The sequence below is a fragment of the Cupressus sempervirens genome, chromosome 7, assembly GCF_028749045.1.
Source record: "Cupressus sempervirens isolate cs-2001-9-10 chromosome 7, ASM2874904v1, whole genome shotgun sequence".
NCBI lineage: Eukaryota > Viridiplantae > Streptophyta > Pinopsida > Cupressales > Cupressaceae > Cupressus > Cupressus sempervirens.
The window spans coordinates 780,345,583-780,417,671 of record NC_143124.1 but is presented as its reverse complement, the minus strand read 5'-3'; the positions used below and the strand labels follow the sequence as shown (position 1 = coordinate 780,417,671).

The 72,089-nt window shown below is 34.7% G+C and overlaps 3 protein-coding genes across 3 annotated transcripts; 2 read left to right on the top strand and 1 right to left on the bottom strand.

Moving 5' to 3' along the window:
* Positions 1-22,986: 22,986 nt before the first annotated feature.
* On the top strand, positions 22,987-28,384 carry LOC149549656 (Raffinose synthase family protein). The gene is made up of 4 exons (XM_089792960.1): positions 22,987-24,698; positions 25,539-25,716; positions 26,495-26,877; positions 27,634-28,384. The coding sequence occupies exons 1-4, from the start codon at positions 23,436-23,438 to the stop codon at positions 28,192-28,194; spliced, it is 2,385 nt and encodes a 794-aa protein (XP_089649086.1). The 5' UTR covers positions 22,987-23,435; the 3' UTR covers positions 28,195-28,384.
* Positions 28,385-38,724: 10,340 nt separating this feature from the next.
* Positions 38,725-39,162, bottom strand: LOC149549655 (uncharacterized). The gene has a single exon (XM_089794355.1). The coding sequence runs from the start codon at positions 39,160-39,162 to the stop codon at positions 38,725-38,727; it is 438 nt and encodes a 145-aa protein (XP_089650481.1).
* Positions 39,163-39,437: 275 nt separating this feature from the next.
* LOC149549654 (uncharacterized) lies at positions 39,438-40,119 on the top strand. Its single transcript, XM_089794352.1, has 2 exons — positions 39,438-39,467; positions 39,631-40,119. The coding sequence occupies exons 1-2, from the start codon at positions 39,438-39,440 to the stop codon at positions 40,117-40,119; spliced, it is 519 nt and encodes a 172-aa protein (XP_089650478.1).
* Positions 40,120-72,089: the final 31,970 nt, after the last annotated feature.

Below are 72,089 nucleotides of genomic sequence, written 5' to 3'. Positions count from 1 at the left end.
ACAAAGTGTAATAAGGCTCCTCCTATTTTAGGCATACAACAGAAATCCTTCAAAAAGGGGCTCTTGGATAAACTATCAAAGAGTGGTAGGAAGACTGATCAGGAGAAGGTGAAGATGATGGGTGAAAATTTGGTTGAGTCTAGGTCTATGAAACCCATTAGTTCTCATTTCTCGCACCCCCATAAATGATTCTGTTATCTTGGAATGCAAGGGGGTTGAATAGCATCCCCAGAAAAAAGGTTGTTCTCAGATTAATTGAGTCTCAAATTCCTGATATGGTCTTTATTCATGAAACTAAACTTACAATGGACAGATTGGCTAACTGTGTTTTGCGTATCTAGCCCTAGGGATCCTGGCAGGGGGTGGGTGCCTTGAACAACTTGGGGGGGGGGGGGGGGGGGGGGGGGGGTGGCTTGCTTCTGGAATCCTAGGAAACTTACCCCCTTATGATGGATCTCCAGTAGGTCCTCCATTTCTTTGGTGGCCTCTAGATTTGAGACTAGAGAAAGATGTCTTTTCTCTAATATTTATGCTCCTACTGATTTTTTAGGTAAATCCTAGTTATGGGCTCATATTAGATTCATTCAGTCCTTGGACCCTTTTTTTCCATGGATTATGGTTGGAGATTTTAATGTTGTTACTAGTTTAGATGAAAAAAGAGGAGGACTAGCCAGGTTAGACCCATCTTCAAATCTACTAAGGGATATGATTGGATCTTTGAATCTCATTGATGTGAAGCCAACCAATGGTGTCTTTACATGGAATAATTAGAGAAGTGGTGATGAAGCTATCTCAGAAAGGCTGGACAGATTCTTGGTTTCCTGCTATTGGATGATCGACAAGTGGATCACCAGTTTAGAAATTCTGGATTGGAGAAGCTCTGACCATTGGCCTATTAAGCTCTCCATCACCTCTTATAGGGCCACCAAAAATCCTTGTTTCAAATTTCAGCTGATGTGGCTAAGAGACTTGTCTCTTCCTGACCTTATATTGGATTGGTGGTATGAGGGGAAGCATGCCCATGGCATGGCCATGTTCACTTTCAATAAGAGGCTTCAACATGTGAAGTACAGGCTTAAGAGATGGAACAAATAGCATTTTGGGAATCTACATGCTCAAAAGATTGCTACTCAGACCAAGCTGGAGAATATTACATGTTAGATTCATGACCAAGGGTTGACTTTTGACCTGAGTAAAGATGAGACTTTGGGTCTTAAGGGACTAGAAGAATGGGAGTTTCGGGGGGAAATTTTTTGGAAGCAAAAATCTTGTGTTGGTCGGCTTTAGGAGGGGGATATGAACACTTCTTTCTTCCACAACTTAGTTAAGGCCTGGAGGCAAGGGAATTCGTTCTCCTCTCTTGTCTCATTTGATGGAGCTTAGATCTTCTCTTGTGAAGATATTTCTAGGGAAGCTGTCAATTACCTTTCTAATCTTCTTACTCAGGAGGATCTTTTTGTTGGGACTGCGGAGCGAGATTTTCTAGATTGTATCCCTCATCTTGTCTCCGTTGAGATGATATCTTGCTACCTAAATTGGAGAAAGTCATGTTTAATATGAAGAAAGGTAAGGCCCCTGGCCCAGATGGTTTTTCAATTGAGTTTTTTCGAGAATTTTGGGAGATAATAAAATATGATCTCCTAGATGTGGTCCAGGAATCACATAGGAATAAATAGATGTTGAAATCTTTGAACTCTACTTTCTTGACTCTCATTCCTAAGAAGGAAGGTACTAATTGGCTAGATCAATTAAGGACTATAGCGTTATGCAATGTTGTGTACAAGATCATCACCAAATTGATTACTGACAGACTCAAACCATTCCTTAGTTCCTTTATCTCTGTTGAACAGGGTGGCTTTGTTGAAGGAAGACAAATTTTGGATGGGGTTGTGATAGCAATGGAGGTAGTCCACTCTATGGCTACTTCTAAGGAGAAAACTATGTTCATTAAACTAGACATGGCCAAAGCTTATGATCAGGTGAGTTGGGAGTTCCTACAAAAAAATCTTTTGACTTTTGTGTTTGATGAGGAGCAAGTGAATTGGATTCTTATTTGTGTGACCTCGCCTTCCTTCTTAGTCCTTATTAATGGAGAACCTTCATTTTTTTTTTGTGCCTCTCGGGGACTTCGGCAAGGGGACCCTTTATCTCCCTACCTAATCATTATCATGGCAGAGGGTTTTTGCAGATTTCTTAATTCGTAGATGAGGCAGGGCCTTATCCAAGGCTAAAGCTGGAAAAATGATCGGCCTTCCTATTCTCATCTTCAGTTTGTGGATGATACTAGGTTAATGGGTATGGATAGAATCAGTGAGGCAATGAATATTAGGAAAGTTTTGGACACCTATTTGAAAGCCTCAAGTCAGAGAATTAATGATGATAAGTCTTCTATTTATTTCTTTAATACTCCTCAACTTATTCAGAGTAGGATTGCTAGAATTCTTTGATTTCAAATCGGGTCTCTTCCTTTGATTTACCTTGGGGTCCCTTTATCCTTGGGTGCTCAGCAGAGGGACTACTGGCAGGGGATTCTGGATAAATTCTAGAGTAAGGTTAGTCACTGGACTTATAGATGGTTATCTACTACTAGGAGAGTGGTTCTGCTAAAGATGGTGGTGCAGTCTCTCCTCATTTATAGGTGTTGTGTTCAGGTTCCCCCCTCTAAGTTTATGAGGGATTTTGATGCTTTATCTTAGCAATTTCTTTGGTCGGGTAGCCTTCTATCCTCGAAGTGGAGCCTAGTCAAGTGGGAGTCTGTGTGTAGGCCAAAGCATGCTAGTGGCCTGGGTCTTAGATCGATGGCTCTTGTTGTTATGGCGTTGGCTGCCAAGTTGTACTAGCAATGGTGTAACAATTAGGATCAGGATTGGTCCAAGATCCTTACTCATAAGTATCTTCCTGGGGCTGATTGCTTTGATGTGCCACGACTTCCTTTCATGGGTAAAGGCTCTTGTATTTGGGATACTCTTAAGAAGGGAGCCCAACTTGTTAAGGCAGGTCTCTTCTGGATTTGAACCAGAGGATCAGATGCATTGTTTTGGAAAGACTCTTGGGATGGCCACCCTCCCATTATCTCAAGCTTTCCCCAAATTTAACCCCTTTGCCATACTTTTACTAATGCTGGATGGTTTAAGGTGGAGCATTTCAAGACTATCAAGCGCTTGGGTCAAGTTGAGGTGATTTGCTAGAAGGACCCTCGGGAGTGGCCTGTTGGTGGCTTTGATGAGGATCATGCTTTTCTTTTTGAAGCTTTAGAGAGTAGGTTTTTTAGCTCTCTTGATGTGAGAGACAGTTTGGCTTGGAGCTCTAGCCCAAAAGGTAAATTTACTGTGGCTCAAGGTTATGTTATACTTGATAGGAATTTTCATGGTCCGACAGAGGTGCACTGGTGGAAGAAGGTTTGGAGCAACTTTTCTTGGCCCAAATGTAATTTTTTCTTATGGTTGTTGACTCAGAACAAATGCCTCACTTGGGAGAATCTTCAAAAATGAGGTTTTCAAGGACCTTATGTTTGCTTCCTTTGTTTGCACAATGAGGAGTGTGCCTCTCACTTGTTTTTTCTCTTCCCTTTTTCAAGAGAGATATGGCATAGATGGTGGGAGGCTCAGTGTCATGGCTGTATTCATGCTACCTCTCTAATTGATTTTTAGGAAAGCTTGGACCAACTTCCAACAAAGACTTCTTTCTTGTAGGTTGCCTAGATGGCTAGATTGGTTTTCATTCTCTGGAACCTTTGGTTGGAAAGAAATTGCAAAATTTTTTGTGATTCCAAATTAGGAAGCTTTCAACTATGGAAGTTGATTCTTAATAGGCTCCAAGAGACTATTTTTGCTAAGTGTGATATGTCTCCTCCTATAGATCCTGGTGATCGAGTTATTGTGAGGAATCTGAACCTAGGGGACAATAGTCAAGGATGCACTCTTGGAAAAAGACCTCGCCATGTTAAGCAGTGGGTTTTTCGGGATGGGAGGTGGACTCCTCCCCAGGTTGGGACCTTGAAGATTAATGCAGATGGTTCTTCTTGGGGAAACCTTGGTCATGTTGGTATTGGAGCTATAGGTAGAGATAATAGAGGTGATGTGGTTTTTCTCTTCTCTATTTACAAGGGTCAACATTCCAATAACCTGATGGAGGCCCTTACTATTAAGATTGCTATTGAGTGCAGATGCTCTTTAGGGTGGAAGAAGATCATCTGTGAGTTCGATTCTCAAATTTTTGTTGATATGCTGAATAACCAGAGTTTGGAGGATGTTAGTTAGCAACTTGCCTCTTTGGCTAGACAAATTCTTAGTCTCTTTAATCTCTTGGATTCTGTCTCCTTTCACCATATCCCTCGTGAATGGAATAGAGTGGCAGATTGTTTGGCAAAGTGGGCTTCAGAGAATGTGGGTAGATGGGATATTAGTGGTAGGGATGAGTTGTCTTCTGAGTATTGTGAGATCATTGATCGGTTGCTTCTAGATGATAGGAGTATGTAGTGTTGTTTTGGGCTTTTGGCCTTTGCTTTGTATCTTGGACTTGACTGAATAAATTTTTACCCCTCTTTTTCCAAAAAATTTTTTTAAAAATTTGTTATTATAGTTTTTTTATTAGTATATCTTATATCGCTCACAAATTTAATTTTATATATATATATATATATATATATATATATATATATATATATATATATATATATATATATATATATATATATATAAAGGATTGCGTTAGTGGCAATTATGAAATTTAAAGTAAATATATACACGTGCACAAATAATAGAATTTGTGTAGTCTCTATGCTTTAAAACTTAATTGTGTATGTTTAAGATTGCACTGTGTGAACTCAGGTCACAAAAAAACTAAGGAAGATGAAAATATTTATGCTATTAAAATTTTCACATATAATTTGGTTTTTTAAGAAATATATTATATGAAAAATTTAGTAATGTAGTTATATAACTTTAAGAAATAATGAATGCATGCATATGGACAATATGATTAAAATTTACATAATTATGATATTTTAAAATATATATAATATATTTCATTTATTAATATTAATATTATTTAATTTATAAAAATATAGATAAATATATTATTTTTATAGAAATACATGACCAAAATCATTTTAGTAATTAAGTATAAATTTTTACATGTGAAAAGATGAGAGCAAAATAAATGAGAAAAATCATTTTCCAATAGAAAATATAGGGCAAGTCTCAAGATCAAAGTCATATGGCCTACGCCTAGAAACATGAAACAACCTAAAACAAAGTCACATGGGCAATGTTGAGAAACATAAAACAACTACAAATAAAGTCATGTCGGCAAAGCCTAGAACATGAGTTGACAATTTAAAGTGTTAAGCCTAGAAGTGGAACACCCTCAAGTCACAAGAGTAGTTGCAAAGGAGGTCCAAGGTCTAGTTCATATTTATTTCCTCCGTGACCAATTTTCTATATTAGTTAAGGTCTAAAAGCATTCAACCATCGACATTATCCTCTACCTCCTTGCCTTCTCTCTGAGAAAAGATTGATGGTGCAAGCAGAGGGAAACCTTTGGAAAAGGAAGGTCATCCTAAGTTGTCCCCACCAATGGTAGCAGGTGAGGGCATTATACTATATTTATAAAGAAATATAATAATTTTAGAAATCAAATATTTTAATATTTTAATAATAAATTATATTGTAATATATATTTTTTTTAATCAAATTTATTAACCCATGTTTAATGAGTACTGGTTCACAAGTACCCATCTCGTTGTGAATGGAAGACTTAACACTTATTGCATCTAGGTGATGCACATAAAGATTCAAGAAGCTACGTTTAGTTGTTGGCTTGAACTAGGTCATTCAAGTGGGGAGTGAAATGTATTTGGCATTGCCCAAAATCCAACCTATAATTCTATGTTAGATTTGACTACTAGTTCATTTTTATTATTAATAATATATTACTTTTGTAGTTTCTTTGGCATTTTTAAAAATTGCATCCTTGACCATCTTCATGTAGTTAAGTAAATGTAGGCAGGCTTATCTTCAATGAGATATGAAGGATATTGGTAAGAACCTTAAGTTTGTTCTCCTAATGGACACTACTTTAACATTTTTGGATGACTTCTTAAGGATGTCTTTGATAATGTTTTAGTTATTCTAACTTTTGTTTGGATTTGTTGTCATTGAATTTGCTCTAGGTTATGTGATAGTTTTTTGGTGTCTATGTTGGAGTCTATTTTAAATATTTTGTTACATAAATATATTAGTTTATTTTTTGTCTAGTGATTATGAATACTTACGTGATGCTAGATTTGGTCATTTTTTATGGCTCTTAAACCTTCAAAATATAATAGTAAAGAAACTCTTAAAAAGGGAATGAATAAATAACAATATTAAATAAAATAATAATTTGTCCCAAGGGTATGTAACTACTTACAACACAAGCTAAGCTCTCAATAGCATGTACCATAAAACAAAAATATTGTAATTCTATTTTTCTCAAATCTGTGAATACACAATCATTTTTTTTTACAGAATTCTTATTGCTTTCCACCATAAATCATTCAAGTCATGAAGAATTCATCCTAAAATTTTCATAAAATTTTGTTGTGTTCTCCAAATTTCAATGGTGCATTCTATCGAGAGGAGAGTTGCATTTGTTATTTGGTACCTATGTTAAAGTTTAGTTTAAGGATTTTGGATACATAACTTCATTTGTTTGTTTTTAATCTAATGATAATGGGCATATGATCTTAATTATTTTTTTAATTGATCCTAAGTTTTTGAAATAAATACCAATAAAAAAATATAAGTAGGAAATATTTTCCACAAGTTAAAATTTAAATTTAATAATAAAATTATAATTATTATTAAGAATATTTTAATCGATGTATTTATGTTAGCTAGGTAAATTAATTATAGTTATGAAACATTCTATTAAAGCCCATGCAAGGCTCTGACATCATAAGGGATGGGGTAGGGATTGTACCCTAGGCAATTTTGGGGTGTGAATACCCTCGAGTCAGTGGCTCTAAGCCGAACATGTTTCAGGTACAAGTGCACCCATATCAGATTGCTAAAACGTCTATGTAGTGGCCATCGTGAATGAATGAAGGTATTTTAATGATGTCCATGAGACCAACAAGCCTATGAGACCCTTTTCATGTTCTATTCAATGTCAACCCGCCTATTATGAATATGCTTTAAGAAGCTTGTTGTTTTATATAGTCTTGTTTCCTCAAAAACCTAGTGTAATTAGCCCTCCTTCAAATTGTTCTCGAACTACTCTCGAATATCTTGGTATGTTGCACACTCAAAGATGAAATGTAATTATGTTTCGATGCATCCTTTATTGCAGTAGATGCATTTTCTTTCTTCCTAATCCTCCTTGGGCACCGTCCACCTCCCCATTTCACACTATAAATGATGGGATCTCGTTCGTAACTGCACCACTAGCAACCTATTTTTACATTTTATACCTACACGTAGGTAATATTTAATCTCATGGCACCATGTGGGGTTGAACTCTTTCACAATGTGGGTCATTTCCTTCCCTATTTGTTTTTTCCACATGGCCACTTTAAATTCTTCTAGTATGAACCTTTTTATCTCTTCATTGGTGTTGGGGCACTCTAGTATGTTAATGTCCCACTTAGTTAGCTATTTTTCATTTTACTTCATCCATGTTTTCTTTCTTTGGGCTAACTTGTCTTCAACCACTAATTTGGACCATCGTTGCTTGCCTATATTTTTCATCTTGTTTAAATAACTTAACAAAAGTATAACCATAAAGGCTTCCATCAGGAACATCTCTACTTCCATCAAGAGGATCTCTTATAGTATAGTTAATTTGACTTCAAGATTAGTATAGTTGATAGACTTCATACCTCTACTACTTGGAGAAACCTTAGAAAAAAGGAAACAAACAAACAAACTAGAGCTCTATTTGAGCACAAGTCCCTGCCTATTGTGAGAAAGATAGGGAAGAAAATATATTAGAATATTCTTTAAAAGAGAAAAGAGTGAAGATTATTGTAATGCAAATTGAAGATACTGCATTTACTTTTTAGAATTTTAGTTGGTTTTAGCTCTTTTAAATTATAAATAGAAAAGGAATAAAAAGTTTAATTATAAATTTTCATCTTAATTAATAAGTAATGTACATAAAAATAAATAATAGTGAAAAGGCTATTATAGTGTTCAAGAGACTTATATTTGTCAAATGTTCATTATTCCATAAAAGGTTAATAGATAGCTGGCTCCTGACATTGCTAGTGGCCATGAAAACAAAAATAATATAGAGAGATAGAACATTTGACAAACAACAAGCATCATAAACTTGGTCGAGAGCATTGGTTGGTATATCCATTGCAATTCGACAATTAGGTTTCATTTCTATATAGAATAACTTGATTTTGAACTTTTCTAGTCTTACAATATGTTCATGCAGCATGCCTAGTATTAAATGCATGTTATCTCACTATGCAGCTAATAGAATTGGGCTCATTACACATTTTGTCCATTTGTTAGTTAATCTTTAATAAAATAATACAACCATTAATGAGTGACAAAAACTTGTCCTATCCATTTACCCTCAAGAGAGATAGATTCATGTTGAATCAATACTCATGAAATATGGGTCAATGAGTTTGACTCAAAAATCACACAGTTAAATCCTGATAGCAATATGACAATTTGACTTGTTGTGGAAATTATCTCCTACTTATCACTTGTCCTATCTGTTAAATTTTGTCAACTACAAAGTCATTGCCTACTCTTAGTTACCATGGATATTACAAATGTGAACAATATTTAGTGATGTAACCTTTGTGAAATTTTACATTTTTGTAGAATTGTTAATTACAATTAATTTAATCTTAATTGATTATGTAAATACTTCTTGGAAAAGAAAAATACAAAAAGAAAGGTTCAATAACCAGGTATACTTATCCATGGAAATGATTATTTCCTTATTTGTATTTTAGTTTAGAGCTTACTTCCATTTTCTAATTATTCACAATATTAAGCCTTTGATTTAATTGATAGTGAACAAATGATTTTTAATAGCGTTCTCCATACTTGATTTCATCTTGATAGTGAATATTTGTGGCATTTTTGTCTTCAATTTTTTTTTTAATCTATGAAATATTTCAATAGTTAATTTTAATATTCCATTTCATTTGATCTAAATATTATAATTTATTTTTCACTTATTGTGAAATGCATTCATCTAGATATTTTAACAACTTATTCTTCTTTCTTTCCTTGAATTTATTTAAAATAAAATAATCCACTTATTAATTCATTGCACTCTCATAAATGAATTTGATTTGAAAATATTAGAAATAAATTTGATAGTTTTCATCTTTTTATTAATTTCTTCTCCTCTTAATATTTCAAATGTATCTATCCAACCTATATTAATTAAATTTCTAAATATTATATTATATTTTTGTTTGTTTTAGGAATATTGTCATCTAAATTAAGATGTACATGCATTGCATTTGTCCAAACAATCTTTATCTCATACTTATCATAATTTTTGTTTTTGTTTTTTTTGAGTTAAGAAAAAAAATTAAACCCCTGTGAAATTGACATAAGTCACCGGATAATACTTGAAGCATCTGTTAGCAACATGGTTGCGTAAAGCTTCTTCTAGGAAACCACGCTTAGGATAGTGAACAAGACATTTGACTAAGCTTCTCTGTGCATCCGCTTCGGAAACTTCAATTTTGGTTGTCCACCATCTTCCACTTGATAAGTAATGGGGTAAAGAGTTGGGTAAATGTGCTACTGCCACTATGAAATTTGGTCGGCATAGCATTATAATCCCCTGTGAAGGGGACTTGAAAAAATGTGTAGAGAAAGCCTGAGAATTTATATCTAATATTCATCATCATTTTACGTAGGATATTTTTAATGGAAACCAAAAGATAGGACTATCTAAAGAATAGACATGGCGAGGTGTTACCTATGCAATCAGTGTCATTATAGTAATTGTTACCTACAAGTCCAAGGAGACATTTGCAAACATAACCTTTTTCTGAAGGGGAATCAAGACATTGTGCATTGGATGCACAAGAATAATCTGGCCTTGCTTTGGCTGTGGCACAATTTTGTCCCCCAATACCCCAGTTGAGGTGGAGATCATAATGTGTCATCCAACCCCCAAAGACGGTTGTAGTCTCATTTATTGACCGCGTTGATGGTAAATGTGGAAGGGTATTTATGGTGGACACCCCACAGAAGCCTCCAGTGTTGTTGGGCACTGAAAACGCTACTCCACCCGTGAAATTTCTAAAGGGCAAATTATTTGGAAGCTCAATTTAGCAACAACCATAGCGGCAATATGATTTATTACTTGATTTCGCAACAGCCTCCAGTGTCACTACCCGCTGCTTATACAAGATTTGGCAGAATGGCCTGGCACCACCAAGTTTGATCAAGATCACTGCCATGGGCTATCGATAGAAAGAATGAAAATTCTGGAGTTTCTTCTTAAGAAGTTTCTAGGATTTTTTTTCTAATTTTTTGTGATAAATATTATTTTTACCCTTGGCAAAATAGGCACTAGCTAATCATAAAATAGAAATTTCTGATTCAAAATTAATTTAAAAATAAACAAATTTTTTAACATTAAAAAGTTATTAATTGTAGTTATAAAAAATAATTGTGACGACAAAAACATTAGTATCTTGCCTATGCATAAACAGGGACTAACAATCTATTAACAAAACATTCACTCTCTTTAGAATGTGCTAGTGCCTAACATGTGTGACTATTATTTTTAAATTTTCTTTTGTTGTAGCTGGTATGATATCGTTCCACTAATATCTCTTGACTAAATAGCCGAAAAAATGCACCTGACATGACAGGTTTTTTAATTTATTAATTATTTTACCATAGACGTCGCCAAAACCTACGGCCTCCAACAACAATTCTGAGCGACCGTTTTTGCTTCTTCAACATGTGTAATCTTATCCATTTCGTACTAATCAACGGCATTAACGGTCAAATAAGGCTTTCCCAAATTTCAATCCACAGTCTCTAACTAACAACATGATCTCTGTAGTCACATGTTATCGTGGCGAAATATAATTGCAACACGTGTCATTGCCTTGAGATACGAGTGAGGAAATGCATTTTTTAATGGAAGGTTGACGAGTTATACAACGGTATAAAACGTTAACGTGTTTTGCTTTTAAAACTGACTAAAGTGATAACGCGTTGTACTTTTAAAAGAGGCAGAAAATATCATTTAAAAATGTCATGCCAAAAATGCTGTGCTGGACGGCGTACGTGAACTCCGCGGTCTATGGACTGAATCTGCGCTATACACGTTTAGTTTTATCATTTTCATGCAAGGACCGTTGAAAGAGCGTTACGACTCTAGTCTGACCCACTGTTTTGTCGGTGATTACGAAAATAAGCGCCTCCGCAATTTTTTTTAAGACATTCAACAATTTATAGTGGCGAGGTTTTGGTGGCACACGTTATATTTGGCGGGGCCTGAAACTCTCACCATTTAAGTCAAAGGGTTAGGGGAGCCTTGAACCTAATCGATGTAGGAGTTGTTTACCTCGTCTTCTGAACTTCAATTAAAATTTATAAATTTTAATTTAGTTGTTCAATTTTATTGGTTTTGATATTAGGATTTGTCAAACTTATATATATATATATATGAAAATTTTAATCAGAAAAGTTGTTGGTATTCATAGTTCATATTGAGTCATTTGTGTATAACAATTTTTGAGGTGGATGAAGTGTGTGGTTTTGAGGGTATCTTTAAGTATTGAGCACTAAACTGAAGTGGCTACTTCATGATTCTTGTGTATATAATAGACCCTACAGTGTACACCATTACTCTTGAGAAGCCAAAACGATAGCTATAAATAGTTAAGTCGCATATAGAGACAACAGAAATATCGTTGAAATTGATATTATCGTTTAGGATTTATAGGTGCACGAATTTTTCTATTATGGTTATTGGTGTGCTTCCCATACCTTTACTAAGTCTAAGGCCAAGAACAAGATTGCATTTTAAGAATCTAATACAGTTGGATATAATATTAAAATGTAACCCATTGTTTATTTCTTAGTTTAATTTTTAAAAATCTAATTAATTCAATACTATTAACAAGTTAGTGTTATAAGCTAGGGTTGTCGTTGCACCAAAATATCAACCTGTTAATGTTTGATACAAACCACTAGACTTATAGAAGACACAAGAGATAGCTAAGTCATGTCACAAACCCTACGAGGGATGTTGGTCCACTATCAACAATCCCCCTCCTAGCATCACTTACTGCGGCCTGTGTAGATTCAAACCTATGACCAAACTTTGACACCACTTGTTACAAGCTAGGGTTGTTGTTACACCAAAAGATTGTAAGGAAACTTGGCAATAAAGAATATAACCGTTTCCACATAACCCATAATAAATCTGAAAAATAAACACGGAATTAAAATCCACATGCAAGAGAATAGACAACATACCCACAAAATTGTGACACAAGATATACCCTGGGAAACCCTCATTGAAGGAAAAACCCAGCCTCCAAAAGCATCCATCATCATGTATTATTCAGCAAAAATTACCATTGCCATACAACCATGGAAGCCTTCATGGCCATAGCCACAACCGAGCAAACTATGTGAACAAGCATGAATCCACACATCCCATGCCATGCTGTCAACCTTCACAAATGCTCCCTTGGCTAACCTGTCAAGCCTTGTCCCGCTCAACTCTTGCCTTTTTTTTTCTCCTTGTCACTCTCTCTCTCTCTCTCTCTCTACAACAACTACCCTTGTGGCTGTTTATATAGTAGCAAGTCCCACAAAACCACTAAGTGGTATTACATAAACCATGTGCTAAAACCATGTGCTACCTAACCCACTGACCCCACATTTAATATTGGACATTTAATTATTTCCCCCAATATTAAATAATTACATGAAATATTATCATAATGTTACAATACAACTCATCAAGAATATTCTATGGGAATCTTTACATGTTGCACGTCCATCTAGGTACAACATTATATAATAAAAATAAAATATAACAATATTATGCAATGTGTGCAACACCCATTATCTCAACAATCTCCCACTTGTTGTATACATTGCATAGGGTCAATCCGTAGCCACATAAATGAACAAGGGAACAATCCCTCCCAGCACATCCACCATCATGGATCAAAATACACCAAGTGCTCAAAATAAATAACATCTGACTTTAGGGCTCTTAAAACCTGACAAATTTTCAAAATCATAGAACCAAACCTACACCATCTTGTAGTGCTCTGAATTAGCTTTCCAACGCCTGCAAGAAGTCTGAAATCCGATATTCTGAGAGAAAGTTATGGCCATTTTACTAAGACAGTCTTTTTACCATTTTCAGTACGATTTTTCATTTTTAATTTTTTTTTAGTGACGAAAATTTCGACGGGATTAAATTTGATGGCCATCATGGGCTGAAACCAAAAAACTCTTTCATTTCCTCTGAACATGGCCAAACTAGGGCATAGTATATATCAAAATTTATAGAAATGTTGATCCGGATCCAATGGTGAGGTCTGTTTTTACCTAGGAGGTCATTTCTGCATGCTACCCCCCAAAACCCTCATTTAAATGAAACATCCGAATTTTTTTTATTTTTTTTTCCTCCAACAATTTCACATGCCCAAATATTTTACCATCCCATCATAACAACAAACTCAAAACCCTCAGATTTGCAATAAATCATTCATATATCTTGCCCTTTTCTTTTATCCTCTCATGCATTCCCATGGATTCAATCTAGAGTTACAATAATAAAACCATAGCTCTGATACCACTTGTAAGGAAACTTGGCAATAAAGAATATAACCATTTCCACATAACCCATAATAAATCTGAAAAATAAACACGGAATTAAAATCCACATGCAAGAGAATAGACAACATACCCACAAAATTGTGACACAAGATATACCCTGGGAAACCCTCATTGAGGGAAAAACTCAGCCTCCAAAAGCATCCATCATCATGTATTATTCAGCAAAAAATACCATTGCCATACAACCATGGAAGCCTTCATGGCCATAGCCACAACCGAGCAAACTATGTGAACAAGCATGAATCCACACATCCCATGCCATGCTTTCAACCTTCACAAATGCTCCCTTGGCTAACCTGTCAAGCCTTGTCCCGCTCGACTCTTGCCTTTTTTTTTCTCCTTGTCACTCTCTCTCTCTCTCTCTCTCTCTCTCTCTCTCTCTCTCTCTCTCTCTCTCTCTCTCTCTCTCTACAACAACTACCCTTGTGGCTGCTTATATAATAGCAAGTCCCACAAAACCACTAAGTGGTATTACGTAAACCATGTGCTACCTAACCCACTGACCCCACATTTAATATTGGGCATTTAATTATTTCCCCCAATATTAAATAATTACATGAAATATTATCACAATGTTACAATACAACTCGTCAAGAATATTCCATGGGAATCTTTACATGTTGCACGTCCATCTAGGTACAACATTACATAATAAAAATAAAATATAACAATATTATGCAATGTGTGCAACACCCATTATCTCAACAAAGATTAACTTGTTGATTCGCCTCGTACAACCACTAGACTTACACAAGAGGCAGTTAAGCCATATCATGAACCATGCGAGGGATGTTGGCCAAATGCCAACGTTTACTACATCTATATATCTGAATTTTTTTTTTTGAAGTAATACTATTGTGAAGAACAAAATTTATACTATACTATGAATAACTAAATCTACATCTATACTACATATATTTACGAAGTAATACTACATCTATACTATGAATAACAAAATTTATCTACACTATTGTGAAGAACAAACAATTTTCCAAATATAATTAATATATAAAGGTAATAAGGAATGGACACTTGAATTTGAACTACCTGAAGTTATTGTCATGTCAATCATGTGATGAGGAATTAATAATCAAGGGTTTATATTTTAATATATCCACCACAATGGCTCCTACATTTATCACATTGTTACAATTGCATTAGTAATAGTTTAAGACAAACATTCTCCAATAGTATAGAAAATCTACCTACAATTTAGACATTTTTAAAAATCATATATTGATATAATTATCAAACCTCTAGCAATTTTTGGTTCTCCTAAATTCTCCAAACAATCCTTCTTATCCCTATTTTGTGTGTTGGTGTAATTAATTGTTTACTAATTACACTTTACTTAAGCTTACTTAGGATAATGTATTGCATAGTAGTTTGCATACAATACACCTAGAAGTTTGTACCTTATTTGCATGTGGTGAATAAGAAATTCCACCTTGGATGGTGATAGTTGTCACCACATTCCACTATATTTGTAAGATCCAAGTTTAGTGCACATATCACATTATTATCCTCCACATGTAGCACATACTTCATTGCATAATAAAGGATGATCCACCTTTGGTGGACATGTGGTTCTTATTGACTCCTTATCACTATCTCTAAATTTCTTGCCTATATAAGAAAACACATTTACATTGTAACTTATTCCAGTGAACCAATCCATCAAGTATGGTATTGTAATACAATTAATGTCTATTAGCAATGATATCATTCTTGCATCTTGTTGCAATTGTCTTTCCATTCTCTTGTGAAAGCTATATTGGTTCTTCATTTGATCCTAGAGGTTTTGTAAAGTCGCTTAAAACTCTACTAGTGTGCTCTAAATTGCACCCTTCTTACACATAATTTTGTACTTTTACTAGTAAGTAAGAGTGAACAATAAATTATTTTAGTGATGAAATCTTTGTGGTTTATGCTCCTTTGTGGAAATATGTGATTAATAACCCTAATACAACTTCATGTATCATTGTGTGAGTTTAACAACTTATTTGACTTTGTTTAAGCTAGATGAGGATGTAATGTGTTAGTTTGACTTGACTATAAATATGCTCATATATTATGAAAGTGAAATATTCTTCTTATGGAGCTACAATGAATGTTTTGGATGAGGCTTCCCATGTCTACAAGGAATTAATTTACTAATTTATGGAACCTATGGTTTTTGAAAAGAAAGTCCTAATAAGTAGGAGAAACCACAACAAGTCAAGTTATGGTATTGCTAGTAGGATTCAACTCTATGTAGATTTCGCATTAAAGTCACTGACCCATGTTTAATAAGTAGTGGATACTTGGCACACATTGCATTTCGTTGATGCTCATAGGGGTGCACCACCTAACCTTCATAAGAGGTCAATGCCATCCTAGTATATCTCCAAGTCAAGCATGTTTATCCATGGAGCTTCCTTCAAGGTTAAGATTAATTAGTTTGCTACCCCATCTGATGACATGACAAAGAAAATCTTAGGAAAATATAAAGGTAAATGGTACAAATAAATGGAAAAATAGAGTTTGCTAAAATATAGTAAAAAATGTGGATGAGAAAGTCAAATTTGTGTTTAGATGTAACTAATAAATAACGATTAGGTACCTAGATACAAAGAGAAATATATGCACATCCAATAATAATACATGTCAAACTCAACATCCATTTATAAGATATTTATACAAGATTGATTTAATGGTGGTCCAAGTTCAATATTATTTATTTTAGCATAAATATATATTTATTTTACTAAGTTTCTCTACTCTATATACACTTGTTCATGAGAAGACATGAATCAAGAGATGTAAAGATGAGTTCAAGTATTATTTTATCATAAAATAACAAGCAATTCCATCTTATTCATTCAAGCATAATTAGATATATATTTTTCCAAGTGTTTCTAGTATATGCATACATAATTGTGTGACAATGTGAATGATGTAGTGTAAACATGAGTTCAAAAATATCTTTACCATAAAGATATTAGATAATTGAGAGGGGGGAGGGGGGAAATCAATTATAATTAGTTATCCTCTAGGCTTTAAAACATGCTTCCTCAAACTTAAGCTCTTTAATCTTTTATATCAATAACTCGGTAACTAGATCTAACATTCAACTTAATCTTTCAACAAACTTTTAACTTCTTATACCGAGTATTATAGTAAACTTTTCTTCATATACCGAGTTGCAATGATAAATAGTAAGCATGAAATAAGCATGCAACACCATAAACATTCACAAATTTTGACACAAATATTTAATGTGGAAACCATGTTAAGGGAGAAACCACCTCGGAACTAGCAACCCAAAAAATTCACTCTTATGAAGTGAGCTCTATTAGGATCCAATCTTGTTAAAGGTTATAAATACATTGTTTTAGATTATGGTAAAAACTGTTTTTGAAGGGGCCCTGAAACCCTTTAACAAAAACAGAAAAGATAAAGCATTAAAGTCCACCAGGTTTTACAAGGACTTGAAACCTACTAAGAAACAACATTAAAATCAGGTTTTACAAGGACCTGAAACCACTTAAAATATCTAATAAAAGTACCTAGGTTTTACAAGGACCTGGAACCCAATTTAAAGACTAGACAAAAACCAGTAAACAGGACCAAAAACATAAACCAATAACCGCAACCAGCAAAAATGGGTTATAAATACATTGTTAATGTGACCTTGTTAGAGAATTTTAACCAAATATCATTTAGACCTTATCACTGTTGAATATCTATAGAGTGCCCTAATTTAAAGGACTTGCAAAATTTCACTCTACAATGGATATAAAAATAATACTGTTAGGTCCACTCCGTTAAGATATTTTTTGTTATAATGGTTAGAATAAAACAGTGAAATGATCTCTCAGGTTTAGCACTCCCTTGCCTATTCAAATCTATGCTTCTCTCTAGCTCTTTCCTCTTTCTTCCTTCAAATCCCTTTTGGTTGATTCACACACTAACACATTTGCTTAGCGCTTCTCTTTCTTGATCTTTACAACATACTTATGATTGATTATCCTCTAGTTATCACTTCCTTCTTCTTTGATCAACAACGATGAAAAATGTGTTCATCCTTTAAATAGAAAACTTATGCCACTCCTCTAAAATATTCTAGGTTTTGTCACTTAATCACAATCATCATATCTTCATTCAACTAAGATTCATTGAAGACAACCGAGTAACATGCCTTCACCTTGAAATTTATGCTTCAATTTAAATCATCGAATCTCCTTCATCAGATCTTTGAATTTCTCCACCCATTCATTTGATAACTAACTTCAAAACTTCTTGGACAATCTTTATTTTCACTAAATGTTAAATTAAATCCTTTCCAAAATATTATTCATTTTCATCACTCGATTAATATTACATGCACTTGGTCAATACTAGGCTCATTTAACACTGTAACTACACAATCTTTGCTTCCTTATCACGTGTTCGAAGACAACAATAGTAGCTAGGTTAATACTTGAATTATTCATTCATCAACCAAATGTCTTGCTTAAACATAATCTCAACACTTAATCAAATCATGTCAAACCAATATTATACTGTCAAAGTCTAACTCATTCAAGTGCCCGTTGAATACCATACGCTTTTCAACTCTTACATCATCATTATACTTTCTTTAAAGCCTCTTCATCAATCAAATAATTTGGCACTCTATTGAATTAGCATAATGTCTCACCAATTAAGGTTTGACATCAATGACAACATAATAGTTGATATGACTCATTCATATACATTTAATCAAAATTATTAGTTGGGGATAACAATATCCCCCTTTGGCATTGATGGCAACACATACATTACATTATATATCATTTAGACAATATGAAACAATATACCATTAGATACCAACACATCTTTAGCTCTTTATCTTCATTCAATCTCTCTGCAATCTCATGATCTTTGCATCAGGTTATCTTTGACTATCTCTCCCCCTTTCGATGTACTCCATCATTCTTTTAGCATCAGCTCCATACATACATCTACAACTTGTAAGATCTCCCTTTTGACAACACTCTTCCTTTGTTGTTTATTTCATAACATCCTTCTAGGTTATGATCTCCCTTTTCACATTCTCTCCTTGTTTCATAAGCATACATTTCTTCCTAACTTATTGATCTCCCCCTTCATTGATATTCTCCCCCTTCACTAATATTCTCCCCCTTTGGCAATAATTCCAAAGGTAACTATAAGCTTCAATTATTATACCTTGTACCTTGCATGTACTGAATACATCTTTTCCAATACAAATATTCTCACAACTTTAGGAACAATCCTAAATAGTGAACTCTTGCATCAACTCCAGAAAGATATTATGATCATTCATGAATCGATTCAATATGCATTCCTGCTCAGTGAATCTTGGATAAGGGAAGGATCCCTAACTTGCCTCTCAAATACTCCAAAGCATCCTTAGGAAATGTCTTTGTGAATATATCTACAATCTGCTCCTTAGACTTCACATACTCTAATCTAACTTGTTTTTCTTGAACTTTCTCCCTCAAATAGTGATACTCGATAGATATGTGCTTTGTTTTGGCATGCATCACAAGATTCTTAGACATGTTAATACCACTAGTATTGTCATAATAGATAGTAAAAATTTCAGTGTCTTGCTCTTGCATATCTTCCAACAATTGTTTGATTCACATAATATTTGAACAGTTAATAGAAGCAACAACAAACTTGGCTTTAGTAGTCAATTGGGAATTACATTTTTATTTCTTGTTCAACCGTGTAATCAACCTTTCCCTTAAAAGAAAGCTCCACCACTAGTACTTTTTCTGTCATCAACATTTCCAACCCAATCAACATTAGTATAAATTCTTAGCTCAAAATCACCACCTTTCTTGTACTATAATCTAATCTTTTGTTCCTTTTAAATATCTGAACATCCTCTTTATTGCAGTCATATGTGTCTCCTTAGGATTAGATGAAAACCTTGCAACTATACCAACTGCATGTGCAAAATTAGGTCTGTTGTCTACCACATATTGTGTATTATTCACTTTAGCAGTATTGTCCTCCTTAGATAATTTGCATCTAGTGACCATAGGAGTGCCAACTGGCCTTGGCTCGTCCATAGCAGATGTCTTCAACATCTCATTTTTGTAATTAGATTGAGTCACATATATTCCTCCATTTATTTGATGAACTTATAAATCAATGAAGAATTTAATCTCACCAAACATAGTCATTTCAAACTCTTTACTCATTTGATCTGTAAATGACTTGCACAACAAATCATTACCACCAAATATCATATAATCAATAGATATTTCAACAATTAAGGCTTGACATCAATGACAACATAACAACTAATATGACTCATTCATATACATTTAATCAAGATTATTAATTAGGGCTAACAAAAGAAACAAGCCAACAATAAATTGAAATCTCATAGAATTAACAAACCTCTTATTACATATATAACCGTACATCTTATAATTTAATTATGAAATTTATATAATAATAAAAATCTTGTAAAAATAATATTATAAATATATATAAATTCAATTATTTTCGTTTTCTTTAAAAAATTAAAATTGCATAGAAATATGTGGCAATCCTTTAGGAATCTTAATATTCTAGAGTGTTCTTTTAATATTCTAGAGTGTTCTTTTATATGTTAAATCAATTGTTGTAGCATCTATTAAAATCAATGAGGTGCCTAACAACTTGTGGAAAGTAGTCCATTCAACATCCATTCAAAACAAAGGAAAATGGATTTATTCCCCCCAAAAAGAACAACACTTTGATGGAAAATGTTTTGGTCCTTGAAAATGACTAGACTATGATGGGCATGGATTCATTCTCCCCCTTCCCCAATAAAAGAACTCTATTTCATCTACACATATCTAAATAATTATTATTTATACAATTTAAATTTACTTCAGATTAGATAATATAAAAGAAAAATAATAATATGGAATCACCCAAATGTCTTATTGCTATGTTTGTGCTTCTCCATTAAAACCAAAGGAAGTAAACAATGTTATAACAAGCTGAGAATGGATGATGAATATAAAAGTTTCTTGCAAACTTTTGCAAAATTCTAATTTCTAGTAGTCATCTTTTTTTTTTCCTACAGTTATTATGTTATTATATTTTTAGTATGGAGAGTTATTTTTCGACTCTTATTGTTATATTTTTTATACTCTTTAGTCTCTAACATATATGAACTAGTTTTAAACTCAAATTGAAAATACAATACATAGTCTAGATATGGGTACATTAGATATAAATTAAAATAAATTGTTTTTATTTAATGTTGAAATTATATTGATGCAAGTTATATATTAATATTTAGAAGATATTACAATTGGTTGATATAATTAAAAAGTATATAAGATATAATATAGTTGATATGTATGTTTGTATTATATATACACATACATATAAGTTATGTATTATTGAGTAAAGTTATGTTGTATTCTAATTAATTAGAATTAGAATTTAAATGTAAACAAAATTGCTTGGCACTTTATGGAATCACTAAAGATATTAGAGAGTGCAATCACTACAATAAACCATGCATATATATAACAATCATGAACAAAGAATATGTTGTGTACAAGATGAAAAATAAATAAACTAGTTCCATTGTTTTAATTCTATCTATACATTGAATTATAAAGCTTTTGCACAAATGTTAAAGTTCATCTAGACTAGTATTGAGAGAGATGTCTTTTAAAATTGGAAATTGGGAAATACACTGCATGCCTATTTATCAAGTAGGAATTTCTCAAGACACAAGGTGCACTTATATAATGATTGAGAAGGTTTTGAAGATGTTGAAATTCTAATTACACTTTCTTCACCTAAATGTTGGATATAAAGATAGAAGAGATAAGTATGCGTAGTTTTTTTTATTTAGGACAAATAAACAATCAATAGCTTCAAGATATCAATATTTCTAAACTTTTAGATTTGAAACAAAATAAATGAGCAAAATGTTTCAAATTCTACACCATACATAAATTAAGAGAGGATTGTTAGCATGAATGTTGATGATATTCCTATGGGGGAGTATATTAGCATTGTTGGAGACATGATTCAAAGCCCATGTGCTGCATTCATGACTGTGTTTGGCGTTGATGTCAACATACTAGTTATTCTAGGAAGGTTGGTAGAGTTACAAAGGTAGAATCATTTGACATAGTTCAAGGATTAAAGATTAGCTTATACACACTTGAGGTTATGTTCTACAATATGTCTAGATGCTACAGTTAAGAGCACGCACAAAAATATAAAGACTGGTCAAAGTTATGAAGATTTGAGTGAAGGCATCTTTTAAACAACATTTCTGGAAAGCGAGTATTGTTGTTTTGATTATATCTCCTCACAGGGATGGAATTAGCTTAAACGAACTGAGACAGAGGTTGAAGACATGTTAGAGATGCCTTGGTTAATATGACATAATATGAAGATCATCGAGTGAAAAGTTATTATGAAGACCGTGAACCAACAATTTGCTTGTAATCTTGGATAAAGTGTAATATTGTAATGTAACGTGTATTGTAATATGTTAAGATGGTCCTATATTATTATTGTAAATTGGAAAAACCTAAAGGTCGATTCAACTTGTCTTAAGACTAGATATAAAAGAAAGATGTTTTTCTTGAATGTAATATATGATATGCATCATATCTTTGTAATATGTATTATGTGAACTTGATATGCAAAATATTAGTTTAAGTTTGTGCAACATAGACCTAGATATTTATTTGGCCTAGAATGTTCTAATCAAAACTTGGGAAAAACACACAACTATTAGTTTGGCACAACATAGACCTAGATATTTATTTTGCCTGGAGTGTTCTATCTTGGAGGTAATGTTCACTTCTCTTCTGGTTATAATTTATAGTGGCAAAATCTAGAGAAAGCGGTGGAATGTTAACCCGTAGTACACTTTCCTCTAAATATACCGAGCCCACCAAATTGGTCCGCTGAGATTCGGTGACAATGACACGTGTAGGATTCTAATCCTCTGATCTCCCCCAATTCATCTTCATCTGCCATCTGTCCAGGGTTTCGGTCACTCGAATTCCTAGAACTTTCGTGAGGCACGGGTTGCCCGTTTGCCAGTTCTGGTTATAAATAAGCCTAAGGCCTCTCTTTGTTTGTCAGTGGATTTTTTTTTCCAATATTTTGTTATTCATTGAGAAAGAGGTGAAGAATTCTTGTATAATCTCTCCCGAATTCATAGTTTGTGTTCCTCAGAGTCGAACTCGAGATCTGTAATTGTAGTTCCGAGTTGAATCCATAGTATTTGTTCCTGAAAAAGGTGAACAATTCTGTATTTCAATCCAAAATCCATAGCATTTGTCCCTAGAAGAGGTGAAGAATTTTGTATTTCAATTTAAAGTCCATCGTATTTGTCCCTGAGAGTTGAACTGAAGATCAGTACTTGTAGCTCTGAGCTAAATTCATACTAGTTGTCCCTGAAAGAGATGAGTCGAACTCTAGATCAATATTTGTATCTCTGAGCAAAATCCATTGTATTTGTCCCCGAGAGTCGAATTCGAGACAAGTAATTGTAGCTCTGAGCTGAGATAAACTATTTTGATCTGCAAAATGGCGCCCCATTTGAACTCTGATGGAGAGCTGGTGCTGCAACCTTTGGGACCCGTAGAGCAACCCATAACTCTGTTAGACGGGAAGCTTTTTGTCCATGACCTGCCATTTCTTCATGACGTGCCCGCCAATGTCCATGTTACGCCCTTCTCTGAGCTCTGCAATTCCAAGGTGGCAGACCGCACAGGCTGCTTCCTGGGGTTCGAAACCGAGACCCCGGGGAGCCGCCATGTGATTTCGCTGGGGAAGCTGAGAGACATCAGATTCTGCAGCATTTTCCGCTTCAAAGTCTGGTGGACGACACATTGGGTCGGAAACAGGGGCTCCGACCTGGAGACGGAGACTCAATTTCTGCTCCTGGACACGCCGTCCAAAGGGGCAAGCGAGAGTTTAGCCCCCCATCCATACGTCCTCCTGCTTCCCATAATCGAGGGCCCCTTCAGGGCCTCGCTGCAGCCAGGGGAGGACGACAACGTTGATGTCTGCGTGGAGAGCTGCGACAATGGCGTCGCGGGTTCGAGCTTCAAGAGCATCGTGTACGTTCATGTCGGATTAGATCCGTATGATTTGATGAACGATGCTATGCGGGCCCTAAGAGTGCATCTGAAAACTTTCCGCCTGTTGGAGGAAAAGACTTTGCCTGGCATCGTGGATAAATTTGGCTGGTGTACCTGGGACGCATTTTATTTGACTGTTGCGCCCTCTGGTGTATGGGAAGGCGTCAAAAGGCTCGCTGATGGGGGGTGTCCGCCTGGTCTTGTGCTTATTGATGACGGATGGCAGTCGATTTCCAGTGACGCGGATCCGTCGAAAGAAGCCATGGCGCTAACCGTTGCTGGCGACCAGATGCCCTGCCGGTTAACGAGCTTCAAGGAGAATTACAAATTTGCTGGTTATGTTGGCGGATCGCTAAAGGATAAGGCTCGGGAAAGTGAGGAAGAGGAAGAAAAGGAGATGGGAATGGGGGCTTTTGTAAGGGATCTGAAGTCAGAGTTTCATAGTCTTGATTATGTGTATGTTTGGCACGCCTTTTGTGGTTACTGGGGCGGTGTTCGTCCCGGGAGTACCAAATTGCCGTCGGAAATTTTGAGGCCGAAGCTTTCGCCGGGGTTGGAAACAACCATGGAGGATCTGGCTGTTGATAAGATTGTTAACAATGGCGTGGGGCTTGTGCCGCCGGAACGTGCTGCAGAACTTTACGATGCTATGCATTCGTATTTGTCCCAGGCGGGAATCGACGGCGTGAAGGTCGACGTTATTCATGTTAGTATAAATTAATCCTCATTCCTGCTTTCTATTCAGTATTTTTGTCGGAAATGAAATGAATTAATGCTTCCGGGAGCTTTTTATTTGGGAATTTACGGTATTAAAGATTTAAAGAATTAGCTGCACTAACGTCTACCAGATTCTGATTTTTTTGTTTGTTTGTTTGAAATTTTATTTTGATAGTTTAATGTGTGTCAAATCGGTGTCCTATTTGGAATTTATTTAACTACAGGTTTCAGGGATTACTATACTGATGTCTAGGAGGTTTTTAATGATATCGATGGTTTTCGAATTTTCTGAATTCGATTGTATTGGAGTTTTGTATCAGCAAACGTTACATTGTTTATACATTCGATTGTCTTGGAATTTTGCATCAACAATTGAATTATTTTGATATTGCTATCAGGATTTTTTCATTGATCCATGTATAGTGATTCATACATGAATCTATCTCTCACGAGAATAAATGGAACACTAATGAGAATAAATAGAACACTTGGCACTTAGTAATGAGTACTAAGTGTTTCATTTATTCTCATGAATCTCATGTATTCTATTTATTCTCATGAATCTCATATGGAAATCACTATTCGTGATAAAATGAGTTTGAGTAAAAAAATTACATAGCTAAATCCTGATAGCAATATCACAATTTGATTTGACTTGCTACTTATCATTTGAATTTTATTGTGAACTAATTTGATCTGAAATACATTGAATTCAGAAACAGTTTAACGGATTTTAATTCTGTTAATTTGTTTCAATTTTTTAAAGTTATAAGGCGCCAAGGTGCTTGTTTTGTTCAAAGCTTGATATGGTTTGAATGTGTTGGAACAGATTTTGGAGCTGTTGAGCGAGGGTTTAGGAGGCCGAGTCGAACTGGCGAAGGCCTATTTCAATGGGCTGAGCGCGTCCATGAGGAAGTATTTTAAGGGAAATGGAGTGATTGCCAGTATGGAGCATTGCAACGACTTCGTGTATCTGGGCACTGAGCAGATCACCCTCGGCCGTGTTGGTGAGTGCAAATTCTCTACACTGTTACATTTGATTCCATTTTCTTGAACTTTACAGGTGTGTATAGATCTACACAATAGGAGTAATGTCTAGAAAAGTGCAAAAAATCCACTAGTGGTAATGTGCAGAAATGCGTAGAAGGGTTTGAAATGTTTCCGTTGAGCACTCATTTTTAAAAAAATTGCTGCTGGACAAATTGTTTGAGATTTTTTTTTTGTTGGCAGGAAGGGATTCCTTCTTTCTTCTCCTTTTATCGATCTTTCATTTTCATAGCAATTTTTTCGTTTCTTTTTCCTCCCAGAAATCTTATGACGATTTGTCTTTTCATCTTGGACAATGCAAAATAGTAATAGTTTTGTCATTTATCTTGGAAAAGGCAAAACAGTAAAATTGAATCTACCCATTCAAATAGTATTGAATATTTTTCCTATTCTTTTAAAACCATTTTTCTTTTCTGTTTTTACTAGAATCTGATGTCATTTTCCTTCAGCTGCTCTCTCTTTTTTACATAGAATCTCACCTGCTTTTCTCTTTTTTACATAGAATCTCAGGATGGTTTCATCCTTGAATGTTAGAAAATCATAATATTCAAAGTGTATTGAGTATTTTTTCCCTCTTTTTTAGACTAGAAACTTATGGTAGTTTTGTCCTTTCATCTATATTTAAATTGTATTTTGACTCTTTCTACTACTGAATTAGATTGTATGAAAACCAATAATTTACTGTAAAATCTCTGACTGAAAGCATGGGGCTGATGCATCTCCTTTGGTCTATATCAGGGGACGACTTCTGGCCGTGTTCAGATCCAAACGACCCGAACGGGCTGGACATAAACGACACTTACTGGCTGCAAGGGTGTCATATGGTGCACTGTGCCTACAACAGCCTGTGGATGGGGCAAGTCATGCAGCCCGACTGGGACATGTTCCAGACTACGCATCCCTGCGCAGCCTTCCACGCTGCTTCCCGTGCCATCTCCGGCGGCCCAATCTACGTCAGCGACAAGGTGGGCGACCACGACTTTACCCTCCTCAGAAAGCTCGTTGTTCCAGACGGCTCCATTCTGCGCTGCCACCATTTCGCCCTGCCCGCTCGGGACTGCCTCTTCCAGGACCCCCTCCACAACGGCCAGACATTGCTCAAGATCTGGAACCTCAACAAGGTAAATCAATCAATCAATCCCCAAACCCTAAGGCTCAAAACCCTAAACAAAATCTTCAACTTCTTTCTGGAAATGGCTATGTGGCAGATAGGAAAGCCCAATATAATTTTTTTTTAATAAAAACCCTAGAATCTAAGAGAACACATTCTGAAGTCTATAATCGTTATGTTTCTCTTTCTACATTCAACTGTTTGGAGAAATTGTGCATCAATATCAGGATGAGAGATCTGTCCTTCATCAGGTTCATTATCAGGATAAGTGCGCTGATGATTTTTTATCTCTTCAGCTCTCTTATCTCTATGAAGGATCATGGAGTGTATCTGAAATATTGATATTCCTCTGATCATTTTTTCTGAAATATTGATGTGAAATTTTCTCCACGGTAGAATTTAGAAAGCATAAGAAACATAAATTGTTATTTCTGTTTATAACAATTTCTGAACAATTTTTTAATTAAAACTATTTCCACAATCCAGCAGTTTTATAGATTTGATTGGGTGAACAAATTTTACCATCAATCTTTACACTATGTGAGGATGGTTTCGGATGGCATTTTACAGGCATCCTCATGATGAATCATATAGTATGATTCTAATCATTGATTATAAAAATTGTTCACACAATCAAATCAAATCGGAATGAATTGACAAACCCCAAGCTTCGATTGTTCCGTAACAATTTCTCAACAAGGCTCCTAATGTGACAGTTTCTGAATTAAAAACAAGCACTAAATTCTGTTGTTTCAAACTGTTTCAGTACTCGGGAGTGGTGGGAGCCTTCAATTGTCAGGGAGGCGGGTGGAGCAAATCTGAGCGCACAAACAAATGCGCCGCTGAATTCTCCAAACGAGTCTTCTCCACTGTATCTCCGAGCGACATAGAATGGTACCAGGTGTACGATCCCACAGTCTCCATTGAAGGCGTAGAGAACTTCGTTGTGTACATGTCACAGGCTCAAAAGTTCCTCATGATCGGACCAAGGGAGAAGATCCAGATTGAACTGGATCCCTTCAACTTTGAGCTCTTCACCATGGCACCCGTGAGGAGAATGCCGCGTGGAATCAGATTTGCGGCCCTAGGGCTTGTGAATATGCTCAACACGGGAGGTGCTGTAGAGAAGGTCAGGCATGGCGGAGCCTCTGTAAAGGTAGAAGTTAAAGGCTGCGGTCATTTCCTCGCCTACGCTTCCAGGAAGCCAAAAGAATGCAAATTGAATGACAGATCCGTCGATTTTGTTTATAGCGTAGAAGACGGAAGCCTTACAGTGGAGGTCCCCTGGATAGGAGGGCCCAACTCCATTATTGAATATATTTTTTAAGCTCCTGGTCCTCTGACCGCTACAGCCTTTCGGCGAGTCTTACAGTTGGCTTTTTTCTTCACTGTTTACCACTGGCAAAATGTTCTTGTGTTGGGGTTTTTTATAACTATTGCCCCTGCTAAATATATTGTACATATTTCTGCTCTGATATTTTATTTATTTATTATTATTACTACATTATTTTCCAGAATCTCTTCTGTTCGAGTTGGCCTAGTGGTGGAGAACTTGTACTCTTGAAAGAGAGGTGACAAGTTCAAATCCCATTGGGGGGTAGGGTATGTACGCCTCGTTTGTAGTGTCAAGCGCCTCTCGAAAAAGAGTACGAGGTAGTCCCATATCACTGTCACCATATGTCAACCCAAAAACTATGGCATAGTGTCGTGGACTATAAAATCCACTTACTTACTTACTTACTTTCTTCTAGTTATAATTTTTCTTTTCTCTCGTCTGTTTAATTTATTTTCAACCTAGAAATAGATTTACATTGAAATACTTACTACTTTCACTATTACAGTTGGAACCTTTTGGCAATGTCTATTTTAAGTGGTTGATCTATTTTTGCATGAATTGAAAATATGGAGATTTCTAGAGCCTTAAAACTTATGAATTTAAGGTGGGATCTTGAATATGCATGAACCAAGATATGTGGGAGACTTTTGACCCCGCTTGATCTATTATGCCTAAAATCTTAGGGGTTTTCAAAACTTAGGGATCTTTTATCTTTATTTTGAGTGGTTTTTTTCAATAGATAAATGACCGTAGTCAAAATTTTATTCAAATTTTATGAATAAGAAGTATTACACCTTGTTTAGAAGGGTGGTGATGGAAAAGAATAGAGGGAAAAAACTTTAGTTTCAATATGGAATCTCATAAAGAAGATCGAATCAATATATCAGATTAGTCTAGGGCTTTTCTTGTGAGTACATTATCTCACATGAGAGCAATAAGGGATTTTTTCTCCTCATTGTGATTCTTGCCTTCACAAATCAACATTGCTGATTTATTTCTACCATTTGTAGACTGCTCCTTGGTCCTATTTAGTACAAAATTGTAAAATTGTAAAAGCACTAACATGTAGCTGGTGCAGGAGCACCATATAAAATATTTTGGAGGTGATTTCTAAATGAATAATTTATCCCAATTTTGTCATTACGATAAGATTTTTTTTTTTGGGATTTGTACAGATCATTGTGAGGTCATTCTTCCCCATTCTATATCAATTTAAAGTATTCTATAGATTATTTTTTCTATTTTGTAATAATCTAGAATTTTTCGTAGGCCGTCTTAGCAAGTATAAATAGAGTTTTAGGTTTAGGTTTAGGGCAAGTCTTTGGAATATGAAATTACGAGAGAAATCTGTAGGAGAGAAAATGTATTTACTATTCATTTGAAAAATTAATTAAGAAGAAATTTTAATATATATTTCTTGTTGGTGCTGATTTTTTTGATATATTGCTTCAGTTTATCTCTACATCATTTTTGGTATCAGAGCTTGGGAAAAGCTCCCAAGGCAATTAGATTTTATGTCTAGATCAGAGTCAGAAGTTGAAACATCAAACATGTTCACCAATGCTGAATTGGCAAAGAAGATGCAAGAACATGAGAAAATCAATAAGTGGTTATTAGATGAATTTGTGAAGATGAAGGGCCGAATGGAAAAGACAACAAAGATTTCCTCAGAGCAAGAGGAAGAAGGGGAAGAAGAGGATACCCCTGAGCAGGAGGTGGTTAACTTACCTGCAAACCAGAGATACTTCATAGAGGCCCTTGAAATAGTTGGTAAGAAGGATGCCAAAGGTGACCTACCCATCTTCTCAAAAAAGATGGATGCTGATGCTATTTTGGATTGGATAGAAGCCTTGGACAACCATTTTGAATGTGAAAATATAGTAGAGAAGGATAAGGTAAAAATTGCCAAGTCAAAGTTGAAGGGACCAACCCTCACTTGGTGGAATTTCATTCAAGGAGAAAAGGTCAAAGAAGGTAAGAACTTGATAACTTCATGGGAAAGGATGTGTGCCAAGGTGAGAGAAACATACTTAACTAAGGATTATGAAATCCAACTTCATCGAAGGAGACAAAGTTTAAGACAAAAAGAGCTAGATGTTGTTGCCTATACTAAAGAATTCCAAAAACTAAGCCTGAGGGCAAAGCCAAGTGAATGTGAAAGTGTAAAAGTTGCTAGATATCTCAATGGATTGAGATTGAACATTCAAGAAGAACTTAATTTATTGTGTCTTGATACAGTACAGAAATGTTGTCAACTGGCATTGAAGGTGGAAGCCAAATTGAAAAGAAGGCAAGAACAAAGTAGTAGAGGAAGAGGAAAAAATCAAAGGGGAAGAGGAAATTTCCAAGGAAGTGGACAAAACCAAGAAGATCATAAGGAGATAAAGCAAGAAACAAGTCAAAGTGAAGGAAATTTTAGAGATAACTTCAAAGGTAGAAGAGGCAGCTCAAGTGGTGGATTTGGTGGTAGATAGGCAAGTTCGATTATTTGTTTCAATTGCAATAAGGAGGGACATTATGCATCTAGGTGTCTGGATAGAGCAAGTTCAAGTTCACAAGGTGAAAGAAGAACACATTTGGTACAAGATGATGAATACCAAGAGAAGGAGACGGTTGACTCGGATAGCGTACCTGAAAGAGGACAAAGTTTAATGATGAAAACAACACTTTTGAAAGTGCCTACTACCATGGAACCACCACAAAGGAAAACTATCTTTAGGACTACTTGCAAATCTGGAGGTAAGGTATGTAAAGTCATTATTGACTCAGGATCTACTGAAAATTTAGTTTCTCTTGAGATGGTTCAGAAATTAAAACTTAGGAGGATACCTAATCCTTTTCCTTATAAAGTTTCATGGCTAACAAAGGGTCAACAAACTCTTGTAAATGAGCAAGCATGGGTTGATTTTTAGATTGGAAAGTATAAGGACAAAATTTTGTGTGATATAGTTGACATGGATGCATGCCACCTATTATTTGGTAGGCCCTGGCAGTATGATTTGCAGGCACAACATGATGGAAAACTCAATATATACACCATCAAAAAGGATGGAAAAGTGATTAGATTGATTCGATTTGTTGATCATGAGGAAGTGGAAGAAAATAAAGAGAGGGAAGCCAAAATTATGATGGTTGATTAAAAAAAATTCTTACGGGACATGAACGATGAACCTAAGCTTTGTTTTCTTTTGATGCCTAACCCACAACCACAAGAACCCATTGGAAATGACAGAAAGGAGGTTGAAACAAAGAAGGCAATTCCTAATGAAGTGAAAGAACTTTTGGATAAATATGAAGGTTTGATTTCAAAAGGTATGCCAAAGTCTTTACCACCTATATGAGACATTAGTCATTGTATTGATTTCATTCCTGGAGCTACTTTACCCAATAAGGCTACATACAAGATGGCACCACAACAAAATGAAGAGATTGTTAAACAAGTAAAGGAGTTACTTGATTCTGGCTTGATTATGAAAAGCTTAAGCCCATGTGCTATATCTGTTGTTTTGGCACCCAAGAAGGAAGGAACCTGGAGGTTGTGCATTGATTCTAGAGCCATTAATAAGATTACAATCAAATATAGGTTTCCAATGCCAAGAATTGAAGATTTGCTTGATTGTTTGGGAGATGCAAAGTATTTCTCCAAGATTGACTTAAAAAGTGGGTACCATCAAATAAGGATAAGAGTTGGAGATGAGTGGAAGATAGCATTCAAAACCAATGATGGATTATATGAATGGAAGGTAATGACATTTGGACTCTCTAATGCTCCTAGTACCTTCATGAGACTTATGAATGAAATACTCAAAGACTTCAATGGAAAGTTCATCATAGTATATTTAGATGATATATTAATTTTCAGCAAGACAAAGGAAGAACACCTAGAGCACATTGACATGGTTTTGAGAAGACTTCATGAGGAGAAATTAGTAATAAATTTGGAAAAGTGTTTGTTCATGCAAGAGGAGTTGACATATCTTGGTTTTGTGATCTCCCAAGGTAGCTTGAAGATGGATAAAGATAAGGTAAGTGCTATACTATCCTAGCCACCCCTAAGAACAGTTGGAGATGTTAGAAGTTTTCATGGTCTTGCTACATTCTATAGGAAATTCATAAGAAATTTCAGTCATATATGTGCTCCTATGTTAGAAACTATTAAAGGAGGAAAGAATTGTAAGTTTGCATAGAGTCAATCAACAAATGAAGCTTTTGAATTGCTTAAGAAAAAGGTTAGTGAGCAGCCAATTCTTTCTTTACTTGATTTTAACAAAGTTTTTCAAATAGAATATGATGCTAGCAAGGTTGCTATAGGGGCAGTTCTTAGTCAAGAAGGAAAACCAATAGCTTTCTCAAGTGAAAAACTCAATGAAGCCAAGCAGAAATACTCTTCATATGACTTAGAAATGTATGCATTGGTTCAAGCTCTCAAAAGGTGGAGACACTACTTGTTGCCAAAGGAGTTTGTTGTATATACTAATAACCAAGCACTCAATTTTCTAAATAGTCAAGACAAATTAAGTCATAGGCACATGAAATGGGTGGAGTATTTACAGGCCTATACCTTCACCATCAAGCCTAAGAAGGGCATATCAAATAAGGTTGTTGATGCTCTTAGTAGAAGGAATCTAACTGTCTCCCAGAGACAGCTAGAAAGTGTGGGAATTGAAGCACTCAAGGACATGTATGTACCAGATCCAGATTTTGGCGACATCTACAAGATATGTGTGGAGTTTGGTGAAAGGTACCATGCTGATTTTCTTAATTTTTTGATACAAGAAAAACTTCTTTTGAAAGGAGGACAACTATGTGTACCCAGGTGCTCTATGAGAACAAACATTATCAAAGAGAAGCATAGTGGAACAATGGGTGGACATTTTGGTTTGGATAAAACCTTAGAATTGGTTAGAAGGTACTACTATTGGCCTAAACTTTAGACTGATGTTAGAAACTTTGTGGAAACATGTATGATTTGTCAAAGGGCCAAAGGAAGGACTACAAATGCAGGGCTTTATCAACCTTTTCCAATACCATCTAGACCCTGTGAAAGCATAATGATGGATTTTGTAATGGGGCTACCACAAACACAAAAGGGGCATGATAGTGCATTTGTTGTAGTGGATAGGTTTAGCAAAATGGCTCACTTCTTACCATGTAAGTCGACTAATGATGCTTCTCATATAGCAGATCTCTTTTTCAAGGAAGTCATAAGGATTCATGGGCTACCTCTCAACATAGTTTCAGACAGGGATGTGAAGTTTGTAGGACACTTTTGGAGAACTTTATAGAGGAAACTTGGAACCAATTTATCATTCTCATCAACCTACCACCCTCAAACTAATGGGCAAATAGAGGTAGTTAATAGAACTTTGGGCAATTTGTTAAGAACACTCACAAGACAACATGCAACAAAAATGGGATATAATCCTTCCCCAAGTTGAATTTGTATATAATGACTCCATCAATAGAAGTACATGAAAGTCACCATTTCAAGTGGTATATGGAATTCATCCTAGAGGGATTTTTGAGTTAATAGATATGAGTTCACAGCAACAAGTTAGTGCCCAAGGAGAAGAATTTGCTATAGCCATAAAAAAAATCGATGATGAAGTCAAAGCACAGCTCCAACAAACCGTTGACAAGTATAAGAAGCATGCAGATAAAAAATAGAGACACTTAGAATTTGAAGTGGGAGATTTAGTATGGGCAAATCTCAAGAAAGAGAGGCTACCAAAAGGAAAATCTACCAAGCTTATGTTGAGAAAACTAGGTCCTTGTCAAATATTGAAGAAGTTTGGAACAAATGCTTATGAGATTCGATTGCCACTTGAGATTGGCATTTCTCCCATCTTCAACGTAGTTGAACTCACACCATTCAAAGCACCCATTGAAGAAATTGATACAGGAAAGATTGTTGATACAGAAGACATTCAACGTCTACCATTTAAGCAGATACCACAACTAGAAAGGATACTTGACAACAAAGTCATACAACAAAGAAGAGGAAAGGAGTCCAAGCAGTATTTGGTAAAACTCAAAGGCTATTTGGATGCAAATGTTGTGTGGATAACTAAACAAGATATCAAGAAGCAAGGTACCACTCTACAAGCGCTCATCTCAAGTGGGCTTGAAATAAAATTTCCTGGAGAGTATGGTGTAGGAGCACCCATATAAAATATTTTGGAGGTGATTTCTAAATGAATAATTTATCCTGATTTTGTCATTACAATAAGATTTTTTTTCTTGGGATTCGTACAGATCGTTGTGGAGTCATTCTTCCCCATTCTATATCAATCTAGAGTATTCTATAGACTATTTTTCCTATTTTGTAATAATCTAGAATTTTTCGTAGACCATCTTAGCAAGTATAAATAGAGTTTTAGGTTTAGATTTAGGTTTAGGGCAAGTCTTTGGAATATGAAATTACGGGATAAGAAATCTATAGGAGAGAAAATGTATTTACTATTCATTTGAAGAATTAATTAAGAATAAATTTTAATATATATTTCTTGCTAATGCTGGTTCCTTTTTGATATTGCTTCCATTGAATTTATCTCTACATCAGTAGCCGAGATCATTTTTAGCCATCTTCTATGTAATATTAAACCTTTCCAATGTTAGTGGTGTAAAGTCTTTATAATCATATTTTATGTTGGTCGCATTGCATATTTTTAATTCTTAAGTTTTAAATGCAATAAACCTTAAATTAATATCGCTTCACAAATCAAAAGCCTTGATTAATATCCATTTATCTAGATAGAGGGAAAGGTTAATGTTGATTCACCTAATACCTTGACATGTTCACCATCACTTGTTGTTTATGCAATATTTAGGAATTTAGTTTTTTTTTGCAAATAAAATTGCATTAATTGCTTATAACCTCACACCTATACATATCCATATAATTATGGATATGAACTTTCTTTTATTTAACAATTCTATGTATTTATCTCATTCCTATCATAATCATCGCATTTCAATTAATTTAAACCAAGTAGTTACACTTCAATTAATTCAAACCGAATAGAGCACCCATTGTAATTTGGAAAAAACATACCATGTGGAAACATCACCATAGATAATTTTATTAATATCCAACAAAAGACCACAATGTGGGTCTATGGGACTGTATATAAGGCCCTCATATTTATAGGATTAATAAGATATATAAATTAGAACAAAATCAATTTGTAGAGTAATTGGCTCTATTCTCGATAAGAAAAATTCCATGAAACTCATTGATCAAGACGACTGAAATATATTTATAAAATACACACACACTCAAATTACAACAGAAAAATAAGATTGAAGGACTTGAAGTAAACCAAATATTTGTATTTAAAGAGGACCACTTTAAGGTTCTAGTTATATTATTAGGGAAAATAGACTAAAAAAAAAAAAGGCATAACATTCCATTTAATGTGAATTATATTTATATTTAACTTTTTGTTTATGATTATTGAAGTAAACCAAATATTTGTATTTAAAGAGGACCTCTTTAATGTTCTAGTTATATTATTAGGGAAAACACCATTCCATTTAATGTGAACTATATTTAACTTTTTATTTAGAAATATTTAAAAAGAGATAAAGTAAAAGCATTTTCCATCTGGTAAATCTATGAAATAACTTAACCCAAATATCAACATTAGTCATATAAGGAAACCAAGTAATATAGTCATAATGTCTTTCAGGTTTTTGTTAAAATTAGTCGGTTCAGATAATATAAGATCATACTAACAAAGTCCTTAGATATAGACTATATAATGCTTAAAGCTTAACTATAGATACATAAGTCCTGAAATTTCAAGAAGTATGATAAATAATAAATTCTATTTGACATGAAATGTGACCATTGTATACACTCCCCAAGTTTTCTCCTTAGTTTTGTCATCACTATGATTGACTTTATCGATCATGAGAAACCATTGTAGGCCCTTTTCTTCATTCTTTTCCCTAACATGTATGATGCTTAAAAGGAAATGTCAATTCCTAGAAGTCAAGGAGATTATTTTGGTGAAGCTTTAGATAATTCTCCATAGTCATAATGGGTGATACTTGCATTAGGTGAGATGTGACCCCATAATTTCTTCTCTTGGGGATGCGAATATTATCATTGATGTTGTCAACAACAACGTCCAATGGAGACAAAATAAAATTCTTCAATAAAGTCATACACAAGTCATAGATTGCAACTTTATCCCTATCCACACCAAGAATGATGGTTGCAAACATAGCGGTGATCTTGATATTAGTTTTGGGCTTATCATCCAATAAGGAGAATGATTTCACCATAATTTTCAACACAACCTTAGTGACCAAGTTGTGATTGGCTTTCATTGTTATTTTTAAATGCAGCTTAGTGATTTCACCTCAGGAAGCCATCTCATTTTTTTCTACTTTCATGAGAATAGTGTAGCCATTGTTGCTAGTGTGCCTGATTTCTCACTTGTTTAAAATCAAGGAGAAAAGCTTATCTAAAGTATATTTGGGTGCCCAAGTTTTGTAGAAGCCACCATAAAACTTAATGATAATTGTTGTATCATTTGAAACGCTGGAATTACCAAATCCAAGGCTTATCATGTCATAATTGTTGTGTTACCTATTTCTCGAAATAAGAAAAAATATTATAAATGAGTTAAAAAAATCCTCCTTGAACTTCTTGAATGGGATGACCAAAAAAGCATCTCAAATTGAGCTTAAACCCATTATAAGGGAAAGAAAGTGGTGGTGCAAGTATAAAGGGGATTTTGGACAAATATGAAGATAATAAGACATCAAAAAGGTAGTCGAGAAAGGTAAGACATGGGAGACTACACAAGACTAGCTAAAGAATAATTGTGTGGAAAAAGGAGAAATAAAATGCTCTTAGGTGACAAATAGAGGAAGGAAATAATCAAGAATCTGAAGCTATTTGAGAAATTTTAATATAAAGAAACATATCTATATATGGTATGTGCAAGATCATGGTCAACCAAACTATGGCCTTACGTGGCAGTGAATAGATTGTGTAGAGATTTTTCATCAACGTTTCGAATCACACTACGTGATCCATCATCAAGAAGAGAGAGCAAGAGGTGTCAAATTATGTATGATGCAGATTTGGCACAGGGTCACAATTTAAGGAGACCTAGAAGAGAGGGACTGCACATGCCCCAACGCAAGTCAAAAGAAGTAAAATAAAATAAAGACAAAAAACAAGCACGGGGGAGAGACAAAACCACCCAAGACACAAAGTGAAAGCACCAAGAGAGATAACAAAGAAAATAAATAGGACAGGATAATAAACTCCAAAAAGGAAACAAAAGGTAAGAGGTAGTATAAGTAAAAATATAAAAATATAGTAGAAGAATATATTACCTATAAGAGAACAAAACAGAAACCAATACATAGCGTCAACATGTGAATAAGCCACAAAAATGCAATAATATATACAATATAATACTACCCATTAATAATAAAAATAATAACATTTTATGTAGGAGTAAAAATAAATAAATAAATACATAAATCAAAAAATAAGACTAAAAAATAATAAAAAGATAAAATAAAAGTAAAAATTAAAAACATAAAAAACACAAACACATATCTATATATATGTTTATGTATGTATGCATGTGGATAATATAAACTTGCGTCCAAATATCAATAAACTCTCATCCTAAATAAAAAATTGAATAAATAAATAAATAAATATATACTTACTAATAAGTGAGCAATATATATAACAATTAAAAACAAGCAAAACAATACATACATATGCCACAATGTAACATATATATATATAAATATATAAATATATAAATATATATAAATGTATATATATATATATATATATATATATATATATATATATATATATATATATATATATATATATATATATATATATATATATATATATATATATATATATAATGTGCACATATCACAACTAGAAGAAAACATAAATAAATAAATAAATAAATAATAAACAACCCCCATACACAACCCACACATGGAAATAGATACATATGACACCAAAAAGCAAGAGAATGCAAAACAAATATATAAATGAAATATACTATCATATATGTAACAAGGGAAAGTCGTATATAAGTACGAGTAAATTTTGAAAAGTGAATATAAGGATAGAAACACAAGGTAAGGAAGAACTCCAACAAAAGAACGAAGGACGAATGAGCAACACAAAAGGCGAAAAGGCAAGGAGGAGGGCACAACTAACTCAACAAAGAAGACCCAAACTCCGAAGGAAGAGAGGAGCAGCAACAAAGACCTAAGGAGGACAAGAGAAAATAGGGGGGGGGGGGGGGGAGGGGAATCAAACCCCACACGAAGAGACGAAAACAAAAATGACAGGAAATATTGAGGAGGAGAGAGGAAGAATCACCAAAGACACAAAAGAAGAAGTGGCCAACCTAGGGGAAGGGTGCAAGGCACCAAAGGAGAGGAGAGGGGGAGAGAGGACAAGAATCGAGGAGAGGGGGAGCAACCAAGCAAGAAGGACAGAGAGAGAAAAAGAGATTAACCAACACAACGAGTGTGTTTCTCCGCAGAAGTCAACAAAGGATGCCACGAGGGGTTGAGAAGCCATCCATCATCACGATTGAGGTTGATGGGGTGGTTAATAATTTCAACGGCTTCTTTAAGCTTCCTCTTAAAATAGTTGTCCTCGTGGGAAATGATTTGCATGTCCTCCAAACATATGTGATGTTTGGTCAAGAAAGAATGTTCAGCTAGTGCCGATTTGTAAACCCTACTGTGTCTAATGTCTGCCACATGCTCCTTGATACGGGTGTGGAAGGAGCGACCTGTTTCACCAATATAGGGTGTGCCACAAGAGCAGACCACTTTGTAAACCCCTGAGTTGGCATACGAATATGTGGGGTCTTTGATTGGTGGGACACGATTCTTGAGCTTGAAGAGGGGCTTGAAAGCAACACGCAAACCATTTTTGGACATGATCTTGGCAATTTTATGGGAAATGCCTTCCACGAAAGGGAGGGAGGCGTGCAGAGCACGAGGGGGGGGGGGGGGGGGGGGGGAAGAGAAGGGGGTGAGGAGGCAAGGTGGAGGGATCTAGCTTGGTTTAGGGCCCTAGAAATTTGCTTGGGAGAATAACCATTCAGCCGAAAGACCTGGCAAAGGTGGTTGAGCTCAAGGTTTAGATGATCATCATCACAAATCCTATAGGCTCTTAGAGCCAAGGTCTTGAGAGTGCCAGTTTTATGACTAGGATGGTGACGGGAGGAAGGATGAATGTACAGGTTGGTATGGGTGGCCTTTCTAAACACACGACGATCGAGGGAGCCATCTGGTTTCTTGATGAGCAAAACATCAAGGAAAGGCAATTGGTTGCTAGACTCTTAGCTCTTTGCTGAAAGAAATACAGGGAGTCAAATTGTTGATGTGCTGGTGGAACTCTTCTAGCATGCCTCCCTCCCTTTCGTGGAAGGCATTTCCCATAAAATTGCCAAGATCCTGTCCAAAAATGGTTTGCGTGTTGCTTTCAAGCCCCTCTTCAAGCTCAAGAATCATGTCCCACCAATCAAAGACCCCACAGATTCATATGCCAACTCAGGGATTTACAAAGTGGTCTACTCTTGTGGCACACCCTATATTGGTGAAACAGGCCGCTCCTTCCACACCCGTATCAAGGAGCATGTGGCAGACATTAGACACGATAGGGTTTACAAATTGGCACTAGCTGAACATTCTTTCTTGACCAAACATCACATATGTTTGGAGGACACACAAATCATTTCCCACGAGGAAAACTATTTTAAGAGGAAGCTTAAAGAAGCCGTTGAAATTATTAACCACCCCATCAACCTCAATCGTGATGATGGATGGCTTCTCAACCCCTCGTGGCATCCTTTGTTGACTTCTGCGGAGAAACACTCTCGTTGTGTTGGTTAATCTCTTGTTCTCTCTCTGTCCTTCTTGCTTGGTTTCTCCCCCTCTCCTCTCCTCTGGTGCCTTGCACCCTTCCCCCAACACTTCTTCTTTTGTGTCTTTGGTGATTCTTCCTCTCTCCTCCTCATTATTTCCTATCATTTTCGTTTTCATCTCTTCGTGTGGGGTTTGATTCCCCTTCCCCCCCCTATTTTCTCTTGTCCTCCTTAGGTCTTTGTTGCTGCTCCTCTCCTCCTTCAGAGTTTGGGTCTTCTTTGTTGAGTTAGTTGTGCCCTCCTCCTTGCCTTTTCGCCTTTTGTGTTGCTCGTTCATCCTTCGTTCTTTTGTTGGAGTTCTTCCTTACCTTGTGTTTCTATCCTTATATTCACTTTTCAAAATTTACTCGTACTTATATATGGCTTTCCCTTGTTACATATATGATAGTATATTTCATTTATATATTTGTTTTGCATTCTCTTGCTTTTTGGTGTCATATGTATCTATTTCCATGCGTGGGTTGTGTATGGGGGTTGTTTATTATTTATTTATTTATTTATTTTGCGTATTTTTTCTTCTAGTTGTGATATGTGCACATTATATATATATATATATATATATATATATATATATATATATATATATATATATTCAATTTATGATTTAGGATGGGAATTTATTGATATTTGGATGCGAGTTTATATTATCCACATGCATACATACATAAACATATTTATAGATATGTGTTTGTGTTTTTTATGTTTTTAATTTTTACTTTTATTTTATCTTTTTATTATTTTTTAGTCTTATTTTTTTATTTATGTATTTATTTTTACTCCTACATAAAATGATATTATTTTTATTATTAATGGGTAGTATTATATTGTATATATTATTGCATTTTTGTGGCTTATTCACATGTTGACGCTATGTATTGGTTTCTGTTTTGTTCTCTTATAGGTAATATATTCTTCTACTATATTTTTATATTTTTACTTATACTACCTCTTACCTTTTGTTTCCTTTTTGGAGTTTATTATCTTGTCCTATTTATTTTCTTTGTTATCTCTCTTGGTGCTTTCACTTTGTGTCTTGGGTGGTTTTGTCTCTTCCCCGTGCTTTTTTTTTGTCTTTATTTTATTTTACTTCTTTTGACTTGCATTGGGGCGTGTGCAGTCCCTCTCTTCCAGGTCTCCTTAAATTGTGACCCTGTGCCAAATCTGCATCTTACATAATTTGACACCTCTTGCTCTCTCTTCCTGATGATGGATCACGTAGTGTGATTCAAAACGTTGATGAAAAATCTCTAAACAATCTATTCCAGAAAATCAGCATTATAAATCATGGATTGTGGAAATCTGATTGCATTAAATCAGGGTTATGTTAGCTTGACACATAATTTTAAAGTAGTTATGAGCTTTATATCAAAAAGTTGTGAGAAAAGAATCTATAGGAAATTGAATGTAGTTTCTAAAATATTAGGCCTTATCCAAAGAAAAAATTATTTGATTTATCAAAATTTTGGATTTTAATGCAGCACTACAAAAATTTCAAGGCGAAAATAAAAAGTAGGTGTATGTCTGACCACCTTAATAAAAATAAATGATAATTTTTTTTAATATAATTATAGATATAAAAAGTAGACTCATGCTCGGATGTGACGCATATTTTTAGGTATTTTTATTCCAAATAAATAATTAAATATAAATTTTCTACTATAACTTTTTTAGAATTAAAAAATTCTCGTGTCTGACCACCTTAACTAATTGAAAACTTTACAAAATCCTTATTATTTTTTCTTATACTAGGCAAAGAATAGAATTTGACACAAGTTTTGGATTTCAATAATGTTATACCATTTGAAAGTTATAGTTATTTTTCAATCAGTATGTCAATTAATAGTTTATAAACATCTTTATAAAAAATTAACTAAAAAATACTTATCAAACTCAGAATTTGACAACAATTATATTGATGGAATCTTGAGAGTGTTATCAAAAAACTTTTTTTGTTTTATTGAATTTCGATGAAAAAAATATTGTCAGATGGCTACTTGAAGTTTGAATGTCACTGGAACATGTCTCAAACACATTTTTTGAGTTGACCAAAGAGGTTTGGTAAATACCATGCCTAATCGGGTACCCAAAATTTGGCGATAATTTTTTTTTTCAAAAATTAAAGTGGGAAATAATTGTACATTTTAAACAAAAAGGTAACAAACATATTTAAATATTTTTTCACATTTAAAATATAATGATATATTTGAATACTATTATTTTTTATTATATAACAAATTTTATTGTTATAATATTATATATGATTAGATAGTATATTAGTACCATACTACTATATATTATTATTATATTAAATATATATTACTATAATATATATTATTACATAGTATTAGAAATTATCTCATAGTATTATATAGTTTATTAAATTACAATATGATCGATTACCCTAGGGATAAGGTAATCGATGCTATGGGTCATAGCATCGATTATCGTATGTCCCTAGGGGTCTTAGGACCCCTCAGGACACATGTCGTGATGCAATGGCTCCAATGGGGTCGTGAGCTAGCTTACGACCCCATTAGATCCATTGCATCGATTACCCTATGTCCCTACAGGTCCTAGGACTTAGGGACACATATCACGAAGACACATGTCACAATGCAATGGGTCTAATGGGGTCGTAGGCTAGCCTACAATCCCATTAGACTCATTGTATTGATTACCTTATGTCCTTACGGGTCCTAGGATCCATAGGGACACATGTCACGATGCAATGGATCCAACGGGGTCATGACCTTATTGGACCCATTACACTGTGACATGTGTTCGACCCCATTGAACCCATTGCATCGTGACATGTGTCCCTAGGGGTCCTAGGACACATAGGGACATAGAGTAATTGATGCAATGGGTCCAATGGGGTTAGTCCACAACCCCATTGGACCCATTGCATCGTGACATGTGTCCCTAGGGGTCCTAGGACCCCAAGGGACATAGCGTAATCGATGCAATGGGTCGAATAGGGTCGTGGGCTAGCCCACTACCCTGTTTGACCCATTACATTGCGACATGTGTCCCTAGGGGTTTTAACCATTAGATTCATTGCATCATGACATGTTTCCCTAGGGGTCCTAAGGACATAGAGTAATCAATGCTATGCGTCCAATAGGGTTGTGGACCCCATTGAACCCATAGATCATGACATAGGGTAATCGATGCTATGGGTCTAATGGGCAATATGTGTCCCTAAGTGTCCTAGGACCCCTAGGGACATAGGGTAGTCAGTGTAATGAGTTGAATGAGGTCGTAGGCTAACCCACGGCCCCATTAGACCCATTGCATCACGACATGTGTCTCTAGCGGTCCTAGGACCCTTAGGGACATAGGGTAATCGATGCTATGGGTTGAATGGGGTCATGGGCTAGCCCATTACCCAATTTGACCTATTGCATCGATTACCCTAGCCTATGACCCCATTACTATATAATAATAATAATAATAATACATTACTATGTTATATTATAATAATAATATATGACTATATATTAAATATAATAATAATATATTACTAGATATAATAATAATAATCATATATTACTATATTATATTTAATAATAATATTAATAATAACAATCATATTTTACTATATTAAATTAAATGATAATAATATACTAATATATAATAGTTGTTAATTTCTCACACTTGTCCAATTAATTTCTCTCTAAATTTTGGGTGATCATTTCGGGTACCCAAATTGTTTTACTGGTAGGCTATTCCAAAATATTCTTTGTCACTGCACACCTGACAATCACATTTTTTTGGAGCCATTTTCACAAGTTTGGAGAAAAAAGATTGTTTGGGGCTCATTCGACTAAAAAGGTTGTTAAAAGATTTGATTAAGTGTTTGGTATTGTTGTCTGAATGGGGAGCAATAGTAATCAAAGGCTAAACACAAAAGAAAGGTACCAAATGAAGACATTGCAACATATAGGGAAAGGGACAAGGTAAATCATCGAAGGAAGAAACAAGGTATGTTAAATGGAAATAAAGTTGACGATGTATTGATCGAAGGTGAAATCATAGAGTCAAAAAATGAATATCTTCAGTTGGGGAATGAAAATGTACCAATTGATAATGATAATGCTTGGATTGAAATTTTGGAGAATGAAAATTTACTAGTTCATAATGTAAATGCCATAATTGACTATGTCAAAAATGAAAATACACAGAAACATTACATATCTCTTAATTATAATTGACATGAAGGTCCTAGAACACCAAAATGGATAATTGAAATTGATAAAACTAGTATTACTAATTTGAAAGGAAAAAAATTACAAAGACCCATTCGGTTATGGGCTTCAAAGCTATATAAGATATTTTTCGGCAATAAGATAGTGGTGGAGCAATGTCAACTTTTTATGCACTTATTAAAGATGCAAAAGATGAGACCTATGCTTCTCAAAATGAAGATTCACGTCAATAAAAAAATAGAAAGAAATGCCATTATTGTGAAGAATTTTTCAGTGCTCTCAATAGCATTAGAAAAAATAGCAAGGAGAAGAATAAGAGAGTTGCTCGAAGGGTTATTACAACCTCTTTGGTAAGTCATCATTTGAGAAAGAGTAGATATTTGAGACAAACTTGTATTGACTTGAACCTAAATCGTATTATTTTGAGAAGAGTACTTAATAGATGAGAGACAATTGACAATCCTCTTCAAAATGATACATGGACTTTTGGTGGGAGACTTCCATATTTTGATAAGAAGCTAACCGATGATGTGAACCAAGAGATTACATAGTTTTGACACTAGCTCAAGAGTATCACCCAATGCTAAAGACACGTTGAAGTTGAGAATTGACATTAGAGACTGCATGCCACATCCTAAACATTATTTATAGGTGAGTCAAACTATGTTTCTCAAAGAATTTAGAGAGAGTCATTCAAGATTGCATATATCACAAAGGGCTTTTGAATCTTTGAAGCCATTTTATTGTGTGCTACTTAAGATTTGAAATACATGTTGTTGCAAATATCATGTGGGGTTTTCTATGCACCATGAACTATTATGCTCCATCAGTTCTACTTTGCATAGTAAAGAAATGTTGGAGAATTATGGTGCTAGTGGGCTTCCAAAATCATCAAGAGACTTGCTAGATCAATTTTTATGTCTTGGAGTTGATGGTTGTTTTTTTTATAGAAACGATTTCTTAAATGAGAAGTGTTCAACATGTGGTGGCTTATCCAAGTTTGACACATGTTTCCATGAGGGGTGTGAACAAGATCTTGGGAGGACAATAGTAAAAAAAATGGTATATGAAACAGTGAAATACACATTGAAGAGTGGAGGTGAGGGCTCTAGATATGAATTGGTTGCAAAAGAAATCAATGTGGCTAGTTTTATTTTAGATTTCAAGACAAATATTTTCTACAAGTATGCAAGGCATAGTCACAGGTCTTAGTGGTTGGATCAACAATTTAGAATGTGTAAGGAGACTTTTTCCATTGACACTATTATATTAGTTGTTGACTTTGTAGAGCACTACACATTGCATCTCCAAAATGAGACACAATCTCAATATTACAACTCCATTCAGATTGTTATTTTTGTCCACATAACATATAGACATGCCCCTAATAGTGTGGAAGATCATCAGAAGACTATTAGAGATAACCATTTTTACATGATTGATGATAGATCTCACTCTCATGAGTTTGTGCAACATTGTTTCAAGAATTATTTTGATTTCTTACAAGAGCATGACATTGTTTGGATAGACATATCATTTGGTCAGATAATTGTATAGGTCAATGCAAGAATACTCACATGTTTTATTGGTTGTGTAGGATGTAGGGGGTGCCTCATAGTTGCAATTTTTTTAGTCTGACGATGGGAAAGGGGAACATGGTGGAGCAGGGGGATGTATAAAGAGAGCTCTAGTTAAGGAGCAATTGAAGATTTCAAGAGCAGAGCTTCTTGATGCTCATAGAATTTTTGATTGGTGTAGTTTAACATTATCATAAGGGGGAGACTCTTGATTCAGTAGTACACGGTTCTTTGGGTTGGTTGAGGAAGGGTCCATAGGTGATAGATCAGATTGTGCTACCATTAGAAATTCATCAAAAATGCATTCGTTCTAGAGCTCTAACTTTAGTACATGGACCATTTCGACACAACAACTAACTTGATTTTGTCCTAGTTATTTTCAGTGTGATTGGGATCATTGTGAGTCGAGTGAGTGGGTGGACACATGGACTCTACATTATCTTACTCCATTTTCTATCATACCCTCTATAAAAAATGATGACATGGAAAGTTCAATTGAGCACAACCATCTATCAGATCTTCTTCAGCCAAGACATGTCGTTGCATTGGTTGCACCACAAGGGAATGCTGAGAAATTAGATTATTGGTTAGCACATTGTGTAAGAGGTAAACAAAATCTTGCACAATCGATCACAGATGATGATGGATTCACATATCCTAGTAGCTCACTGGTTGTTGCTGAAACATGGTTGCAGACATACATGCTTAGAAGGAATGAAATTCTTGCATTCAAAGACTATCAGAAGCACAAAACAATTCACATATATTCACATCTTATTATATCAACAAATATGAAGTTGTTGAAGAATCAAGGAAGACCAAAAGTAAAAGAACATTTTACTATTACCAATGTTGATGATGAAGCCTTATTGGAGACCTTAAAACAGAGAGGACCCTATATGAACACTCGACTAGGTATATTTACTTTTTATGTTCTTTTGTTCATAATGATTCAGTGAACTGATGATTATGTTATTTAATATGATTATTTATTAATATTTTTTTTAATGATATTGGAATGTACGTACATCGTGAAGAGTAGCCATGCATGAAGATAAAAACTAAATAAGAAGCAAAATGAAGAAAAATCTATTCTATTTTTGAAACTACAATTTTTGGTAGTTGTGTATTGATGTAATAATGATGAAACACTTGAGATATTATACATGTAAACTTGTTGATTTAATGTAAGAAAGAAAGATGTTTTTACTTAATGCAATTAATGTGGAGGGACCTAAAAATGATGATTTTAATTAATAATAACACCAAACTTGCATTGTGCCCAATGCCAAAAACCTAAGGGACCTAAAAAATAATATTTTTACTTAATAATAACCCTAGTGACACCCTTGTTCTGGCTATGGAGAGTCTCCAATGTTTGTGGCCACCTCATACTGAAGAGTCTCCAAGGTGCTCTAAGTGCATTTGGAGGTCGATCTTCTAAGGGTCGTAACTCGAAGCTCATTGGAGCTATCAATGAAACATCAAGCACTACAATATGGTCATGTTGAGGTCTACAATAAACTATCTCATTTCAAAAATATCAAATTCCATTTGGATTCAGCATAGCGATCTCGCTCAATGCCAAAACTTGCAATGTGCCTTAATTCATAGGTGCATCACTATGTAACGTTGAAACTATTGATCTTGGCATCAAATCTTTAGTGTCTTTAGCTCTGAATGGATTGGTGAACCCTAGTGACACTGTTTTCTCGACCGTGGAGAGCCTGCAACATTCGTGACCACCCCATACCAAAGAGTCTCCAAGGTGCTCTAAATGCATTTGGTGGTTGATCTTCTGAGGGTCATAACTTAGAGCTCATGGGGGTTATCAATGAAATTTTGAATGCTACAAGATGATCATGTCGAGGCCTACAATAACCTATCTCATTATAGAGAGATCACATTCCATTTGGATTTGGCACAACAATCTCGCTCGATGCCAAAACTTGCAGTGTGCCTCAGTTCATAGGTACATCACTGCATAACTATGAAATTGTTGATCTTGGCATCGAATCATCAACACCATTAGCTTCAGATGTGCAAGTGAGCCCTAGTGAAACTCTTGTTTCGGTTGGAGAGAGCCTTCAATGTTTGCGGTCACCTTATATTGAAGAGTCTCCAAGGTGCTCTAAGTGTGTTTGGAGGTCGATCTTTAGAGGGTCGTAACTCAGAGCTTGTGGGGGCTATCAATGAAATTTTGAATGCTATAAGACAGTCATGCCAAGGTCTACAATAACCTATCTCATTTTGAATAGATCACATTCTGTTTGGATTTAGTACAATGATCACACTCAATGCCAAGACTTGCAGTGTGTCTTAGTTCATTGGTGCATCACTGTGCAACTTTGAAATTATTGTTCTTGGCATAAAATCATTAGCACCATTAGCTTTAGATGGATGGGTGAACCCTAGTGACACCCTTGTTATGGCCACAAAGAGCCTCCAACATTCGTGACCAACCCGTACTGAAGAGTCTCCAAGGTGCTCTAAGTGCGTTTGGAGGTCGATCTTCCATGGGTCATAGCTTGGAGCTCATGGGGGATATTGGTGAAATGTTGAATGCTACAGGATGTCATGTTGAGGTCTACAATAACCTATCTCATTTTGGAGAGATCACATTTCGTTTGGATTTGGCACAACGATTTCGCTTGATACCAAAACTTGTAGTGTGTCTCAATTCATTGGTGCATCAATATGCAACTTTGAAACTGCTGATCTTGGCATCGGATCATTAGTACCATTAGCTTTGGATGGATGGGTGAACCCTAGTGACATCCTTTTTCTGGCCACAGAGAGCCTCCAACATTTGCAACCACCCCGTATTGAAGAGTCTCCAAGGTGCTCTAAGTACATTTGGAGGTCGATCTTTCGAGTGTCGTAACTCAGAGCCCGTAGGGGCTATCAGTGAAATGTTGAATGCTATAGGATGGTCATGCCAATGTATACAATAACATATCTCATTTTGGAGAGATCACATTCCATTTGGATTTCTCACAACAATCTCGCTTGATGCCAAAACTTGTAGTGTGCCTCAATTCATTAGTGCATCACTATGCAACTTTGAAATTGTTGATCTTGGCATCAAATTGTCAGTTCCATTAGCTCTAGATGGGTGAGTGAGTTCACAGTCACCTTATACTAAAGAGTCTCCAAGGTGCTCTAAGTGTGTTTGGAGATCGATCTTCTGAGCGTCGTAACGCAGAGCTTGTGGGGGCCATCAGCGAAACGTCGAATGCTACAAGATGGTCATGCTAAGGTCTACAATAACCTATCTCATTTTAGAGAGATTTTTTGGATTTGGCACATCGATCTCGCTCAATGCCAAAACTTGCAATGTGCCTTGGTTCATTGGTGCATCACTGTACAACTTTGAAACCGTTGATCTTGACATCGAATCGTCATTTCCATTAGCTCTGAATGGGTGGGTGAACCATAGTGACACCCTTGTTATGACCATGGAGAGCCTCTAACTTTCACAGCCACCTCGTATGGAAGAGATGCTCTAAGTGCATTTGGAGGTTGATCTTCTAAGGGTCGTAACTCAAAGCTCATGGGAGTTGTTGGTGAAACATTGAGTGCTACAGGATGACCATGCTGAGGTCTACAATAACCTAGTGATACCTAGTGACACCCATATTTTGACCACAAAGCCCCAATAATGTTTGTGACCAGTACATACTGAAACGTCTCTTAACACCAAAGATGGGCTCCTAAGACCAAGTTGGCCATGGATTTGGCTAATTGTAGACATATTAAGGGATTTGAGAGATCATTTAATATTAAACATAAATGATATAATTTCAAATTAAACATTGGATCAAAATTTGATAATAAAGGTTGTTAAAATGTTCTTCACAAATAATTGCATTCGAATCAAATATAACAAACATGATCAAAATGAATGATATTCCATAAACATGAACAATATACATGATCCATGATAAATTGAATAATATTATACTAAATTAATATGTATATCATTGTGCACATATATGACAAAAATAAATATCAAAATACATGTATCCATAGATAAACTACACAAATATATATCAAAGTTCATGTATCCATAGACAAATTATGCAAATATATATCAAAATACATAGATGCATATAAAAAATGTGGCTGATCATGCAATCAAAATGAGGTATAATTTTAATGTTTCTATATACAATGTGGCATATGCCATCTCAAAATGTCTCATGACACATCCTATGATAACTATAATATCCTATGATGCTGCTGGTTGATCAAAATGCAACCTCTTTGTTGAACTAGGTGGATTGGATGCCTCCTACATAAACAAAAAAGGAAAACCCAAAGTTAGACTACTAAATTTATATGATTCTATGTATCTAACATTGAATTACTTAAATTAACATTTCATCATAAATACTTCTCTTGTCAACCTCCTGTGTCGGTTAGGAGTCCTCTCATATGTCAAGATGCCTGAAACTTGGTTGGTTGTGGCTTGTATATGTTCAAGTATGATTGTCAGATGGATCTACAACTTCAACTATAACATTATAATTCATAGAAAACTAAATTTATAACAAATAATCAAGAATTCAAACTACAACTTACCTTTGTCAATGACTCCTCTGGATATAATGGTTGCGTGGGCAAAGATACAAAACTCTAACGTCTAGCCTCTTGTGCACTAGGTGTTTCTTATGAGATACAAAAGCCTAGTTGTTAATATCATGGAAATCACTTTTGAATTTTTTTATGAAAATAAAGAAAATAACAAATAAATGATACTTATACATATAATGGAGCTCTCGTTGCAAATGGAAATGGCAGAGGATTTGTGATGCTGAATCTTCCTGGACTCATGACTAGTAGCCATGCCCTGTATAATGAAGAATGTAATTAAATTTCATTAGCACAAATATTTTACAAGAATGCATCAATATTTAATCACTTTAAAAGCACCTAATTACCTTTCCCTTGTCAATGGGCTCTACCTCAGCCCCGGCACTCTATGACCCCCCATTGACAAGTGATACCTGCAAGAGAAAAAAATGATTATAAACCATATATGCTCCAATATCAAATATAAAAATAGTGAGAACAAAACATAATGTACCAAAAATGTCTCAAGGCCAAATGAAATAGCCAAGAGCGTGACATTATCAACCTATCTAAGATCCTCCTCAGTCATCAACTAAACATGAATGAAGATCACATACATGTATAAGTTAGTATAGGTTAAAATTACTCTATTATAAAGATTAACTTTAAATCACATATGTTGTAAGAAAAAAATGTATACATGTACTAAATTAGAAGGATCCCATTCACACCCCTCCTTTCTCATGTTAGGGTGTGTAGCCTCAATACGTGTGTTTGGTGTATTATCCTCCTCAAATACAAAGTGATACTTAGAAAAATCACCTATGGGACCCAAACAAATATTCTTGCACATTATGCAAGTATAGGGCAGACAAACATGTGATGAGCTCGCTGATGATGAACTCGTGCTAGCATCATCAACACAAGTAGGCAACATTGACCTAGCATTAGATATCAATAGGCTACTCAATCTATATATGACTCTAATAGTCTGAGATCTAGCGTCTATAATGATATCAGGATGTTGCGCTAGAGGAGGGGGGAGACATTAGTATGGGGGAAAAAAGTGCCAACTTTCTTTTGCTAGGAAAAGGGTCTATCCTGAGGAGCTCCTCCTCCTACATCTATGTTGGGCCTTATGCTCCAATAGTTCACCTTAAGGTGCAACACAAATTTTTCATACAATTTTCTAATGACATAGAACATTTGAAACCTCTAAATTGTTGTATAGAGGTTTATCAAAAACCATCCACCAATGATCTCAAAAGTTCACATGCATAGCCTCATTTGTGCACGATTTAATTGATAATTTGGTCTTTTTGTAGTCTATTGTTTTACCGGTTTTTGGGTCTACAAAAAGGTTATATATATCATCTTTACTTATGTTTAGGGCTGCAACCTTATCATAGTCCAACCCATCATTAAACATGGCATGCATTTTCTCATGCTAGTGAAGAGCAACATTTTGTTCATTGGTAAGTGTTTGAATATTATCCACTATAGTGTTTAACATGGATAACATGGGTGCCAATGTAGGTATACTGTTATATGTGGTTTTCGAAACCCTCAATTTGGTGAGATTTTCTCCTATCAAATCTTCAATTCTAGGAGGGTTTTGAAGGGGCAAGGGATCGTTTGGTGGACAGTTTTGAGGGGGTACTAGATCATTTGGTGGAGGGTTTCGAGGAACATTGATTCTTGGCTCAGTGTCATTATTCAGGTCACCATACCTATTAAATTGCAAAACAACATTTCTATTAAAAAAAAGCCTAATTTTCATCAATTTCTATTTAAAATACCTAATTTATATTAAAATTCATTCAAAATCATAAAAAATACAAAAAATGGCTATCTATATCGTGTACCTATTCTTATATCTGATACTCAAAATGGAGAAAGCACAAACCAAACTCAAATGCAAATGCCTTATTTTCTCTCAACTTTTTTAAAAAAATCCAAGTTGCAGGTTTCGGGTATCCGATCTATATTGGATACTCGATAATAGATTAGATACCCGATAAGGTTTGGCCCAACCTTTTTGACTTGGTATTAGGATGGGTGGAAAAATATCAAAGCGGATTTTGAAATGCTTCTAGACATTTTCAAACTCCACTTTTTTCACATCGCCACTTTTTGGCACACCATGATCCTGTACATACCCTTTAAAAAGAAAAGGATACAAAAAAATACACGTATACATATATCTGATCTAGTCAAATTTAATGTTTAAGTTCAAGAGATAATTATATACTTTGTGACCTGACACTTATATATGTTTATAGATAACTGAAGCTACATAAGCCCATATATTTGCAAGTTTTTCGACTTGTTTATTACCTTCTCTATATATATGGTTGATTTTGATTAAATTGAAATAAGAGAGAAGGCTTTTAGCCCTTTAAAATCTAGAAGTTAAGTTTCAATTTGATGTTGAGCCTTTCTTCAACACACTTATAATGTCTTGAGAATCCCCTTGAATTTCAAGGTTGTTGATGGCGAGAGATTTTCAATTAAGTATCCCTTCTACTAAGACCTCTATTTCTACAATTTTGGTTGTGGTATTTCCCAATGGCTTAGCTAATTTTCTACAAACTTTACTTTCTCAATTGTGCACTGTAGGACCTGTGTTTGTTGTTCCAAAATTACCTTGGGATGCATCATTAAAGATAATCTTGTACCAATATTTTTGACAAGGAGACTACTTGCATTCATTTCTAGCCTTGATTGACTCATTCCCACCTTTTCCATATTGAGGGTGAATTATGAGTCCAAACTATTCTTTTTTCATTTCACTATCTTGTTAGAAGGTAAAATCCACTAATATGGGGGGGCAGGGGGGTGGAGTGAATCAATTATCTAATCACTAAAACATTTATTAACCTTAGTAATCCTTAAACATGAGAACACTATAACCATTAACCATAAGAAGATACACATACACAATAACACGAGATATGTTAACTAGGGAAACTGTTGATTAGAGGAAAAACCTCAATGGGCATGGTACTCACAAAATGTTGTACTAATATAAAAGTTCCTTGTAAGAGGATGGACTCTGTTAGGAGCTAATGAAATAAATTTATTATATATCAATCCATTTTAATAGACTTTGAATCCCTATTAGGAGAGTTCAACCCTGTTAGCAGTGGTGCCAATCATGTTAGGAGTTGTACAAGGCAGAAGGACTCATTGTCCAAATAGCTTCAAGGCAAGACCACCGAACTCACTATCCAACTAATCTTTTTATTATTCCTTGTAGAATAATAGAAATGAATGATCTTGAACTCTTTTTTCCTCTTGACCAAACCAATCCTCTTTTGATCTCAATACCAAATCACAAACATCACATCCAATAATGCTTTGGATAGCTTACTCGCATTTACCAAGTACTTTGCATATTACACTTGAATACTCTTGATTATTATACTTTATCACAAAGAAAATAACCTTCATTTATACCATATCCTCAAAATAATTCCTTGAGTTTTCCTTGAGGCTTTCCCAATTAACTATAATAGGACCTCATTAAGATATTGCAATTATTTTACAATTACACAATACTATCGATTCACAGCCTTTACAAATTCTTACACGTGAGATCTCTCCTTGCACACTCACTGATATCATCATTAGGTTATCTTCTATGACTTTCTAAGTGCACTCATCACATTTCTATCCCTATTAAGAGATAGAATCTAAACATCAAAAACCACTTATTAGGTACTATGTTTGCACATTGTCCTCTATAATCTTTGAATGACTCTCGCATATCTAATTTGACTCTCTGTTCATGCACTTTTCCACTTCATCAGGACACAATATAGAATATGTTTTCAACTACGATGACCTTATCATCAATATGCAATCTGTACAACCTTATTCTCTGTCTTCTACTTTGCCAATCTTCACAGAAACAATATTGTGTTGACATCAATGACAAACACAGTCATGAACGCAACATGTCAATCATGGTATCCATCTGTCCAATGCTTAGGATACTCCACCAAAGGAATACCATCAGTATTCATGATAACAATCTCCCCCTTTGGCATTGATGACAACATAGATGAAAAAATCTAAGTTCCAAGAACACCAAATCAAACTCTATTGTTGTTGTTGTTGTTGTTGTTGCTCTCTTCTTTTCAAATCATCTTCATCAATCAAGTCTGAAACTCACAAGAACATTGTTTTGTTTGTGTTTCCTCACTCTTAGAATTGACATCAGTTGTTCACAAGAAAAACTTTACATGGATGGAAATCAATTGTTCACAACTTCTCCCCCATTGATATAAATCAATGTTTATTCCCATTGACATCAATCACTCTCAATAGTGCATCTCCTTTATTTACACATGTTCCTCATAGTAATCTCTCCCCCATAATGTTAGAGGATATATTAAATGATTCTCCATCTACAACACTTCTCCCCCATACATAGGAGATGTTTTTCATGCAATCTCTCCCCCATTGACATCAATGAAAAAGGCTTCATTATGTCAATCATCCACTCTAAGTCTTTAGCTAGCTCAAGTGTCCAAAGACATTGTTCTATACTAGCTACCAAGAGTCCTTGATGACTCTTCTCATCACTGATACTCCCCCATACGAGAAGCATGAGCATTCAATCCAGATAAACAATTGTGCTCTGTACCACTGGACTGATGCACTTTCTGCATCATCTACTTAGAAGTAGATAGGGGCATAACCCCAAGAATACCATGAAAATACTCAAATGTATCCTTAGGCAAAGGCTTTGTAAATATATTTGCAATATTCTCTTTTGTACTCTTAGAATGCAACATAGGATTCTTAGACATACTTACTATACTTGTGTTATCACAATGTATGATAACAGGTTCTAAAAACTATATCCCAATGCCCTTCAACATCTTCTTCATCCACATAATTTGATTACAATTGTTTGTTGCTAGTACTTATTCTACTTATGTTGTACCCTGTGAGATATAGTTTTGTTTCTTGCTTAGCTAAGAAACCAATCTTCCTCTAAGGAAAAATGTTCCATTGTTGGTGCTCTTTCTGTCATCCATACTGCCTGCCTGATTTGCATCAGTCTATGCACATAAAGTAAAATCACTTGATCTATCACACTACGAACCAAAATCAAGTGCACCCTTCAAAGATATGAATATTCTCTTTATTGTTACATAATGTGTTTCTCTAAGATCTTCTTGAAATCTTGCTACTATGCTAACTACATTTTCTATATCTGATCTAGTGTGAGTCAAATATTGCAAACCTCCAATCATATATCTGTAGTTATTCTATTCAACTGTATGTGTCTCATTTTTGCTAGATAATTTGTGACTAGTTATTGTAGGTGTGCCAACATGCTTGCAAGTTTCTAAGCCAAATATTTTTAACAAGTCCTTCAAATACTTAGCTTGTGATAAGAAAATACCATCACTGTTCTACATAATTTGTAGATATAAGAAATATTTCATCTCACCAATCATACTCATCTCAAATTTATTCTTCATTTCATTAGCAAATTTGTCACTTGCTTCATCATTTCCTCCAAAGATTATGTCATCCACAAATATCACAATAATCAATAATCCAATCTCAATTTATTTTAAATGCAAATTGCTATCTATCCTACCTTTAGCAAATCCCGTCTTTGCCAAATATTTGTCCAACCTTGCATATCAGGTTCTAGGTGCTTGCATTAAAACATACAATGCTTTCTTCAATCTACATGCCATATCATTTTCTTTTGTCAAAGGAAATCCTTTAAGTTGCTCAACGTAGACTTGTTCAAGTTCTCCATTCAAAAATGTTGACTTTATAGCTATCTAATATACATTGAACTTCTTACTTGTTGTATAAGCCAAAAACATCCTTACTGCTTCAATTTTGGCAACAAGGGAAAAAATCTCTTCATAGTCTATACCTTCTTATTGTGAATATCTTTTGCATACCAATATTTTTTTATTTATCACAACCTCACATTGTTCATTCATCTTGTTTCTGAAAACCCATTTAGTTTCTATAACATTCTTTTCTTTAGGTCTAGGAACCAATTCCCATGTCTCATTCTTCACAATTCAATGTAATTCATCTTTCATTCCTTGAATCCAATGATTATTCTTGCATGCCTCATCTGCAATCTTTGGTTCAACTTGAGAAATCAAACACAATTCTTCATGTACTATGTTTCTAGTCATAACTCCTTTTTCTTTGCTTCCAATAATCTGATTAGCATGGTGATTCTTTGTCAAAATCCTATTAGGTGTAGATATTGTTTCAACTCTTACTTCTTCTCTAAGTTTAAATCTTGGTTCTTCTCTCTCCTCAACAATTTAAACATCATTCTGAAAATCATTGTTATTCTCAAAAAAAACTTCAACATTTTCTATAACAAGTTTAGGATTATCTTCTTTTTCATCAAAATCATAATCCAACATTCCTCTTTAACTCCAAACTTTTCATCCACAATTACATTTGCACATTCAACAATAGTCTTTTGGAAATGTAAAGGAGTAACTAAGAGGGGAGAGTTGAATCAATTATCACAAAAATAAATCCAAGTCCCTTAAGATGTCAATGCAACTTTTAAAAAAATCCTTGACATAACTCAGTTAACATTGAATATATTATTGTCACTAGATTAACACTAAACATGCAGATCTTAAGATATTAAATGTGATTAACTTTAATTAACTTAGTTACAGAAACATAAACAAATAACATGAACACATGGGACACAAGGATTTAACGTGGAAACCCAATTTGGGAAAACTACCAACTGCAACTAGTTACTAATTTTCACTCTTCTGAAGTGAGCTCTATTAAGAGCCAACCCTATTAAAGGTTAAAAAAAACACATTGTTAGGTGTTACCCTTTTAGAGGATTTAATTCACCCTATTCGTAGTGGCCTTGTTACAGGTCTTCAGACACTTCAATCTAGAAATACCACCTTGTTAGTGGATTTTCCAAATAGCTATTAGGCTAACTTTGTTAGGAGATTTGATTCACTACTACAATTATTAGAGAGTACCATTGACTTGAGCTAATTATTGATGGAATTGTTGTTGTTGATTCAAATCTGTATTCTGGTTTGATTACTTAATCCTCCTTGATCATAATGTTCTTTGCAGCTTGGTCAACTCGAATACTCTATCCTCTTGTAGATATCCTTTTAATTTGCTTTCTTAATTCATTTTCTTTAATTCCATACTTCAATCCTCAATTTAATCTCATACTTATATGATTTACCTTGTCAAGTCGGCTTGAATACACTTTCAATCAAACAATTAACATCCCTTAAGTTAGCTAGCATTAACCAATAAATCTATCAGACTCAAAATGCTGGCAGTTAGCTAATACAATATTGAGTACTCGGTCAACATAGGATCCATGCTAACTTTCCTTTGGTAACTAAGTGAACTCGGTCAACACAAGATCTTCCTTTCATGCCCAAGTAAGCTTGGTCAATACTATCTTTAAACTTGGTCATAACTAGAATGCTCAACATACACAAGAAATTATCTTCCATGCCTAAGTGAGCTTAGAAATCACCAACTTTCTCAGTAAGGCTTGAGATTTTGTGTAATATCAAAAACAACATACAACTGAATAATTGTTTTCAACAATCTCCCTCTTTTTTATTGATGGCAACACAACATGTCATAGTACAACGAAATTTTGGATCAGAATAGAAGTAAGGATAATATCCTTAGTTTGATTCTAATTCTCATCCATGAGAACTCCCTTTATTGGTGAGAACTCCCTCTGACATCAATCTCTCCCTTTGGAATGATTTTCTCTGATTCTTTTAAATTTTTTTACTACAATTTTTTTGATATGACAAAAAGCTCTTCCTCTTTATTGATATAAAATTTCTTTGATATGATAGCAAATTCTTCTTCTTTGACATCTCATTCCAAAGATAACTTTTAATGGATTTTCCATGTATCTGATGTACTAATTCATATTAAACCTGCTCTAACAATATTGCATCAACCAGACTATTCTTCAAATTCTTGGTTGATGCATCACTAATCTTTGTTTAGTGAGCTTCAGATAGAGGAATGACCCCTAGCTTACTGCTTAGATGCAAAAATGCATCCTTAGGTAATGTCTTGGTGAATATGTATGGAATTTGTTCTTTTGCATTCACATATTCCAATCTCACTTCTTTTTCTTGCTCTAATTCTCTCAAAAAGTGACATTTTATTGTAATGTGTTTTGTCTTGGTATGCATCACTGGATTCTTGAAAATTTTAATTGCATTGGTGTTATCATATAAGATAACTACAAGATCTTTGATTTCTTCCTTCATACTTGACAACAATTGTTTGAACCAAATGATGTTGAAACAATTGATTGTTGTTGCAACATATTCTACTTCTATTGTAGACTGAGAGATGCAATTATGCTTCTTGTGTGTCCAAAAAAGAATGTTCCACCACTAATGTTTTTCTTGTCATCAATACTTTTTTCCAATCAACATTAGTGAATGCTTTTAATTCAAGGTTGTATCCCTTCTTATACCACAAACCATAATCTTTGGTACCTTTTACATACCTCAATACTTTTTATTGTCATCATATGGTTTTCCTTTGGATTAACAGAAAATCTTACCACTATACCAACTACTAATGCAATATCAGGTCTTGTGTGCACTACATATTGAAGTTTTTCAATCATTTATCTATATGTAGTTTGATATACTTCTTTGGAATCATCATTTTTGGAAAGCTTATGTTTAGTAGACACAGGTGTTCCAACTGATCTAGAATCCTCCACTCCAAATTTCTTCAATATCTCCTTAATGTACTTTGATTGAGTGATGTATATGTCATCCTTCTTCTGTTGAATTTGTGGGCCAAGGAAGAATTTGAACTCTCCAAATATTGATATTTCAAATTCCTTACTCATTTCCTTAGAAAAATATTTGTAGAAGTCATTATATCCAATGAATAATATATCATCTACCAATATTTCTACCAGCAGTATCTTCTTTTATGGTCCTTCGATGTATAGACTATTGTTGTCATTTGTTCTTTTAAAACTAATTTTTACCAAATAACTATGCAATCTTTCATACTAGGCTCTAGGGGCTTGTTTAAGACCATATAAAACTTTGTGTAATTTGCAAACCATATTCCTTTTGTTAGGATCAATGAAACCTTCAAGTTTCTCAATGCAGACTTCTTCTAAGATTCCATTCAAGAAAGTTGACTTTACATCCATTTGATATACTTTGAATCCTTTATGTGCAGCATAAGCAAGTAGTGTTCTAACACCTTGTAGTCTTGCAATAGGAGTAAATGTTTCTCCATAATCAATACCTTCTTCTTGATCATAACTTTTGCATACTAGCCTTACTTTGTTCTTTGATACTTCTCCATTTTCATTCAAGTTATTTCTGAATACCCATTTTGTACCAATTACATTTTTATCCTTAGGTCTAGGAACAAGAGTCCAAGTTTTATTCCTTTCAATTTTTTCAATCTCTTCATTTTTTTCCTCAATCCAACTTTCATTGTCTAATGCATCTTTCACAATTCTAGATTCAAAATCAATAAGCAAACATGTACCTTTTAGTTTATTCCTTGTCATTGTTCTTTTTGCTTGGGTGCATGATTCGTTCTGACATATCTACCAAGTATAGGCTCCTTCTTTCTAGATTCACTCAGTTCACCATGCTCAAAATGATTTTTCGAACCATGTTCAGGTCCCACTATCTATGACTCAGGTCCTTCAGACTATGACTTGGTTTCCACTATCTGAAACTCAAGTCCTTCTGATTCTAACTTGGGTCTCTCATACTATGACTCGGGTTGCACTTGCTACAACTTGGGTTGAATTGGAGATTTAGGGGACTTAGGTGGTAAAGAATGTTGATTTCCATTTGCAATTTCTTGAACTTCAAGTAAAGTATCAAGTTCATAGTAGACAAAGTTTTTGTAGTTTTTAGGTTGTTTATTGCTTTATTTTTCACTCATTTTTTTAAACTCATCAATTTTTACATGTGCACTTTCTATGACCTTATGAGTAGTAAGATTTGGACATTTATATGCTTTTCTTTTGTTGGAGTATCCTAGGAATATGCCTTCATCACTTTTCACATCAAATTTTTGTTTCCTTGTCTCCTTTAAGATATAACATTTGCTTCCAAATATTTTAAAATAACAAAAATTAAGTTTATAGCCATACCATAATTCATAAGGAGTTTGATTTGAATCTTTCTTCAATTGAACTTGGTTCAAGGTATGAACTGTTGTGTTGATTGCTTCCTTCCAGTATTTGATTGCAACATTTTTCTCTATCATTAGTGTCCTTGCACAATCCATAATGGATCTATTTCTTCTTTCTACTATGCAATTTTGTTGAGGTGTACTAGGTGTAGATACCTATCTTTTGATTCCTCTTTCATTGTTGAATTCATTTGAGATGAATTCTCCTCCTTTGTCTAACCTTAGACATTTTTGTTTCTTTCTTATTTCTTTCTTCACTTTAGCTAGATACCATTTGAATTTTTGAAAGGCTTCGGATTTATCTTTCAAGTACATTATTGCCATCATCCTAGAATAATCATCAACAAATAAAATAAAGTACTTATCTCCAACAAATAAATAAAGTACTTATCTCTACAGTAGCTTTCTATGGCAATAGGTCCACAAAAATCTATATGAACTAGCTCAAGAGCCTATTCAAAATGATAATTCTTGGTTTTGAAGCTTGTCTTTTTCATCTTCTCAATTTGAAAATTCTTGCACATGCCCATATTAGGCTTCTTTAGGCTTGGAATGTGTCTTATGCTTTTATTCTTGCTTATGTTGACCAGGTTGTCAAAATTCACACAACACAATCTTTTATGTCGTAACCAACTTTCCTCTACTTGAGCTAAGAAACATGAACTTTCAGTTAGATCTAGATGGAATAGATTACCTTTTGTTTGATTGCCAGTCCTAACCAAATTTCCTATCCCATCCAGTAGCTTGTCTTTACCATTCATGAATTTTACCTTGAATCCAATGTTTTTCAACTATGCCACACTAAATAGATTGTGTTTTAGTCCTTCAACCAAGTATGCATTGTCACATCTGAATTCATTGGTCAATGCAATGCAACCTTTTCCTTTTACATAACATGGTTAATCATTTACAAATTTGACACTTTCCCCATCATAGTGTTCCAAGTGTTAAAACTTTGTTTTATCACTAGTCATGTGATAAGAACAACCACTATCTATGATCCATGTGCCATTTTTGCTAATATAAGAAATGAGGGTCATCTTATCATTTTTGTCATCTGATTCATCTTTAATAGAAATTTAAACCATTTCATCATCATCACTACTATAAGAATCTTTAGCCATGTAACAAGATTTCTTACCTTTATCCTTTTTATCTTTGTAGCTTTTGAAATCTTTCTTGCCTTTGTACTTGTTGTACTTCTTTTCTTCTTTTCCTTCTTTGTTTGGACACCTTGCAGAAATGTGACCAACTTCTTCACAAGAAAAATAGATTAGGGGCATTTTACCTTTGTACTTTCCTTTTCCTTTAGGGAATCTTCTTGCACATAGGGCTTCAATGGTTTCAAGGTCATTGTCAGAATTCTCTTCATCTTCACTATCACACCATTTGCCTTTAGATTTTTCATCTTTCTTTTTGAGTGAAAGTTTAACTTGAAATGCAGACTCAATGCTACCAGAGTTAGCAACATGGTTATCAAAGTTATCTAACTCAAAAGCTATCAACCTTCCTACTAGTGCATCCTAAGCTATACTATTTTTGGGATTACATTTTATTTCTTGAATAGTTAAAACTCTAATTTCATAAATAGGAAGAAAAGTTATGAGTACCTTGTTGACCACTATCACATCATCTATTTTCCCTCCTGAGGCTCTAATTGCACTCACACTTTCTTTGATTATTTCACTGTATTGTGCAATGTTTTCATCTTCTTTCATCTTCATTTGGTCAAATTGACCTCTAAAACTTTCTGCCTTATCTCTCATCACATTGTCATCTCCTCCATAGATATCTTTTTGCTTGATCCACATTTCATGAGCAGTAGGACAATCTTTTACTTCATCAAATTCAACATAATTGAGAGTAGAGGCAATGTCAATCATCACTAAGTTGTGATTCTTCTTTTCTGTAATTTGTTCCACAATCAAAGTTCTTGTAGGTGCCACATACTTGTTCTCTAGGTACTTTAGGCCTGAATCTCCAATGGTTTCCAAATGTAGCTTCATGAGTTCCTGCCATGCTTAGAAGTTATCTCTGTTCAACTTAAGAATTTCCCTTCTATAAGACATTTTGATCTTTAGCTTAGGTCCTTGAAACCTTATCTACAAGTAACAAACACTTTGATACCAATTGTTGGAAATGTAAAGGAGTAACTGAGAGGGGAGGGGTGAATCAATTATCACAAAAAAAATCTAGGTCCCTTAAGATGTCAACACAACTTTAAAACAAATCCTTGTTGTAACTCGGTTAACATTGAATATATTATTGTCACTCAATTAACATTGAACATGTAGATCTTAAGATATCAAATTTGATTAACATTAATTAACTTAGTTGAAAAAATATAAAGTAAATAACATGAACATATAAGACACCAAGATTTAACGTAGAAACCCAATTTGGGATAACCACCAATTGTAGCTAATTACTATTTTTACTCATTTGAAGTGAGCCCTTTTAGGAGCCAACTCTGTTAAAGGTTACAAAACACATTTTTAGGTGTGACATTGTTAGAGGATTTAATTCACCCTTTTAGGAGTGGTCTTGTTAGAGGTCTTTAGACACTTCAATCTAGAAATGTCACCTTGTTAGAGGATTTTCCAAATAGCTGTTAGGCTAACTCTATTAGGAGATTTGATTCACCGCTACAATTATTACATAGTAACAATGACTTGACCTGATTGCTGATGCAAATGTATTTGTTGGTTCAAATCTCTATTCTAGCTTAATTAGTTGATCCTCCTTGATCAGAATGTTCTTTGTAGCTTGGTCAACTTGGATACTCTATCCTCTTGTAGATATCCTTCCAATTCACTTTTTTAATTCATCTTTTTCAATTCCATACTTCAATCCTCAACTTGATCTTATACTTGTATGATATACCTTGTCAAGTCAGCTTGAATACACTTTCAATCACATAATTATCATCTCTTAATTTGGCTAGCATTAACCAATAAATCTATCAGACTCAATGTGCTGATAGTTGGCTAATATAGAATTGAGTACTTGGTCAACATAGGAAATCCCTTTGTTAACTGACCCAAATCAATCAATACTAACTTCATGCTAACTATCCTTTGGTAACCAAGTGAACTCAGTCAACACAAGATCCATGCTAACTTTCCTTTGGTAACTGAGTGAACTCAGTCAACACAAGATCTATCTTCGATGCCCAAGTAATTTGGGTCAAAAGTATCTCTAGACTTGGTCATAATTGGAACACTCAGCATACACATGAAACTGTCTTCGATGCCCAAGTAAGTTCGGTCAATAGTGTCTCTGAACTTGGTCATAACTGGAACACTCGACATACTCATTAACTACCTTCAATGCTCGAGTGAGCTCAACAGTCACTAAAATTCTTGGTAAGGCTTGACATTTTTTGTAACATCAAAGGTAACATATAATTGAATAATTGTTTTCAACAGTCTTAGTTCTTTGATTGAAACATCTATAAGCTTTTATTTTCAATGAATAACCAAGGAACATACCTCCATCGCTTCTTGCATCAAAATTACCAATATCATCATCTCTCTTAATGTAACACTTACTTCCAAAAATTTTCAAATACTTCACTAAGAGTGCATGTCCAAAGATGATTCATAGGAGTCTTGTTTTTATCATTTCTAATCCATACTCTTTTCATTGTGTATGTTGTTGTATTGACTGATTCTCTCCAAAATATCTTAGATACATCATTCTCGACCATCATGGCTCTTGTTGCTAATGTTTTAGACCTATTTCTTCTTTTAGAAATCCCATTTTTCTCAGGGGTCTTAGATGTTGATAGCTATATCTTGATTCCATTTACTTCACAAAATGTGTTAAACTCATTTGAGGTAAACTCTCCATCTATATTTGATCTGAAACATTTTATCTTTACTCTAGATTCATTCCCAATTCCATTCTTAAATAGCTTAAGCTTTTCAAATGCCTCATACTTTTCTTTAAGAAATGCTACCCACATCATTCTAGTGAAATCATCAAAAAAAATCATAAAGTACCTTTCACCATAGAATCCTCTTGTTTTGGTAGGACCACTCAAATGTGTATGAACAATCTCCAATTTTGTTGAGGTAGTGAACTTCTTGCTAGGAAAATAAACTTTTTTTGCTTAGCCATAACACATTCCTTGTACACAACATTAGTAGGCTTCACAATTCTAGGTAAATCTCTGACAAAAATGTACTAGTAACCTTTATAATATTATCAAAGTTTATATGATAAAATATTCTATGCCATAACCAACTATTATCCACTTTCACAACTAAACATGTCATCTCTATAGGGTTTAATTGAAACACATTACCTATGGATCTTGTACTAGTATCAATCACCTTACCATCTTTATCCTTCATAATGCATGTCTTCTCTATGAATTGCAACTAATAACCTTTATCAACCAATTGTCCAACACTCAATAGGTTATTCTTTAATCCATTAACAAAATAGACATCATCAGTGTTAGTCTTTCCATCAAAAGTAATATATCATATTCCCTCAATATGACAAGTTGCATTGTTACCAACTCTAACAACTCCTCCATCATGATTACTAAACTTAACAAGCTTATTCATGTCTCTAGCCATATGGTGTGAACAACCACTATCTATAATCCAATTGGTTCTCTTTTCAACTTGTGAAACTAGGGCTTTCTCTTCTTTGACTTATTTTTCAAGATTTTCTTCTTTAATAGCTACATATCCTAATTCATCATCACTTTCACTCTGAACTCTTTCTTTAAACTCATCATCTTTATTTTCATAAAAACAATCTCTAGGCTTTCTAGATTTGAAATTCCTCTTATACTTTTTCTTTATTTCAGGACACTTAGAAACATAATGACCAAATTCATTGCAAGTCCAACATTTAAAAATTCTCTTATAACCATCTAGTTCTCTCATCACAAATAGGGAAATCCATTCTTCAATTCTTCTATCCTCCTCAGATTTGGATCTGTTGTTCACTACAACATTTGAGGTCAAATTGCAATGACAATTTCTGACAGTGGTGTAATTTGTGGTGATTTTGATTTTTTTTTCACAGTTGTTCCTGATGCCATTGCAACACCGATGTTGGTGTTGTAATTGTGATGCCGCTGTGAGTATAAACAAAAAATAAAAGAAAACATGACATAAATCATTCCCCGTTTGCTTTGATTGCAGAGAGTTGGGCGCAAAAGAGGGTGGAGAACTCCAAATGAGGGTGGAGAGCTCTAAAAGTTGTCGTTCCCTTGTGATCTCTACATTTTATTGTCGTACCCCTACTTTGTGATTTCTTTGTTGTGATCACTACATTTCGTTGATATGCCCTTGCTGTGTGATTTTGTTTCCATGCCCTTGTGATCTCTACATTTCATTGTTGTGCCCTTGCTCTACGATTTCATTGTCGTACCCTTACTTTGCGATTTTTTTGTCACGCCCCTACTCTGTGATTTCATTGTTGTGTGCTAGCTTTGTGATTTTCTTCAAGGGAGCTACGTAAATGTTCATTTCTTTTCTTTCTAAACAGGTATCTCTTTATATTTCCTTCTAAACATGTATATTTAGAGATATTTTTTAAGGTTCTTATTACATCTTAGCATAATAGAAAATTGATCCAGTTGCATACATATTCCAGAATCCAAATAATAAAACAATAAAAATCACTCAACCCATGCTAAGTGACTTACCTCAAGATCCTCCACAAAAATAATGCAGACCAGGAAAAATGGGTAGAGTTCGCAAATTTTTTTACAAAAATATATCATAGCAGATATTTTTAGAAAGAAACTAGCCATAACCCAATTGAATGGGTCTAGTTGTTGATTAGCTAGGTTGATTACAAATTCCTATAGAACTATCATTAGATTAGGTAAAATAAAATGAAAAATCAATAATTCCTAGCTAAAAATATCAAATACAGTTTTCCAAGGTGATAAAATTGCATATGCAAGGAATTGAAGAATAACTTCATTAACAGTTGAGTGTAAAGAGTTGAAGAAGCAAGTTATGATTTTCTGTAAATTTCCTAATCATGAGGTTCATTCCCTTGTAGAAGCCTCTGCCATAATGACATTACATCTAAACCATGCAAAAAAATGTTGAAGTGGTTCCTAACCTTGGAACATTCTTATAAGCATTTGATAATTGGGATCAACATAGGGACACTGTGCCAATACTTGAAACACTCTTATAAGCATTTGATATTTGGATTGTAAATTTTCAAAGACACTTGCAAGTGATTCCAATGTCATAATACCTACCACAATACTTTTCTGGATTCTATTCAATGGCTCTCATAATATCCTCTATGTTGTCTAGTTGTTGTTTCTATTGTGCAGTCTCTTTCTAAAGCCGCTCCTTCTCCTTCTCTTTCTAAAGTTGCTCCTCCTTCACTCTCATGCCTTAAATTTTTATTATCAAAATTTTGAATATCTGCCTCTACTTTCTCTAAAATCATCTTCACATTGTGTTGTAACTCTGGCATAGGTGTTTGATCATCAATAACTTTCATTTCAGTATTCAAGTTTTCAAGATTGGTCAACACCCTCACTTGCGGACCTCTCATGTCAAGCACTATCTGTACTATTTCAACACCATGTTCTTGCTTCTGAGCTAACAATTCTTCAGGTACATTTTCTTGTAAATCATTAATTTTGTTGAACAATTGTAAACTCTTAGAAAATGCATTATTATTTTCATGTATGTATGTATGTATGTATATGTATGTATGTATATGTATGTATGTATATGTATGTATGTATATATATGTATGTAGATATGTATGCATGTATATACATATATACATATGTATATGTATATATATTAGTATATATACATACATACACACATATATATGTGTGTCTATGTATGTATGTATATCTACACAGAGATCTTGTGGATTGTGGATTGTGGATTGTAAACAAAAAAGAAAAGAAAACATGACATTAATCATTCCTCATTTTTTTATTAATTGTGGAGAGTTGCATGCAGAAGAGGGTGGAGAGCTTCAAACGAGGTTGGAGAGCTCTGAACATTGGTGGAGATCAATGGAGATTTAGGATTTTGTTGTCGTTCACTCGTGATCATTGCATTTCATCGTCATGTCGTACTCTTGTGATCTCTCTGCCCTTGCTCTGCAATTTTCTTCAAGGGGAGAAGATGTACCTATGTAAATGTTATTTTTTTTCCTTCTAAACATGTATCTCTTGTTCATATATAATAGCTTTGGTTAGATTCAAGGATAACTGATTATGATGATTGTATGCATATGTGCATGTATGTATGTATATCATTTCACTATGTGAACTGATTTACATGCATACACACACTTGCATAGTACTTGTGCTAAATTAAATTAATCGTTCATGTCTTGAATTAGCACAAGCATTTATCCTTGCATTCAATCGAAACTATTCATACCAAACTAAGTATGTAGAAATTTGTACTTACAGATTATATTATCTCTTGGTGATTGAGTAAAGATCTCATGCATAATATCATCTAGGTAATGATTAGATGAATTCACATTAACTCATAATTGGATCGAGAAGATGATCCATTTATGTTACTTCATACTTGTTTTATTGAACATTTTGTTTAACATAATTAGTAATACTAGAATTATATAGCTACAACTAGCTCTCTTGTTTATTTTATTTGATCATATACATTTAAGACTACTATTTTTGTTAAATTAGACTATATATTTGTCATCACTAAATAAAAAATATAGATCTCTGATATTTATCTTTTTTTAATTCCAAGATCTTCATATTTAACGTAAAGAGTTTCCACTATAGGACAATGGAATAGCCACAATGTGGAGCCACATAGCTCATGGCTTTTTCCACTAAATTATATTTTTATTATATTTTTGTCCTTCAAAAATATTATAGGTGAATGTTCTTTTTATTTTCCATACATTTAATAATTTGTCACTTGTTGTTTGAGGTAATTTTCTATTTTGAGACAAAGATATCTATCATAAGGATGGACATGCCAATTTTGATCATCTTGCTTTCAAAGTTGATTCCCTTATCAAATTAATGAAACTACTTGTAACTAACACCTTTATTTTTTGCAACTTTCTCGATCAGCCATTCACACAACCATCTTCCTCTGAAATATCCCTTACTATAAAGGTCACTAAATCCCAATATTGTACTGTGGCAATTCGTCAAATAATTTGCAAACAGGCTCTGATACCACTGAAATAACCCTGACAGGTTATTGCTTTCTCCAGCACCAAAAAAAACTAAACTTCGGAAAGTTATCAAATATTTGCAAACACAAAAATGATGATATCAAAACTCACCTGTTGGACTAATTCAACAGGAAGAAGAATTTTTATTTAGAATAGACCTGAATAACCAACTCTCCTTGTTTCAATAACAATCCACCTACTAAAAATTAGTTTGGAAGATGCATTTCCTATTTTTCTAAGATAATTAGAGGAAGCATCAAAAGAATCTGAAACTTGAGCTATATCCTTTCTTGTATGGGGAATGTCTCTTTTATTATCTTGGGCAGAAGAATGCTTATCCCCTGAAATAGAATCCTGATGACTTGCATCCTTTTTAGTGTTCAGAAACTGACCACCATTCCCCCTTGCTCGTCGGAGAGCATGGAGATGTCGTAACTCATGAAGATATGGCTGAACTACTTATCTCTGTCTCCTCACGTTGATGGCAAATGATTCATTATAGTCAAATGGCGCACGGTATCAACTAATATGGTGATCGCAGGCCGCAGGTGAAGGTCGTTTGGACTGCACAGTCACTTAAGGCGGAGAGGGCAGATCCCACACAACTCGTAATGAACAATAATAAGTAATGTCACCAAACTTGCACAACTGATAATGCTGCCCTTCTTCTGAATGTGAATCCAATTGTTGGATTACCCGCCTACCAATTTCGTGCGTCTGTCACCCGAGATTTTATGAATTGCGACCTCTGCCTGGAGTCAAGAACGGACCCTACGAATATTTCAACCTGTGTCTATTTACTTCTCCGCTGTCGTCTATACCTTGAACGTCTACTGCAAGTGGATCCTTAGTTGGATCAAGAAGGGCCCGGCCAGCCCGACCAAGCAAATCTGAACCCGACTCCTAATGAAATTGCGTGTCAATCTGCTCTAACCCTCAGTGTTGTTAACAGAAACAGAGTCACTGATGCACTTGTAAACAATCTGACTCCATCAGTCCATCTCCCGAGCCGATGCGTCTCAGCTTCATGAATCAGAAAGCTTCAACTGCTCCTTCGGTTGCCAAGACTGATTGCTGTCCTTCGATTTCCAAGTCTCTGCTGCTATTAATTGGCTTGAAACCCGTTGCCTTGGCTCTGATATGAAAGATATTCTTATAAGCCCGATTCTCTTCCTTCATGCATTTTTTTAAATTACTATCGGCCTCTATTAAACTGAATCCTTAAATCTGATGTCAAACAATATCCTGCAATAATTTGTGAAATGTCGACTAACCTTATCCTTGTTGATCCTTAAATGAATAGTGATGCAAAAACCATGAAGTTGGCTTTAAGCCACAGATTCTACCCTGATGAAATGACTGAATGTCACCTCCAATCTGCAATAATTCAGATGATATTTCACACCCTCAAAATTGCGTACCGATTGAGAGTTATCGTTCTCAATGGCCAACTGTGACAATTGCGAAAACCCTAGGTTCCACAATGCACCTGTGATTAAATCACAATCTGAAAATCAAAGAGAGATAATCAACTGCCTGATTTGAATGGAGCCCCGGGGTGCCTATTTATTCTTTTCTCTCCACCTTCTCCAGAGACTTCTAGAACAATTTTGATCTTATCTCTTAAGTGACTTTATTAAATATTTTCCAAGTCACTTTATTAAATATAAGGTTATCTTTTAATATTTATTTATTTAATTAAAATAATTAATTAGTCGTCCTTGGACAACCAGTATTAATTAAATTAATTAAATCGAACTGTCACCAAAAATTGGGGACATGACAGTCCGCCCTTCCTGAAATTGCTTGTCCCCAAGCAATGGCTAAACCATGAACTAATCAGTCTTCTTGGATCCCAAATGTAAATCTGTGTATCATCCCAATCCTCATCATACTCCCATGGAGAAATCATCAATACCAGTAGCTGAGAAACTGTACTCAACATACAAACAACTGACAACTCTGATGAAATTATCTGTAAACCAACTGTAGATGTCAGTAGAAGAAAGCATTCTGCGGAACTCAAGCCAACTGAAACATCAACTCTATCAAAACTCAAACCCCTGTCAAAAAGACACCTGCACCCAACTGCATTGTAGATATGACAACAGCCATAGGTACCTGAATTATTGCCATCAAATCCAATCTCTGAAAAACTACTCCGGGTGTGTTGATGTTGCAGGCTGAGTAGCTTGCTACTACCAATTTTATTTTCAAAAGATGGTGCCAATCTATCCCCTAATGGATGGTAAGAAACTGGAGCCAATCTACATCTGCATGAAATAAAGTCTTCTATCTCTGTGTCAAAAGAAAAATGATGAACGTACCCTACCGTATAATGCCGATAAGAACCTCCAACCTCTGCTGCTGGCTCATCATCACTAAATTGGGAATCAACAGATGGATCCATTTTCTGACTCCGAGCGACTGTAGGCTGGATAGGATCCCGTGCATTCTGCTCAACAAACCCTTCCTCAAGATCCCTGTGAGGTAGCATAGTAGCAAGGACCCCTATAATCTTCTCAACCAATCTGCAAATAACACTAGTATCTTGGATGAGAACACCTTCTGTCACTTTATGCGAGTCCAAATGAACACATGCACTATCCAGCAAATACTCCATGAACGGTTCAGTGCAGTAAAAATTATATGAGGAAACATTAACATACTCCCCTTTACACCACAACTGGTCCTCCTGAAAGGGTGGCATACTCAGCTGTACCACACTATCAACTATCTGAGAAGAATCAATCTGGAAACTTGACTCTACCGGTATCCCAAACTCATTAAGACCAACTTCTTCCAAACCCTGAACATGTGTGTCAGTCTCAACAATAAGCTCCTCAAAAGCAACTGTAGGAGTGTACTTACCGTCATCTACCTCAATAGCCAAATGAACTGGGTCTGGGGCGGGTTTTGACCGCAAATGCTCCAACTCCACGGTCACCTCCTTCAACTGAAACTGCGACTTTTGTAGATCTCGTTGTGTGTCCTCTAATGCCTCAGTAGTCGCTATGAGCTCTTGGGAAAGCTCACTCACCTCCTCTTCACGATCCAAGAGTGCCTCATATGCTGTACTCCCCTACTCAACCAAGTGATCACGGTCGGCTACCAATCGTAAATAATCCTGCTTTAAAATCCGAACAGCTTCACGCAAGGCATGAACC

Bases quoted from the DNA above. Each gene is read 5' to 3' on its own strand.
- LOC149549654 (XM_089794352.1), top strand. From the start codon at position 39,438: ATGGTGACGGGAGGAAGGATGAATGTACAG. The intron at 39,468-39,630 runs GTTGGTATGGGT...GAACTCTTCTAG, and splicing joins GAGGAAGGATGAATGTACAG to CATGCCTCCCTCCCTTTCGT.
- LOC149549656 (XM_089792960.1), top strand. From the start codon at position 23,436: ATGGCGCCCCATTTGAACTCTGATGGAGAGCTGGTGCTGCAACCTTTG. The intron at 24,699-25,538 runs GTTAGTATAAAT...GTGTTGGAACAG, and splicing joins TGAAGGTCGACGTTATTCAT to ATTTTGGAGCTGTTGAGCGA. The intron at 26,878-27,633 runs GTAAATCAATCA...AAACTGTTTCAG, and splicing joins AGATCTGGAACCTCAACAAG to TACTCGGGAGTGGTGGGAGC.
- LOC149549655 (XM_089794355.1), bottom strand. From the start codon at position 39,162: ATGTCCAAAAATGGTTTGCGTGTTGCTTTCAAGCCCCTCTTCAAGCTC.